Here is a 72,089-nt window from a genome sequence, read left to right as displayed (position 1 = left end):
TGGAAAATAGGTTGACCCCCTCCTCCTCTCTGTTGCAGCCCCTTTAATATTGGAAACCTGCTATACTGTCTCCCATGGTCCTTCTTTTCATTAAACTAGCCATGCCCCAGTCCCTGCAACCGTTCTTCATATGTTTTAGCCTCCAGTCCTCTAATCATCCTGGTTCTTTTTCTCTGCACTCTTTCTAAATTCCCAACATCTTTTTTTAATAGTATGGTGACCAAAACTAGAAACTCGAAACAGAATACCCTACGAGACTAGACTTTCAATCCTGGGCCTAGAAAGCCTAGAACTAAGACGCCTTAAACATGATCTAAGTATTGCCCACAAGATCATATGCTGCAACGTCCTGCCTGTCGGCGACTATTTCAGCTTCAACCACAACAACACAAGAGCACACAACAGATTTAAACTTAATATTAACCCGCTCCAAACTTGACTGTAAAAAATATGACTTCAGTAACCTAGTTGTCAAAGCGTGGAATTCATTACCGGATTCCATAGTGTCATCCCCAAACCCCCAACACTTTACCCTTAGATTATCTATGGTTGATCTATCCAGATTCCTAAGAGGTCAGTAAGGGGCGAGTTCAAGTGCACTAGAGTGCCTTCCGTCCCCTGTCCTATTGCTCTCCTATATCTCCTATACCGTTCTTCTATTCCTATATTTCTTCTTCTATTCTTTCATTGATATGTTCTATTACTATATCTTCTTTTCTATTCTTTCTTAGATATATTTTACTATGAGTATCTCCTCTATAACCTTCATCATGTATTTTACTATGTGTATATACCCACTAAAATTTTCATTGTGTATTGGACAAAATAAATAAATTTAAAAAAAAGTATTATAGGTGTGGCCTGACTAAGAGGCTTTATAGAATACCTCATTTGATCTTGACTGTATCCGTCTGGTAATGTAATTTAGAATTGCACAATAGACCAGACTGAAAAAAAGGATAAAAGATAGAAAAGGGAGGTGGTAGAAGAATGTGGTGTATCTGAGGATACCGCAAGCTATGTTTTTTAATTATTACTATTATTAAATTTTATTAGTTTTCAAATCTTTTCTTTAAAATAACTGTTACTGTCGTTTGGCGGGCCCCAGGGGAAGAGCCTTCTCTGCGGTGGCCCCAGCCCTCTGGAATCAACTCCCCCCAGAGATTAGAACAGACCCCACCCTCCTTGTCTTTCGCAAATTACTCAAGACCCACCTTTATCGCCAAGCATGGGGGAGTTAAGATATTCTTTTCCCCCTAGGCCATTACAAGTTATGCATGGTATGTTTGTGTGTATGATTGGTTTTACTATAAGGGTTTTTAGTTGTTTTTTTAATTGGATTGTTACATGCTGGGTTTTTTTATCATTGTTGTTAGCCGCCCCGAGTCTGCAGAGAGGGGCGGCATACAAATGCAATAAATAATAATAAATAATAGTAATACAATAATTCTTTGCAAGCTACATCTTAAATCTCAGTTTTAAAAACACCATTTCCCAATTTAGCTTCTCTTATTGTCATGTGTAACCTTCAATTGTTGATCCTGATAATCCTCTGGGTCTTACAAGAATGATCTGAAGGAGTTTGTAACCACAGTATGCTTATCTCTGTGGCAACCCAACTCAAGGCAGTGTACATAGCTAATGCTCCCGTCTCCTATTTTCTCTTTAACATCAACCCTGTGAGGTAGGGTGGACTAAGAGGGACAGAGCAGCCCAAAGTTATCAGCAAGGCTTCCTGCCAAAAGAACTGCTTGAAGTCTGATTTCTCTCCACTTTCTAACCAAGACCACGTCAACTCCCATGCCAAAATGACTCCCATTATTTAGTCTTTGTCCCGAATCCTCTTTCAGATACAAGATAGGGACAGTCTCATTAGTAATATATTTCATTTACTGTACTGTATATGTAACACTTTCAAAAATTCAGTGTTTTGGAATTGCACTGCTCGGTGTGGTTTTGTGTGTGTGTGTGTGTGTGTGTGTGTGTGTGTGTGTGTGAGAGAGAGAGAGAGAGAGAGAGAGAGAGAGAAAGCCCACTGCAACAATATCGCCAAAAAGGCTTCTCGAGTTGTTAACCTGATCCTACATAGCTTCTGCTCCGGCAATCTCACACTACTCACAAGAGCCTACAAAACTTTTGCCAGACCCATCCTTGAATACAGCTCATCTGTCTGGAACCCATACCACATCTCGGACATCAACACCCTTGAAAACGTCCAAAGATATTTCACCAGAAGAGCCCTTCACTCCTCCACTCGAAACAGAATACCCTATGAAAATAGACTAACAATCCTGGGTCTAGAAAGCTTAGAACTACGGCACCTAAAACATGATTTAAGTACTGTATTGTCCACAAGATCATATGCTGCAATGTCCTACCGGTCAATGACTACTTCAGCTTCAACTGCAACAACACAAGGGCATGCAACAGATTCAAACTAAATATAAACTACTCCAAACTTGACTGTAAAAAATATGACTTTAACAATCGAGTCGTCGAAGCGTGGAACTCATTACCGGACTCAATAGTGTCAACCCCTAACCCCCAACATTTCTCCCTTAGACCAGAGGTCTCCAACCGCCGGTCCGCGGACCAGGACCGGGCCGTTGGGGTTTTTCAGCCGGTCTGTGGCGCCGCTGACAGCTAGCTCCACGGCCCTGCGCCATATGGCACTGGAATTTGAAATGAGAAGTGTTGCTGCTCTACAAACATAGGGCAGCAACAGTTCCTTAAGGAAAGGCAGGAAACAAAGGGGCCAATTGCAGGCCCGCTTTCTTCCCTGCCCCTTAAATCCCAGATTTTCTTCTCCCCGCCCCCCGGCAGCCAAACGTTGTTTAGCAGCCGGCGAGTAAGGTAAGAAAAATGTCCGGGAGGGGAGGGCTGGGCCTGGCAGTGCAGCTTGCTGCCGGGCCTCTCCTCTAACCGTCCGTGGGGTGGGGCACTGGGGTTGGGGGCCACGACCGGTGGCCGTGGAAAGTTAATAGGCCTAGTGGCGCAGCCGGCGCTAGGCCTCTAAGCGTCCGTGAGGGGGGGCGACCACGGGCTTCCAAAAGGCAAGCGGCCTAGCCTCTTGCTGCCCGTGGAGGGGGGGCGCCGATGTCAAAAGGCAAACGGCGCGCCCCGCCGCTTAGGCTTTTGTTGCTTCTGGAGGGGTGGGTGCCGATGCCGAAAGCCTCAGCGAGGTTTGGCTGCTGGGGGGGCGGGGAGGATTAAATCCTCCCTCCCTCCAGGAGCAGCAAAAGCCTAAGCGGAAGGGTGCGCCCTTTGCATTTCGGCATTGGCGCTCTCCCCTCCAGGAGCAGCAAAAGCCTCAGCGACGGATCGTGTTGTTTGCCTTTCGGCTCCATCGCCGATACCAAATACTTTCCCTCCACGGTGGGGGGTGCAGGGCAGGCGCAGGCAGCCCCAGGAGACAAAGAGTGAATGAGAGAAAGGAAAGAGAGAGAAAGGGAGGGAGAGAAAGAAGGAGTGAGAGATAGAAAGGATAGAGAGAAAGAGAGAATGAGAGAAAGGAAAGAGAGAGAAAGGGAGGGAGAGAAGGAAAAAGTGAAAGATAGAAAGGATAGAAAGAGGGAATGAGAGAAAGGAAAGAGACAGAAAGGGAGGGAGAGAAGGAAAGAGTGAGAGATAGAAAGGATAGAAAGAGGGAATGAGAGAAAGGAAAGAGACAGAAAGGGAGGGAGAGAAGGAAAGAGTGAGAGATAGAAAGGATAGAAAGAGGGAATGAGAGAAAGAGGAAATGAAGGAAATGAACCCCATCCCCATATGACCAAAGCCCCCCCCCCCCCCCCCACCGGGCCATGGAAAACTGGTCTAGCTTAAAGCCGGTCCCTGGTGCAAAAAAGGTTGGGGACCTCTGCCTTAGACTATCCACGATTGACCTCTCCGGGTTCCTAAGAGGTCAGTAAGGGGCGTACATAAGTGCACTAGTGTGCCTTTCATTCCCTGTCCAATTGTCTTTCCTTTATCTCATATATCGTATATATTTTCTTCCTTTCATATATCTTCTCCTCTACTTTTACATATTATCTTTATATATATTACTTCATGTCTATTCTCTTCCATATGTATTGTGTATTGGACAAATGAATAAATAAATAAAAATTTTAAAAAAAGAGAGAGGATAATGATGATTCACACTTGAGATGACTTTCATTAGACCAAATCACAACAGAGAAGGTGATCAGGGAGTTATTTCTCAGCCTTGAGGTGCCACTTATCAAGAGGCAATTTCCAAACAGAAATAAATGAGAGAGGATAAATGAGGATAGAGAGAGACAGAAGAGATGAGGGAGAAGGGGAAAAGGAGAGAGGGGAGAGAGAGTGAGAGAGAAGGGGAAAAGGAGAGGGGGGGAGAGAGAAAGAAAGAAAGAAAGAAAGGAGAGAGAGAGAGAGAGATGATAGAGATCGATAGATAGATAAAGATATGAACATGACATATAGATTTAGTACTCTTTAAATGCTCTAAGAAAAGTTTCCCAACCTAAAAACAAACTGCTAAAAATATTTAAGGCAAATTGGCCAGCGCATGATGACATAGATACAGATCTATCTATGTATCTGTATATAGAGTTCTATAAGTGCAGAGAATAACCAAAAACAATTAAAAGAAATAAAAACCTCTTAATCATCAAAGCTTGTTCGCCCTGGCGTAGCTTGAGTAGAACTTTACAACTTCAGAGAATGGTCTTTGCTACTCTATCCCATATTTATCAAATCGGTGAAACGGGTACCATTCTTTTAACTAAGGTTGAATCAGAAGCCTTTTGCAGATAATTTATTTCCTGCACATTAAATGGAGTACAGTATACCCTGAAATAGGTATATTGGCCCTCCTTTCTTGTCCTTTATCTTTCCATCCAGTCCCAGATATAATAAAGCAGAACTTACGATCACCAGGGCTGAAAACCAGTGGTTAACGGCCCAGTTCCCCATCCTGGACTCTCACAGACCAGTTGCTTTTTGCCTGTTCTCTTCTGGGTCTAAACTGGGAGCTGATCCTCTTGATGCTGTTTCTTGGTTACTCCTTAACTGGTTCTCTGTCTTTATTGATTTAGTCTCGGGAGGAAATGTAGCATCTTAAGTCCAGCCCAACCTTGACTTGGGTTTTTCCCTGCAAGGTGAAGAAAAGGAAATAATGTCTTTTCTCTCTTGCAAACTTGTAACAAAATTAATAATTTTAAAAATCCCCCAAATTGATTAGAATAGCACAAGCATGGTGTAAAGTTATGGGTCATAAAACTTCATCTGCTTTCTGTGTTTGAAGAGCAAGGAGATATTTTTTCTGTAACAGTGTGTGCCTGGCATTTCAAAACCCCTGGTTTTTTAATCTCTTGCAAATACTGTATATCTAAACAGTTTTTGTTTCATTTTAGATTTAGTTCAATGAACACATTTAATATCTTAAGTATCAATGTAATCATAATTGCTTTCGGTTTCAACTATTCTCAGCTGGATTTCTTTCAGGTACCTGGATCAGGTTTCCAAAATAGTCAGCCGCAGCTGTATTGCCTGGCCAACAGATCAATATATCTGCAGGATATCCAATTAAGGAATATTGGGCTATTTCCTTCCCCTCTGCCCGTTGCCACTTCTTTCTATCAATGAGCGGGAGTGGCGCAGTGGTTAGAGTGCAGCGCTGCAGGCTACTTTAGCTAACTGCTAGCTGTAGTTCAGCAGTTCAAATCTCACCACCAGCTCAAGGTCAACTCAGCCTTCCATCCTTCCAAGGTGGGGCAAATGAGGACCCAGATTGTTGGGGGCAATATGCTGATTCTGTAAACTGCTTAGAGAGGGCTGTAAACGCACTATTTTTATTTATTTATTTATTTTGTCCAATACACAATGAGGGTTTTAGTGGGTATATATCTACATACACATAGTAAAATACATGATGAAGGTTATAGAGGAGATATTCATAGTAAAATATATCTAAGAAATAATAGAAAAGAATGTATAGTAATAGAACATATCAATGAAAGAATAGAAGAAGAGATATAGGAATAGAAGAAAGGAATAGGAGATATAGGAGAGCAATAGGGCAGGGGATGGAAGGCACTCTAGTGCACTTGTACTCGCCCCTTACTGACCTCTTAGGAATCTGAATAGGTCAACCGTAGATAATCTAAGGGTAAAATGTTGGGGGTTTTGGGATGACACTATGGAGTCCGGTAATGAGTTCCATGCTTTGACAACTCGGTTACTGAAGTCATATTTTTTACAGTCAAGTTTGGAGCGGTTAATATTAAGATTAAATCTGTTGTGTGCTCTTGTGTTGTTGTGGTTGAAGCTGAAGTAGTCGCCGACAGGCAGGACGTTGCAGCATATGATCTTGTGGGCAATACTTAGATCTTGTTTAAGGCGTCTTAGTTCTAGGCTTTCTAGGCCCAGGATTAAAAGTCTAGTCTCGTAGAGTATTCTATTTCGAGTGGAGGAGTGGTATATAAGACTAAATGCTATTGTTATTGCTAATTGTATTTGCCTCAGTAAGTTTTCATGAGCAATTCAACACTCTTCTTGGAGGCTTCTAAATCCTTATATGAAGGGGTGGGCAGCAGGCAGGACGGGGTGGAACACAGTTCCACCAGCGGAAATGAAGCTGCGTGTGCAGATCCAGCTGACAGGCAGCAGTCACCTCCTGGATTACCGGTCTTGGCTCAGCTCTCCAACCCAGGAAGGAGAGCGTGGGAAATGCGAAGCAAATTGTAACCTCAGTGAGTGACACTGGTGAGGTTGTAACTCGAGGACTTAACAGTTCACTTGAATGACAATGATCGTTCAAGCCACTCCCATCTGGTCACATGGCCGACAAGCCACTCCTACCCAGTCACATGACCCTCAAGCCACACCCACAAAGTAAGCCACACCCACATGCTGGCTGAGGAATTCTGGGAGTTGAAGTCCACCAGTCATAAAGTTCCCAAGGTTGGAGACCCCTGATCTAAAGGACTGAAGAAAACAACACTTCTTAATTTGTGTATGTCAAACAGCAAAGGATCGTGAAGATGAGGAGAGCTAGAAGGGACATGGGAGGTCTTCCAAACCAACCCCTTACTCAAGCAGGAGACCCTATCCCATTGATGGCAAACCTTTTTTTGTTTATATGCCAAAAGGGGTGTGTATGGGTGTGTTAGCATGCATGACCGTGCCCACACTCCTTCCCTCCCCCTCATGTATACACACAAACATACACACACTGCCCCCCACCCTTGTATACACACAGGCCTTTCTGAAGCCTGGTAGGTAAAAAAAATGCCCAAACAGGCAAACCGGAAGTTTGGGGAAACTCACTTCCGGTTTGCTGTTGGGCTGTTTTTTGCATTCCGGAAGGTTCAGGGAAGCTGTCGGAGAACGCACTGCCAGTTTGCCCATTGTGCTGTTTTTTGTACTCTGGGTATTCAGGAAGCTTCCCTGAACCCTCCGGAAAAACAGCACAACGGCAAACCGGAAGTGCATTTTTCCAAACTTCCGGTTTGTTCATTGGGGGATTTTTTATGTCTCCGGGGTTCAGGGAAACTTTCCTGAAGAATCCAGAGGACGAAACGGCCTTTCCTAATGGCGAAAATCAGCTGGTCAGCAGACACATGCACGCTGGAGCTGAAACATGGTGAAGTCTCACGTATCCTCCAATATGGCTCCGCATGCCACTTGTGGCATGTGTGCCATAGGTTTACCATCACAGCCCTGTACCATTCCGTACAATTGGCTATCCAGTCTCTTTCTTAAAGCGATGTGTGATGAAAGCATCCACAACCTCTGAAGGCAAGCTGTTCCAATGTTTAATTGTCCTCACTTTTAGGACATTTCTCTGTGGCGGTCCTGGCCCTCTGGAATCAACTCCCCCCAGGGATAAGGACCGCCCCCACCCTCCTTGCCTTTCGAAAGCTTCTGAAGACCCACCTTTATCGCCAGGCATGGGGAAACTGATATACTCCTAGCTATTATGGTTTATGTATGGTTGTGTGATTGTTTTCTTTTTATAATAAGGGTTTTAAATTGTTTTTAACATTAGATTTATACATGGTGTATTGTTGTTGTGAGCTGCTCCGAGTCCTTGGAGAGGGGTGGCATACAAATCTAATAAATTATATTTATATTATTTATATTATTTATATTATTTATATTATTTATATTATTTATATTATTTATATTTATATTTATATTTATATTTATATTTATATTTATATTTATATTTATATTTATATTTATATTTATATTTATATTTATATTTATATTTATATTTATATTTATATTTATATTTATATTTATATTTATATTTATATTTATATTTATATTTATATTTATATTTATATTTATATCCATATCCATATCCATATCCATATCTACATCTACATCTGTATCTATATCAATATTATTGTTGTTATTATTATTATTATTATTATTATTATTATTATTATTATTATTATTATTATTATTTCTCCTTCATTCCATCCAGCTCCTGGATTGGTTCCATCCATTGTTTCTCATCTGGCCTCCAGGTGGTTCGGAGAATAGGTTGCCTTCTTTGTGGCAGCCCCTCAAATACTGGCATACTGCTATCATGTCACCTCTAGGCCTTCTCTTCTTTACACTGGCCATACCCAAATCCTGCCAATAGGCATACAGGTGAATGCTGCTTAGCTCTTTCCTCTGAGATCGTAGCATTTGGCCGATTGTACGTGACTGAAATAAAACCTTAATTAAGCAAGGTTACTTTTGTTTGTTTTTATCCCTTTGAGTCAATGGTGACACCTGACAACTGTCCAGACAGGTCTCTGCAGTTGACAAGTTGCTTCAGATGTTGTTTGCCATTGCTTCCTTCCTAGGGTGAAAAGAACATGACTGGCTCCAAATCACCCAGTTGGTCTTATGCCTGAGTAGAATTTAACCTCCCCGTTTCCTGGTTTCTGGCCATGTAACCTTAAATGCCAGATCAAACTGGCTCCAATGTTAGGTGTGTTTAATAGGTGAATGAAAGACAACCAGGAAATGACCAAAGAACACTAGACTAAAGGTTACAAAAGTATTCTGAAAAGCAACAATAGCAACAATATTGTAAATATTGTAGCTTTATTCCTACATAGGATACACAACCTTGGCTCTCATTTCATTGCAATGTTGAGGCACACTTATGAGAATCCACAATGATGATGTTATCAGGAAGTCCATCAAAGTTTTTTTTATTTTGCCCAATACATAATACACATTGAAGAGAAAGATATGTAATAATGTAAGTCAAGAAAAGAATAGAAGAAAAGATATAAAAGTGTAGGTGAACATATTTGAAAGGAAGAAAAGATAAATGAGATAAGGAGAGACAATTGGACAGGGGACGGAAGGCACACTGGTGCACTTATGCACGGCCCTTACTGACCTCTAAGGAACCTGGAGAGGTCAATCGTGGAGAGTCTAAGGGAAAAATGTTGGGGGTTAGGGGTTGACACTACTGAGTCAGGTAATGAGTTCCACGCTTCGACAACTCAGTTGCTGAAGTCATATTTTTTACGGTTAATATTAAGTTTGAATCTGTTGCGTGCTCTTGTGTTGTTGCGATTGAAGCTGAAATAGTCATTTACAGGTAGAATGTTGCAGCATATGATCTTGTGGGCAATACTTAGATCGTGTTTTAGGCAACGTAGTTCTAAGCTTTCTAGACCTAGGATTGATAGTCTGCTTTCGTAGGGTATTCTGTTTCGAGTGGAGGAGTGAAGGGCTCTTCTGGTGAAGTATCTTTGGACATTTTCAAGGGGGTTGATGTCTGAGATGTGGTAAGGGTTCCAGACAGATGAACTGTATTCAAGGATGGGTCTGGCAAAAGTTTTGTAGGCTCTGGTGAGTAGCGTGAGATTGCCAGAGCAGGAGCTTCATAGGATCAGGTTAACAACTCTAGAAGCCTTTTTGGCGATATTGTTGCAGTGGGCTTTGGCACTTAGATCATATAGAAGAATGTGCTCAATCTATTTAAGTAAACTCACAAACATCAGTTTTAGTGCTGTATTTACAAGTGAGAGGAAATTGCTTTTTGGAATAGGGTCCTCTTGCAATATTTTGGGGCTGCAGCTCTCAAAAATTCTCAGCCAATCTGGTTTTTAGATGGCCTTAGGTAGGTAATTCTTAAACATCTGGAGAACATCAGCAAACCATCAGTGCTGTGGCCTGAAGTCAGAAGAAACACATCAACCAAGAAAGGCACTCATGCTCAAGCCAGTAGCTGTCCAGGGGTGTGGGCAGAGCCTTGTGCTGCTGTCACTACCAATCCTCCAAAAAACCAGCAGCTGTCGTTACCAGTATACATGAACTGGGCCAAACTAGTAGCATTTCTTCTGCCGTATAATCCCAGCGTCTGGTTAGGTCCCACAGAGTCGGCCTTCTCCAGGTTCCGTCAACTAGACATTGTCACTTGGTGGGGCCTTCTCTGTGGGGGCCCCGGCCCTTTGGAATCAGCTCCCCCCGGAGATTCGTACTGCCCCCACCCTCCTCACTTTCCGCAAGAATCTGAAAACCTATTTATGCCACCAGGCTTGGGATCACTAGACCCTAGGTCTCTGACCAATGAATACGTGGTATGTTTGTGGTCTTAATCTGGTTTTATATTTGTCATTTATATTACGAATCCCAGCAACTGGTGAGGTTCCACAGAGTTGGCCTCCTTAGGGTCCCGTCGACCAAACAATGTCGGCTGGCAGGACCTAGGGGAAGAGCCTTCTCTGTGGGAGCCCCGACCCTCTGGAATCAGCTCCCCCCCAGAGATTCGCACTGCCCCCACCCTCCTCGCCTTCCGAAAGAGTTTAAAAACTCATCTTTGCCACCAGGCTTGGGACTTTTAATCTTCCCCCTGACCAATGAATGTTTAAGCATGAGTGTTGAATGATTGGTTTGATAGGTTTTCCTTTTTTAATTAAATTAAATGGTTGTTTTAATGTAGTATTAATTAGCAATTCATTAATTGCATTCATATTATTGTTTTGTTTCTTGTTTATGCTGTGAGCCGCCCCAAGTCTTTGGAGAGGGGCGGCATACAAATCCAAATAAATGAATGAATGAATGAATGAATGAATGAATGAATGGATTTTAGATGTTTTATTGTATATTGTTGTTTGGGGTTTTGTGATATGTTGTGAGCTGCCCTGAGTCCATGGAGAGGGGTGGCATACAAGTCCAATAAATAAAAACTAAAATAATAAAATAATAAAATAAAATAATAAAATAAAAAAAATAAAAAATAAAAAAATAAAAAATAAAATAAAAATAATAATAAAATAAAATAAAATAATAATAAAATAAAATAATAATAAAATAAAATAAAATAATAAATTTCACCCCTGGGCAAAACTCACTTAAGAAATTTTTCACTTAGCAACATAAATTTGTTAAGTTGAGAATTACCTATATGTACTGTTGATGTCCAGGATAGATTTACCTTTTCAGCTAAATCAAAGCTTCAAAGTTTATCTGTATCTGACAGACTCTGATCCAACTAGTCCAAAGAGTTTCCCTCCAAAATGCATTTGTATTTATATTTGCACCAGTAAGGCTAAAACCAATTTTGTTGTATACATGTTGTACCATGACAATAAAGGCTAATATTATGCATTTCACATTTTATTACAAGTTTATTTCGGTACAGTAGTTGATATTTCATAGTCTTTGAAAAAAGGTGATGCGCAACTGTAGTCCACGGTTTACAAAAGATGGCAATGCATGCAGTACTCGGGTTTTGCAATATCTGACCCTTGTATATGATAAATGGTGCGGAATAAAATTCAGCACCCCGTAGCATCTGGGAATCAGAACGACAGCATTTGATAAACAACACGTAGCATCGCAACCTTGAACTCACATCTTCCCCAACATGCCATCAATTTGAAACACACGTTTCCATTTCGAATGGAGGCTATCTCCTTTTTTGTGTTCGGCGTCACCGTGGACCTTCCATAATTACCACATCCTATTACCAATTCTGCCACCCAGTGGTAGGTGTTTTGCCTGTCACTTAAGCTTCTTTTCAAGGATATAATCAGATACTAACCAAAGCCACCCTGAGCTGAGATACTATATTTAAAAACATGACCTAAGCAGTTTAAAATACATTGTCAACAGGTGGCCATAACCGCTTATATCTTTTTCTGTTCCATCTGCATTGCAAGACCTCATGTTCCATCAGGGTTTTTTAAAAAAAGTTTTCCTATGTCAGTGATGGCAAACCTATGGCACAGGTTCTACAAGTGGCATGCGCAGCCATATCTGATGGCTTGCAAGCCGTTCCCCTAGCTCAGCTCCAACATGCATTCGTGCCAGCCAGCTGATTTTTGGCTTGCACAGAGGCTCTGGGAGGGCGTTTTTGATTGATTTAATTTGATTTGATTTATTGGATTTGTATGCTGCCCCTCTCCGGAGACTCGGGACGGCTGACAACAATAATAGAACAGTATACACAATAACCCAATAGTAAAAACAGTTAAAAACCCATTAAAGTAAAAACCAAACATACATTCAGACATACCATGCATAAAATTGTAAAGGCCTAGGGGGAAAGAGTATCTCAGTTCTCCCATGCCTAACGGCAGAGGTGGGTTTTAAGTAGCTTACGAAAGGCAAGGAGGGTGGGGGCAATTCTAATCTCTGGGGGGAGTTGGTTCCAGAGGGCCGGGGCCACCACAGAGAAGGCTCTTCCCCTGGGTCCCACCAAGCGGCATTGTTTAGTTGACGAGACCCGGAGAAGACCCACTCTGTGGGACCTAACTGGTCGCTGGGATTCGTGCAGCAGAAGGCGGTCCCTGAGATAATCTGGTCCTGTGCCATGAGGGCTTTATAGGTCATAACCAACACTTTGAATTGTGACCGGAAACTGATCGGCAACCAATGCAGACTGCGGAGTGTTGGTGTGACATGGGCATATTTAGGGAGCGTTACAGTAGTCGAGCCTCGAGGTGATGAGGGCATGAGTGACTGTGAGCAGTGACTCCCGGTCCAAATAGGGTCGCAACTGGCTTCCAGAGAGCCTCCAGGGGGATGAAGGAGGGAGTTTTTACCTCCTCTGGCTCCAGGGAAGCCTTTGGAGCCTGGGGAGGGCGAAATACAAGCCTACTGGGCCCACTAGAAGTTGGGAAACAGTCCGTTTCTGGCCTCCAGGGGATGGGGGAAGCAGTTTTCACCCTCCCCAGGCATTGAATTATGGGTGTGGGCATTCGGGCATGTGCGATAGCACACGGACACACTTTTTCAGCACCCAAAGGAAAAAAAGGTTCGCCATCACTGTCCTATGTTCTTTTATAAATAGGAAGAATATAGTATGAGATAGTAGTACATATTTGCATTGAGTAGTGTATATGGTACAAAGCAGGGAGGAAATACTCCTGGTTTACTCATACCTGCCAGTTGTCAGAGAGCCGGTCGCGAAGGCAGCACAAGGCTCCGCCCACCAGATGGGGGCTGCACTTACCAGCTGCTACCGTTGCACTCTCCGGGATTGTCGCGTGCATGCGCACATCCGGCAGGCACACGCATATCCATCGGTGTGAGATTTGGCTTTTGCACATGTGCAGAACTCTTGCGTATGTGAGATTTCACTGATTTTCAGCATTTCTTTGCTTCCGTGCATGAGCAGAAGCAAAAAAACTGCTGAAAATCAGCAAAATCTCATGTGCAAAACCAGCAAAATCTCATGCGCAAAATCTGGTGTACAAAATCAGCAAAAACTCTTGTGCAAAATCTCTTGCGCAAAAATTTCATCAGCAAAATCACATGCGGTTCATGTGCAGAAGCTGGGGGCATGAAGATGCATGCACATCTCAATTTTCACTACCGGAACCCCGATCCCAACCGTACTGGGTGCAACCTGCTATTGCCACCCACCCTAATGCTGCTATTTGGGTTCTTTTATCCTCTGTGCATGCAGAGGATGTTTTGCACATGTGCAGAGGGTAAAAGAACCCAAATGGCGGCATCCGGGCGAGTAGGCGGAGCCTCATGCTGCCTTCGCGACTGTCTGTCTGAAAATTGACAGGCCCAAGAGAACCAGGAGCAATTTCACCTCTGGTACGAAGAACATGGAATTCTCACACACATTTAGCTAGTCGACTAATGTCATTTGGTGGGACCCAGGAGAAGAGCCTTCTCTGTGGTGGCCCCGACCCTCTGGAACCAGCTCCCCCCAGATATCAGAGTTGCCCCCACCCTCCTTGCCTTTTGCAAGCTCCTTAAAACCCACCTCTGTTGTCAGGCATGGGGGAATTGAAATTTCCCTTCACCTGGGCTTATAGAATTTATACATGGTATGCTTGTATGTATGAGTGGTTCTTTAAATTGGGTTTTTTTAGATTGTTTTTAATATTAGATTTGTTTACATTGTCTTTTTATATTGTTGTTAGCCGCCCCGAGTCTTCGGAGAGGGGCGGCATACAAATCTAATAAATACAAATACAAGTATTTTATTTCAAGTGATTGTGATTACCGTAATCTTCCTTGGCTAGTTTAATAAGAGCCTTTTAATGAAACTTTTTTTTGCAGAGGGATATAACATCTGTAAACATTAAGGTTTCCAAACGCTTCACATTCAATACCTTTTGTATAAATGCTACCTTATGCTTAAATAAGTGTCCTAACTCTACCTGAATATCAAAAACAGAAAGTTCATGCATATAAAAACAGATGCTTTAATTAGTAGAAGTACCTTTGTGGTCTCTTCCGAAGGAGGTTTTGGCTAGACCAGAACTATGTCATTTAAATCCTAAATTTGGCTGCAGGTGGTAATTCTGTGTATTTGGAAAGTGGATGGTTGAGACACACTGGACTAGGATAATTGTGTAGGGAACTCTTTCTCTAAACAGACTAGTTTTCTATATACAGGGAAGAGTTTTTTCTCCATAAATAACAGAAACCAATCCATCATATAATCTTCAAACCTCCCATTTAAAGAGAGAAAATAAAACACCATATTTTGCAATTTTAGTTGAACTCCTTGACAAACCTTCAGAATAGCTACCTTTTGAAAAGGAATAGATTTTTTTAAAAAGACATACTTTATTTGCAGAGCCCTCGCATTCCTGCAAACATTTCTTCTACCCAAAGAAAAAGCAGCAAAAAAAAAAAAAAAGAGCAGGGGGGACGGATGGACAGGGATGGTCATTTCAAAGAGGTAGTTCAGGACGATTTTTTAAAAATTGCTGCCCTTGTCTATTTCCTAGATCCCTAAATGCAGGCTGCTTCGTGTAAGGGGAAGAGAGGAGAGGAGAAAATAGAATAGAGGAAAGAAGAGAAGAGAGGGGAGGGGAGATAAGAAAAGGAAGTAGAGAGTAGAATAGAGAGTAGAGAGTAGAATAAAGAACAAAATAGAGAAGAGGAGAGAAAAGGAAATAGAGAGAAGAGAGTAGAATAAAAAACAGGATAGAGAAGAAAAGAGAAGAAGAGAGAAAAGGAAATAGAGAATAGAGAGTAGAATAAAGAACAAAACAGAGAAGAAAAGAGGAGAGGAGAGAAAAGGAAATAGAGAGTAGAGAGTAGAATAAAAAACAGGATAGAGAACAAAAGAGAAGAAGAGAGAAAAGGAAATAGAGAATAGAGAGTAGAATAAAGAACAAAACAGAGAAGAAAAGAGGAGAGGAGAGAAAAGGAAATAGAGAGTAGAGAGTAGAATAAAAAACAGGATAGAGAACAAAAGAGAAGAAGAGAGAAAAGGAAATAGAGAATAGAGAGTAGAATAAAGAACAAAACAGAGAAGAAAAGAGGAGAGGAGAGGAGAGAAAAGGAAATAGAGAATAGAGAGTAGAATAAAGAACAAAACAGAAGAGGAGAGGAGAGAAAAGGAAAGAGAGAGTAGAGAGTAGAATAAAGAACAAAACAGAGAAGAAAAGAGGAGAGGAGAGAAAAGAAAAGAGAGAATAGAGAGTAGAATAAAGAACAAAACAGAGAAGAAAAGAGGAGAGGAGAGGAGAGAAAAGGAAATAGAGAATAGAGAGTAGAATAAAGAACAAAACAGAAGAGGAGAGGAGAGAAAAGGAAAGAGAGAGTAGAGAGTAGAATAAACAACAGGATAGAGAAGAAAAGAGGAGAGGAGAGAAAAGGAAATAGAGAATAGAGAGTAGAATAAAGAACAAAACAGAGAAGAAAAGAGAGGAGAGGAGAGAGAAGAGAGGAGAGAAAGGAAAATAGAGAGTAGAATAAAGAGCAAAATAGAAGAGGAGAGGAAAGGAAAAGAAAACCACCAGTCATGAAAAATCACATAGGGGAAGTTCCTGGTCACAATGGCCACGCTGCAGGAAATTCTGCATTAAAAAAGAAAGGGGGTCTTGGAGAATCAGGGAAAATCAATGGTGCCTCTAGTCTCAAAGTTGCCTGGTCCGAAAACCTGATCCGGATGCCTGTTTTTTAATCCCAGAGAATGGCAGTCGAAAAGGCAGTGATGGAATCTCTCCTTGAGGTAGGTGATCATTCCCAGTTGGCTCAGCTGTCGGTTGGGTTTCAGCTGTCCTTAGAAAGCCAACTGGAGAGGGTGAAACCCAACGCCAGGGTTGGCTCGGCTAATATCTTGCACGTTGGCTTTAGGCTGTGTTGCTGAAAGGCAGATTCCTGTCCTCTTCAACATGAAGAGGAGGAAAACAGAGCATCTGAACGTTCCCATGAAGTGGGGTTTGTTTCAGGTTAGAGGTCCCGATCTGAGCAACATAAAAACATAGAAACATAGAAGACTGATGGTAGAAAAAGACCTCATGGTCCATCTAGTCTGCCCTTATACTATTTTATCTTACAATGGATATATGTTTATCCCAGGCATGTTTAAATTCAGTTACTGTGGATGCACCAACCACGTCTGCTGGAAGTTTGTTCCAAGGATCTACTACTCTTTCAGTAAAATAATATTTTCTCACGTTGCTTTTGATCTTTCCCCCAACTAACTTCAGACTGTGCCCCCTTGTTCTTATGTTCACTTTCCTATTAAAAACACTTCCCTCCTGGACCTTATTTAACCCTTTAACATATTTAAATGTTACGATCGTGTCCCCCCTTTCCCTTCTGTCCTCCAGACTATACAGATTGAGTTCATTAAGTCTTTCCTGATACGTTTTATGCTTAAGACCTTGCACCATTCTTGTAGCCCGTCTTTGGACCCGTTCAATTTTATCAATATCTTTTTGTAGGTGAGGTCTCCAGAACTGAACACAGGATTCCAAATGTGGTCTCACCAGCGCTCTATATAAGAACGAACGCCTTGCTTGCAGACAGTGAGGATTTAGCAGACAATACAAATGCAGGGAAAGATTTGATAAATGCACCGATTCAAACTGGCCTGTTTAAAGGCCGATCTAGAATGGAATAAATATTTCAGTGATGGTGAACCTATGGCACGGGTGCCACAGGTGGCACATGGAGCCATATCCACTGGCCCACGAGCCGTTTCCCTAGCTCAGCTCCAACAGGCATGTGTTTGCCATCCAGCTGATTTTTGGCTTGCACAGAGGCTCTGGGAGGGCGTTTTTACCCTCCCCTGGCTCCAGGGAAGCCGTTGGAGCCTGGGGAGGGTGAAACACGAGCCTACTGGGACCATCAGAAGTTATGAAACAGGCCGTTTTTGGCCTCCAGAGGGCCTCCGTGGGTCGGGGGAAGCTATTTATGCCCTCGCCAGGCATTGAATTATGGATGTGGGTACTAGCGCATGCGTGATAGTGCATGGTGCTACCCTTGAAAAGTGTTCGGAGACTTCAGATCATGTAGAATGCAGCTGCGAGAGCAATCATGGGCTTCCCCAGGTATGCCCATGTCACTCCAACACTTCGCAGTCTGCATTGGTTGCCGATCAATTTCCGGTCACAATTGAAAGTGTTGGTTATGACCTATAAAGCCCTTCATGGCATCGGACCAGAATATCTCCGGGACCTCCTTCTGCCGCACGAATCCCAGCGACCGATTAGGTCCCACAGAGTTGGCCTTCTCCGGGTCCCGTCGACTAAACAATGTCGTCTGGCGGAACCCAGGGGAAGAGCTTTCTCTGTGGTGGCCCCGACCCTCTGGAACTAACTCCTCCCAGAGATTAGAACTGCCCCCACTGTCCTTGCCTTCCATAAACTCCTTAAAACTCACCTCTGCCGTCAGGCATGGGGGAATTGAGGCATTCCTCCTCCCTCCGTCGGGCCTATACAATTTATGTATGGTGTGACTGTGTGTATGACTGGTTTAATAATGGGGCTTTTTAATGTTTTTTAAATTTATTAGATTTGTTGTGAATTGTCTTATTGTATGCTGTGAGCCGCCCCGAGTCTACAGAGAGGGGCGGCATACAAATCTAATAAATAACTAAATAAATAAAATGTCCACACTCTTTTGACACCCGAGGAAAAATAGGTTCACCATCGCTGGAATATTTTGTTTCTAAAGACAAAATATTTTTTTGCTCCTCTCTTTCTAATTTGCAGTCGAGCAAAAAAGTAAGAAGATGGACATGGTTTAAAGCTGTGATGGGGAATCTATGGCACACTGCACGTCAGTTAGCTGGTCTTTGCAAGCACTGGAGCATCGGAAAAATGGCCCCCAAACAGGCTATTTTCTGGGCCATTTTCAGGCTGGTTTGGGGGCTGGTTTCTTAGGGGACAAATGGCCAAAAACAGGTGTATGCGCACCAGCCAGGTGATCTTTGGGTTTCCTGTGTTCCAGCATGTGAATGCACACATGTTCTGGTTTGGGCACTTGTTGCTGAAAAGGTTGTCCATCCCTGACCTAAAAGATAGTAATGAGAATTTCCTTGTCAATCAAAGGTGGCCTTCTCTTAACTTTTACATATTAGAAACATAGAAACTTAGAAGACTGACGGCAGAAAAAGACCTCATGGTCCATCTAGTCTGCCCTTATACTATTTCCTGTATTTTATCTTACAATGGATATATGTTTATCCCAGGCATGTTTAAATTCAGTTCCTGTGGATTTACCAACCATGTCTGCTGGAAGCTTGCTCCAAGGATCTACTACTCTTTCAGTGAAATAATATTTTCTCACGTTGCTTTTGATCTTTCCCCCTGATATTAGCTGTATGATGGTAAAAGTCACAAAGCATAATATCTTTGGGGGCTGGAAGAGGGTGACCTGAAAATCGCTATACGTGAGAACATCTGAAAAGCTCCAGAGGCCCCCTTGATGTAGCACCAAAGGAGAGTTGAGTTGTATTGTGTTGCCCCTAGTCTTGGCCTTAACCTCATGTATCTTCCTCTGGTTATTGTGGGATTTGGGGCTTTGGAACTGTTTTTCTTTCCAACCCAACCAACATTAGGTGGTCATGGGCTGATAGCCATGCACCAATGCATGGGTGGGCATAAGGGCAGTTGCTACCATCCAATTAGAGTGCTGTTGCTATTGTCTGCTGCCTCAATCCTCACCCCACTCTTCTGGTTTTATTTTTCCTTTTTCTTTCTGAATTATTACTGCTGAAGGCCTTATTCACCCTGCTCCTTGGGACAGAAATAACCGTGAAGAGGAAGGATGGCTACAGATAAATGTTTTCACACCAGGTCACCAAAACCCCACAAAAAAGTGGTCCTTTAACTCAGTCTGGCCTGTTTGTTAGTTCTGGGGGGGTGGGGGTGTCTTTAAGACTTGTGGACTTCAACTCCCAGAATTCCTCAAATAGCCATGCTGCTGAGGAATTCTGGGAGTTGAAGTCCCCAGACTTAACATTTCCAAGTTTGAAAAGTCGCCCTGTATTAGCTCAAATAGAGAAGAGGTACATAGAAACATAGAAGATTGGCGGCAGAAAAAGACCTCATGGTCCATCTAGCCTGCCCTTATACTATTTCCTGTCTTTTATCTTAGGATGGATCTATGTTTATCCCAGGCATGTTTAAATTCAGTTACTGTGGATTTGACAACCACGTCTGCTGGATGTTTGTTCCATGCATCTACTACTCTTTCAGTAAAATAATATTTTCTCACACTGCTTCTGATCTTTCCCCCAACTAACCTCAGATTGTGCCTCCTTGTTCTTGTGTTCACTTTCCTATTAAAAACACTTCCCTCCTGAACTTTATTTAGCCCTTTAACGTATTTAAATGTTTCGATCATGTCCCCCCTTTTCCTTCTGTCCTGCCCCAGCTCCAGAGAAGCCTTTGGAGCCTGGGGAGGGCAAAGCATGAGTCTACTGGGCCCACCAGAAGTTGGGAAACAGGCCATTTCTGGCCTCCATAGGGCCTCCTGGGGGTGGGAGAAGCTGTTTTTGACCTCCCTAGGCATTGAATTATGGGTGTGGGCACTCACGCATACACGATAGTGCACAAGCATGCTCTTTTGGCACCCAAATGAAAGAAGGTTTCCCATCAATATCCTAGAACCAGGACCTGGGTGGGGAATGATCGTTTCCCCCATCACAAGCTCAACACCTTCAACTACAGCCCTTTCTCCGCTAAAGAATGCCCCTAATGTAGTCGTTGGCCACTAGAGTGATCCTTCCAAGGCAGTTGGGAAGGCAACCCATGAAGATCTGGAGGCAAGAAATCCAAAGCCCATCCTTCATCAATGGGGGCTCCTTAGGACACTCATCATTCCAAGCGAGGATCACCCGACCTATAAATGGAATTGTAGGAACCCCAAACAAGTTCTGAGACCAAGCTGCTATCCACGGCAACAATCTTTTCCAGCATTTCAAATTACAAAAAAAATCAAAGTCTTCACAGGTATTCAAATAAATAAAAGGAACGGCTGGGTTTTTGCTCTGAAGTTTTGACCCAACTGTGCAAGATCCCACAGGTGTGAGACAGTCTCCATCGGGCCACTCTTCTGCAAAGCCTCTTCTTACCATAGTTCTGAGCCAGCTGAGTGTCATGTCTGGAAACGAATACAGCCAAGGCAGTTCCAATGCCAAACTTCCGGCACCTAGAGGAGCAAGACCACCCTTCGTGGATGGCTTGCTCCATCAACTAGAGTTCCTCTTTCATACTAGATAGCAAGCAGCGGTGGGCTACAAGCCGGAACACTAAATTGCGCTTGTTGTCACGGCTCGTAAGTTCTTGCAGGACCAGCATGGTTTTGCTGCTGCATCTGTGAAGGAAGCAAAATTGTACACAGAATTGCAGGTGTAACGATGTTTGGCAAGGTTTTTTACCTTCCGCGCATGCTGAAACACGGGCGTACCTGTGGCTCCGTGCACGATTTTGCTTCCTCCAAAATTGCACTGGTCCCATAAAAACCTACGAGCCGTGGCGGCGAGCGCAATTTAGCATTCTGGCTCGGTAGCAAGTCTTCTATTTCTGTCCCTGATACGGATTGTCTTAGTCCTACACCAACGACACTAAAGGCTGCAGCCCACCATCGTAGGTCCAGCCGATGGCTCCAGAAGCTATCGCCGCCACGACCGCCTGCGTCCCTGCTTATAAATTATAGCATAGCACCGTGAAATTAAGGCTTATCCTGGCGGGATGAACAAGTACCGCTCCCGAAACTTGAAACTGAATGGGGATTCATCGCCGTCCCATTCATCAGGGTTGTCGATTGTCATACGACGCTGTGCCTCACGCCGGGTTCCTGAGGCGGTTCCAAATTAACCGGGACCACAACGTCTTCCTTCTGACAACAGACGCAATGCAAGAAGTCAGAGACGTTGTGGGTGAAGAGGCGGCGGCAGGGATGAAGATACTGCATGAAAGAAAGCATGAAGACGATGGCCAGACAGTAAGCCACCAGCAGCTGTAGGACCAGCATCGGGGTGCAGATGTACTCGTAGAACTCCGTCTTGAAGAAGTACCACACTAGGAGCAACAGGCTGTTCTCCAGTCCACGGAACACATAGAACAAAGCTAAGCAGCCCCAGTTTTGAGACCTGACGATCAAGTCTCGCCTGGACAACCGGAGCTGGACGGCCGACCAACAGAAGACGTTAATGCCGCCGTAGAGCAGAGTGATGCAGATCAGGACCGTCAATGTTCCCACCCGGCTGAAGTTTTTCTCCACGTTCTCGGGCAGCTTGGCCCCGCTTCTCCAAAACTCGACCCACGGCAAAAAGAAGAAGACCAAGAAGTTGGCCGCCCCGACGGCCAAGCCGTAATATTTGAAGACGGTGCCGAAGAGGACCAAGATGGTGATGCGGGTGGAGATCTCCAAGCCCCTCCACAAGATGATGCAGATGAAGGCCAGCGGGTGGAGGCGGATCTTGTAGTCGTCGTACTTGATCTGGATGGCCAAGGTGTTGCAGACCAAAGCGCCATACGTGACCGAGAGTAAGCACATGGTCATCAGGACAGCTAGAAGGGAAGCAAAAATGAGAGGTGAGCAAGGAAGAGTGACCGTTACCAACCTGTAAAAATCAAGAGGTGCTGGGGATCACTGCAGTTGCTCAATTACGACAGGTAGTCCTTGAGTTACGACCACAATTGAGCCCTACGTTGATGTTGCTAAGCAAAACATTTGATCAGTGGGTTTGCCCCATTTGATTGATTGATTGATTGATTTCTATGCCGCCCTTCTCCTGAGACTCAATGGCTTACAACAAAGGTCATATAAACATATTGGAAATCTAAATAAAATTACAATCTAAAAATCCCCATAGTTAAAAGTTAAACAATAGATTCATACATCATACATTCATCCATGAGCCGAGGTGGTGCAGCAGATAGAGTGCAGTACTGCAGGTTATTAAAGCTGACTGCTAGATCTGCAGGTCAGCGGTTCAAATCTCATCACTGGCTCAAGGTTGGCTCAAGCCTTCCATCCTTCCAAGGTGGGTCAAATGAGGAGCCGGATTGTGGGGGCAATAGGCTGGCTCTGTTAAAAAGTGCTATTGCTAACATGTTGTAAGCCGCCCTGAGTCTAAGGAGAAGGGCAGCATAAAAATTGAATGAATGAATGAATGAATAAGGTGGGGCAAGATGTTAAAATTTCAATGATCCCCAGTCTGCCGGCAGAGGTGGATCTTTAAAACTTTACGGAAGGCAGGAAGAGTGGAGGCAGTACGGATCTCTGGGGGGAGCTTGTTCCATAAATATAAATATAAATATAAATATAAATGTAAATGTAAATGTAAATGTAAATGTAAATGTAAATTGTAAATGTAAATGTAAATTGTAAATGTAAATATAAATATAAATATAAATATAAATATAAATAAAAAATATAAATATAAATATAAATATAAATATAAATTATAAATATAAATTATAAATTATAAATATAAATATAAATATAAATAAAAAATATAAATATAAATATAAATATAAATATAAATTATAAATATAAATTATAAATATAAATTATAAATTATAAATATAAATATAAATAGTAAAATATAAATAGTAAAATATAAATATAAATATAAATATAAATATAAATATAAATATAAATATAAATATAAATAAAAAATATAAATATAAATATAAATATAAATATAAATTATAAATATAAATTATAAATATAAATTATAAATATAAATATAAATAGTAAAATATAAATAGTAAAATATAAATATAAATATAAATATAAATATAAATATAAATATAAATTATAAATATAAATATAAATATAAATATAAATAAAAAATATAAATATAAATATAAATATAAATATAAATTATAAATATAAATTATAAATATAAATTATAAATTATAAATATAAATATAAATAGTAAAATATAAATAGTAAAATATAAATATAAATATAAATATAAATATAAATATAAATATAAATATAAATAGTAAATAGTAAATATAAATATAAATATAAATTATAAATATAAATATAAATAGTAAATATAAATAGATAATTATAAATATAAATATAAATAGTAAATATAAATAGATAAATATAAATATAAATATAAATATAAATATAAATATAAATATAAATATAAATATAAATATAAATATAAATATAAATATAAATATAAATCTAAATCTAAATCTAAATCTAAATCTAAATCTAAATCTAAATCTAAATCTAAATCTAAATCTAAATCTAAATCTAAATCTAAATCTAAATCTAAATCTAAATCTAAATCTAAATCTAAATCTAAATCTAAATCTAAATCTAAATCTAAATCTAAATATAAATCTAAATATAAATATAAATATAAATATAAATATAAATATAGCCTCGCGTGCCCTCAGATATGACTCTGGGTGCCATCTGTGTTATGCACAACCATAGATTCGCCATCACTGATCTATATATAGGGTAGAAATCTCAGGTTCTAAAAAAAATGCTGGCACTGTGGATGTCAGAGCCCTGCAAAGGAAAGGGGCCTGCTATTGGGAGTGGGGTGACAGTTGTTTGCAACTAGGGAGGTAGACGTGGGGGGTGGGAATGGGAAATGAGATTTGCTGCTGCAGGGTGTGTCTCCTCTCTTTTTTCCAGAATCCATACTGAAAGTTCACAAGGAGTTAGAGGAGAAACCATGTGCTGAGCTAAGCTAAAAGAAACCAGTGAAACTGGTTAGTCAAGCAGAGGAATGCCCTCGTAAAATCCAAAATACCCTTTCACCTTAATCTACACCAGGTTCTGCAGGAGCGGATCCCGTAGACTAATTTCTGTAGAAAGATGGAATTTTGTGGATTTGGGGGCGAATTCATTTCTTCGACCGGATATAACTAACTAACTAACTAACTAACTAACTAACTAACTAACTAACTAACTAACTAACTTACTTACTTACTTACTTACTTACTTACTTACTTACTTACTTACTAACCTACTAACTTACTAACTTATTTATTTTTATTTTTTATTTATTTATTTTGTCCAATATAAATTGAAAGTTAAAGAGAATAAAAACATGTAGTAGTAAATATCAGGGAAAGGATAGAAGAAAAGATATGAGAATAGAATACGTCAATGAAGAATAGAGGAAAGGATATATGAATCGAAGAAAAGATATATAAAATATAGGAGAGACAATTGGACAGAGGATGGAAGGCACACTAGTGCACTTATGCTCGCCCCTACTTCACTTACTAACTTACTTACTTTATGTATGTATTTATTTATTTATTTATTTGTTTGTTTGTTTAATTTGTCAAGTACATATTGGTAGTACTGTACGTACTATGAAGAGGTATGAAGAATGGTTGCAGAAACTGGGCATGGCTAGTTTGATGAGGAGAAGGACCAGGGGAGACATGATAGCAATGTTCCAATATCTCAGGGGTTACTACTAAGAAGTGGGAGTCAACCTATTCTCCAAAGCACTTGAGGGTAGAACAAGAGCAATGGGTGGAAACTAAACAAGGGGAGAAGCAACTTAGAACTAAGGAGAAATTTCTTGACAATCGGTGAAACAGCTTGCATCTAGAAGTTGTGAATGCTCCAACACTGGAAGTTTTAAAGAAGATGTTGGATAACCATCTGTCTGAAGTAGTGTAGGGTTTCATGCCTAAGCAGGGGATTGGACTAGAAGACCTCCAAGGTCCCTATAATCTCTGTTGTTGTTATTATTAGTATACAAAGATATAACACTGTTTATATTTATTTATTTTGTTTATTTGTCAAACATGTACAGGAAAGTAGTGTGAATAAGTCAAAAGTAATGATAAAAGAGGACAATAGAACAGTAGGACAGGACAGAGACGATAGGCACAATGGTGCGCTTATGTACACCCCTTATACATATAAATCTATGTATGTACATATATACTGCTCAAAAAAACAAAGGGAACACTTAAACAACACAATATAACTCCAAGTAAATCAAACTTCCGTGAAATCAAACTGTCCCCTTAGGAAGCAACATTGATTGACAACCAATTTCACATGTTGTCAGCACATTCAACTTTGTACAGAACAAAGTATTCAATGAGAATATTTCGTTCATTCTGATCTAGGATGTGTTCTTTGAGTGTCCCCTTTGTTTTTTTGAGCAGTGTACTTATGAGATGGATACTAATAAGAGGGAAACATTAGGACAGGGGATGGAAGGCACATTGGTGCACTTACGTATGTCCCTCACTGACCTCTTAGGAATCGGGTGAGGTCAACAGTGGATAGTCTAAGGGTAAAGTTTTGGGGGTTTGGTGATGAAACTATAGAGTAAAGCCAAGGCCAGCTTCGAGAGTTTGACTATGAAAGCCTGAGAGGTTTTTAACTTGTGTTTCCTTCATTCAATTCTCATTTGAGTTAAATCTGCTTAGGAGGGGATAGAGAATCTTCGCGGAGAAATATGGAGGATATACAGAATGAGGAAATGGCCCATTTTGCCACTGACTCCTTGGCAAAGGCTAAGACGGAATTGACTTTCAAAAATTCCCAAAGCCTCCCACACAAATGTACATTCGGTATCTATGAACAAAGTCTCAAACATCGGTTGCAAAACCTTGTTTTACTTTTACAGGGACTGACGATACTTCTGATATGAATGTAAGGAAAAAACCACCCAGGATAAACACTCTGTAAACACAAAGAATTCTCCTGCCTTCCAACTCCTGGAAGGGGATATGGAAGTCATATATGTCTCCCTAAGTGAGGAAATTCCATATGGAACATCTACTGTTTGAGAACTTTAGGCGGGAATGTTAGTATTGTAGAGACTTTTCCGACCAATATACCTTATTAAAAAGCACACACTTGTCTGAGCTTAAGCTACCAGATTCCTGATTTTGTTCACCGCTTGGAATTCCTATATGATTGTGCTGAATTACCATAGTTTTTGGAGTATAAGATGCACCTCCCTCCCAAAATAGGTTTGGAAATCTTGGTGCATCTTATACTCCAATAAACACGGCCTAAGCATAGCCCATAAAATCATCTGCTACAAGGTCCTTCCTCTCAACGACTACTTCAGCTTCAACCACAACAACACATGAGCACACAACAGATGCAAACTTAAAGAGGGAGATTGTGATCCCGTTGTATAGGGCGCTGGTGAGACCCCGTTTGGAATACTGTGTGCAGTTCTGGAGACCTCACCTACAAAAAGATATGGATAAAATTGAACAGGTCCAAAGACGGGCTACAAAAATGGCGGAAGGTCTTAAGCATAAAACTGATCAGGAAAGACTTCATGAACTCCATCTGTATAGTCTGGAGGACAGAAGGGAAAGGGGGGACATGATCGAAACATTTAAATAGGTTAAAGTGTTAAATAAGATTCAGGAGGGAAGTGTTTTTAATAGGAAAGTGAATACAAGAACAAGGGGGCACAATCTTAGGTTAGTTGGGGGAAAGATTAGAAGTAACGTGAGAAAATACTATTTTACTGAAAGAGTAGTAGATCCTTGGAACAAACTTCCAGCAGACGTGGTTGCTCAATCCACAGGAACTGAATTTAAACGTGCCTGGGATAAACATAGATCTATCCTAAGATAAAATACAGGAAATAGTATAAGGGCAGACGAGATGGACCATGAGGTCTTTTTCTGCCGTCAATCTTCTATGTTTCTAAGAAAGGAAGAGAAATTCCTGGAGGGGGATTAAACTTGGCATCACGCACATCTGGGAAAGATCAGCTGGGATGTTCAAAGCACTGACTCACACTGGATCAGTTGGATGGGTGTGTTACCTGCCTGCTTGTTTCCAAGGTGATATCCCTCTCGGAAAGCAGGTGGCAAAATGCCTTCGTGCCTGGCAATTAAAATACCTGCAGTCGGATTTTATAAACACCAATTATTGGAACCACACCTCTGGGAATGGCGCAGAAGCTTCTAATAAACCAGTGCTAGAGAAAGGCACACCTATTGAACTTATACCCCTAACCCATGTTCCAAAGACTTGATTGTCAAGAATTCGCAGTGAATTTTTCTGAGCCTTTTAGGCAATATTTAATTTTTTCAGCCATGGGGGCGCTGCAGCTTTCCTAATCTTTAAAAACATGAGCTCTGCTTTCCAGCCTTAAAAGGGACTGTAAAATCCCCTGCAAGAGTCCAGATTGATCCCTGGAGATGTTGGCAACCGAGCCGAGGTTCTGGCTGGAAGTCTTTTTAGCAAAGAGACTTTAAAAGCTCACTGGCAACAACGATAAAATAACTTCTCTCTTTTTTCTGCAAAAAGGAGTGGTGCCGATGCTCGGTTTCATTGGTAAATGGTTACAACTGGGATGGCAATAATTGCAGGGCCACACTTTGAATTTTTGGAAACTGTTAAAGTGGAAATACCAGGGCCGTATCAAGGAGCTGAGTTACAGCAAGAAATTGGGGGTCATTTTCACATTAAGAATAGAATTTTAGTTTTATATATGATTTACTCATAGAGAATGTGAGAAAAAAATGCAAATTATATTCTGAAGATACAAATAATAATATATTCTATATATTTACATATATATGTATATGTATATATTGATAAGTATATATGGGTATATATTGATAAGTTACTATGAACAAATTCTATGTATTGAAAACAACTTTAAACTGCTGTATCTTTTTAATGATGTTTACCACTTATATCACACTATGGAAATTGCTTTTTTCTTTACTGTTTGTTTGTTTTTAGGTTTTTTGTTTTGTCTGATTTTCTTGTTATATGTGTTCTTTTTGTGTTTTTAATGTACATAACCAATAAAAATTATATATATATAAAAAACAGAATTTTAGTGAATAACATCAATAAAGAATAGCATGATGGACATGTTTGATCTCACTGTTTAGGTCCCGAGGGATAATTGTCAACCTGTTCCCAACTCAAACTGGTTAAGAAATTATACCAGGATTTTTCAACAGACCAAAACAGATCCTAAAGAAACTTAAGGCCACATGGCTGAATAGCTACAGACTTATGGCCTTGAATTTGGATAGAATTAGAATTAGAATAGAAGAGAATAGAATAGAATAGAATTCTTTATTGGCCAAGTGTGATTGAACACACAAGGAATTTATCTTTGGTGCATATGCTCTCAGTGTATATAAAATAAATATACATTTGTCAAGAATCATGAGGTGCAACACTTAATGATTGTCATAGGAGCCAGATACACAATGAAGAATCAATCAATATTAATAAAAATCTTAAGGATACAAGCAACAAGTTACAGTCGTACAGTCATAAGTGAGAGGAGATGGGTAAATAAATAATATGAACTTATTTTCATAGGATGGGCAAAACATATCCTGAGAATAGAACCACTCCCTTGTCACTCCAATGTTATGTCAAATCCTAAAGAGGAACAAGACATGATGGATAGATATAGAATATTTCCTAATATGGGGCCTATTTTATTAAGAGTTAGAAAGAAAAAGGTAGACAGTAGAAATTGGGTAAATAGTATTGTGTATACTCATATATATAAGAATGTATTAGAATTACAATGTACAGTATACACAAATGTTAGAAGTTGGAAGATTATGACTATGTACAGTATATATAAATAGTATCATTATTATTATTGTTGTGTGTAAAGTATATTGACCTACTTATTACTTCTTACAATACTAGACAACACAGTATCAACAGTAGAGACCTTCAAATTTCTAGGTTCTATCATATCTCAAGACCTAAAATGGTCACCCAACATCAAAAACGTCATCAAAAAAGCACAAGAAAGAATGTTCTTTCTGCGCCAACTCAGGAAGCTGAAACTGCCCAAGGAGTTGCTGATACAGTTCTACAGAGGAATCATTGAGTCTGTCATCTGCACCTCTTTAATTAGTTTGGTTTCTGCAACCCAACAAGACCGACACAGACTTCGGAGGAGAATCAGAACTGTAGAAAAAGCAATTGCTGTCAACCATTGAGGACCTGTATACTGCACGAGTCAAAAAGACCCCTTGCATCCTGGACATAAATTGTTTCAACTCAACAATTCTATAGAGCAAGACAACTAGACACAAGGACAGTTTTTTTTCCAAACGCCACCACTCTGCTAAACAAATAATTCCCACTTTCAAGCTATTTACTAAGACTGCGTTACTATTGCTATTTTATCATTGTTCCTACCACCCATCTCTTCCCACTTATGACTGTATGACTAACTTGTTGATAGTTTCCTTATTGTTTCCCGATTGCTTATTTGTACCCTATGAAAATCACTGAGGGCATATGCACCGATGCCAACTTCCTTGTGTGTCCAATTGCACTTGGCCAATAAATAATTCAATTCTGTTCTGTTCTATTCTATTACGGATGTTAAAAAAAACTTTAAATAAAAGTATGTGTGCATTCTACATTCTACGACCTCACCAAAAATAAAGAACTAACAGTGGGACAGAAATTTCTATTTACGATGTTGAAACCATACACAAATGATTCACTAGATATCAACAAATTTTTCTAAAACTTCAGTTTTAGAAATCGAATTTTTTCCTATATAAATCAATGGCCACAAAAATATCAGGAATTAACAGAAATGTAACAAGTCTATGAAGGCTTTGAGACATGATAGTCAACAAAGAGGTTGACTAGTCTCTGTTGTATATATGTACAGTTTCCTTCTCTTTTTCTTTCTTCTTTTCTTTCTCTTTTTTCCCTCTTTCCTCTTCTCTTCTTTAACTCTTCTTCTTTACTTTTTATTTTATTAATGTGTTGTACTGTTCTCTCCTTTCTATTCAATTACAACATTAACTACTTATTATGATAGAGGTTCAATACAAAACTATATATTTGTACAGTGGTACCTCTACTTAAGAACTTAATTCGTTCCGTGACCAGGTTCTTAAGTAGAAAAGTTTGTAAGTAGAAGCAATTTTTTCCCATAGGAATCAATGTAAAAGCAAATAATGCATGCAAACCCATTAGGAAAGAAATAAAAGCTCAGAATTTGGGTGGGAGGAGGAGGAGGAGGAAGAAGACAGTCGCTGCCCAGAGCGAAGGCAGCGTTTCTTTTCTCTGGGCGCTGGCAGAGGTTTATTCCCTCTCCAAGTGCCCAGAGAAAGGAAAATGCTTTGTTCGCTCTGGACTGCCAAAGCCTCCTTAAGTGTCAGCAAAAGGCTCCTCTGGCAGCCCAGAAAAGCCCGAGATGGCTGGGATTAAAGGGGGAATGGCAGGAAAGTGGCCAGGCCTTTGTGCCACTCTCAAATTTCCTGGGAAATTTTTCCAGGCTCAGGTTCTTAAGTAGAAAATGATTCTTGAGAAGAGTCAAAAAAATCTTAAACACCCGATTCTTATCTAGAAAAGTTCTTAAGCAGAGGCGTTCTCAAATAGAGGTCCGCAGTCTGCATTGGTTGCCGATCACAATTCAAAGTGTTGGTTATGACTTATAAAGTCATTCATGGCACCGGACCAGGATATCTGTGAGACCGCCTTCTGCCGCACAAATCCCAATGGCCGGTTAGGTCCCACAGAGTTGATCTTCTCCAGGTCCCGTCGACTAAACAATGTCGTCTGGTGGGACCCAGGGGAAGAGCCTTCTCTGTGGTGGCTCCAACCCTCTGGAATCAACTCCCCCCAGAGATTAGGACTGCCCCCACCCTCCTTGCCTTTCGTAAACTCCTTAAAACCCACCTCTTTCTTTCTTTCTTTCTTTCTTTCTTTCTTTCTTTCTTTCTTACTTACTTACTTACTTACTTACTTACTTACTTACTTACTTACTTACTTACTTACTTACTTACTTATTTATTGGATTTGTATGCCGCCCCTCTCCGTAGACCTCTGTCATCAGGCTTCGGAGAACTGAGACATCCCCCCCTTGCCTATGTAGTTTTGTGCATGATATGACTGTGTGTATGTATTTTATATATTGGGTTTTTTTCTTTTTAGACTTTTTAATGTAAAACTGTTATTTTAGATTTTAATTATTAGATTTGTTACCATGTATTGTTTTTATCACTGTTGTGAGCCGCCCCGAGTCTGCGGAGAGGGGCGGCATACAAAGCTAATAAATAATAATAATAATAATAAATAATACTGATGTACTTGTTTTTATATTCCTCATGCTCAAATTTCTCTTTTGTGATTTGTACATGGAGACACATACACATATTGTGGTTTTGTTCTTTCTTCAATACAGAAAGTTTAAAAAATTTAAAAGTGTGTTTGTGTGTGTGTGTGTGTGTGTGTGTGTAGACAGAGGGGGGAGGGAGAGAGAGAGATTTAAAAAACCAGCTTCCCAACTTCTTTTATTATTATTATTATTTATTATTATTATTATTTATTGGATTTGTATGCCGCCCCTCTCCGCAGAGTCCTCTTTTGTCCTCATCAGGAGAGCAAATACGTTTTCTAGTCAAAATTAGAACTCCCCCTCCCCACAAACCCTTTAGTTTCCTTTCCCCTCCCCATCCTTTCGCCCTGCTCTGTCCTTACCTCTGCTAGGGGGGGCGTACTGCTCTACTACAGTGACATAGAGCTGTAGGGTGAGCTGTGGGGTGGAGCCCAAGAAGGCCTGAATGACCGCCATGCGCTTGAAAGCATTACGGTGAGTGACCAGCCGCCGGACCAGATGCCCCACTTCCTGCTCAATCTCGATCTCGCAGTCGCTGTGGAGATGTTTCTTGCGGGTGATGGTGACGTACGGCTCTTCCTCCCGGCCCTGGCGGTAGAACATCACTATGGACTCCAAACACCTGCCAAAAAAGAGAGAGAAGGAAAGGAATAAAAAACGTACAGGAACGCCTTCTGCCGCGTAAATCACAGCGGCTGACCAGGTCCCACAGAGTTGGTCTTCTCCAGGTCCTGTCGACCAGACAATGCCATCTGGCGGGGCCTAGGAGGAGAGCCTTCTCTGTGTTGGCCCCGGCCCTCTGGAACCAGCTCCCTCCGGAGATTCGGACTGCCCCCACCGTCCCCGCCTTTCGCAAGAGCCTTAAGACCTGTCTATGTTGCCAGGCGTGAGGCAACTAGCATACGCCTCCCCCCCTTCTGACTATTAAAAGTTATGTGTGGGTATGATTGTAATATTGAGTGTTGATGGTGTATTACTGTTTGTTTTTAAGACAATGGGTTTTAGCTATAGTTTTAATTATTAGATTTGTATTTATATTGTGTTATTGTTGTTGTGAGCCGCCCCGAGTCTCCGGAGAGGAGCAGCATACAAGTCTAATAAATTATTATTACTGTATTATTATTATTATTATTATTATTATTATTATTATTAATGATAATAATATTCAGTGGTGCAGTGGTTAGAGTGCGGTACTGCAGGCTAGTTCTGCTGACTGCTGGCTGCCTGCAATTTGGCAGTTCAAATCTAACCAGACTCAAGGTTAATTCAGCCGTCCGTCTTTCCAAGGGGGGTTAAATGAGGAGCCAGATGACAGCAATAGGCTGACTCTGTAAGCTGCTTAGAGAAGGCTGTAAAGCACTGTGAAGTGGTACCGTATTTTTCAGAGTATAAGACGCACTGGAGTATAAGACGTTTTTGGGGAGGAAAATAGGGAAAAGAATCTGCCTACCAGGTATTCAACTGGGTAGCGTCTTTAGTCTGGTCACCTCGTGCTTAAGGTGACCAGACTAAAGACGCTACCCAGATGAATCCCTGGTAGGTATTCATCCTCTATTTTATCCCCTGGTTAAGAGCTTAAAAAAAACCTTTATTCTGAGAGAGTAACAATGAAAGAGCTTGCAAGCCAGTAGGAGCTGGGGACGTCATTAGCACCTGGAAAGAAACAGTCGGAGCAAGTAGAGCAGTGGAAAAAACCCTGCAAAGATTTAGGGCTTGGAAAACATTCTTTGCAGAGAGTAACAATGAAAGAGCCTGCAAGTGGGTAAGAGCTGGGAACACCATTAGCACCTGGTTAGGGCTGGAAAGAAACATTTGGAGCAAGTTAAACCAATGAGGAAAAAACCTGCAAAGACTTAGGGCTTGGAAAACATTCTTTGCAGAGAGTAAGAATGAAAGAGCCTGCAAGGTAAGAACTGGCAAGATTGTTAGCAGCTAGTTAGGGCTGGGGAAGCTACATTCAAAGCATAAGATGCACCCTAATTATCAGCTTCTTTTAGGGAGGAAAAAGGTGCATCTTATACACTGAAAAATACGTATATAAAGTCTATGGCTACGGGAGAGAAATCCAAAGTTGGAAATGTAAGAGGAAAGGCTGGCAGACTAAATAGAATGAATGGACATCAGTAGCAGACTGGTGTGGAAAACATCATCACCGTCACAACAACAATAGCCTTCTGCCGCACGAATCCCAGCGACCAGTTAGGTCCCACAGAGTTGGCCTTCTCCGGGTCCCGTCAACTAAACAATGTCGTTTGGCGGGACCCAGGGGAAGAGCCTTCTCTGTGGCGGCCCCGACCCTTTGGAACCAACTCCCCCAAGATATCAGAGTTGCCCCCACCCTCCTAGCCTTTTGTAAGCTCCTTAAAACCCACCTCTGTCGTCAGGCATGGGGGAATTGAGACTTTCCCTTCCCCCTAGGCTTATAAAATTTATGCATGGTATGTCAGTATGTACGATTGGTTTCTAAATTGGGGTTCTTTTAAAAAATTAACTTAAATATTAGATTTGTTTACATTGTATTATTATGGCTGTGAGCCGCCCCGAGTCTGCGGAGAGGGGCGGCATACAAATCTGATTAATAAATAAATAAATAGAGTTGGAAGGGGCCCTGGAGGTCTTCTAGTCCAACCCCCTGCTGAGGCAGGAGACCCTGCACTACTTCAGACAGATGTTTTAGCCTCCAGTCCCCTAATGTCACTCTTCCCTGCACTTTTTCTAGAGTCTCAGCATCCTTTTTGCATCGTGGTGACCAAAACTGAATGCAGTACTGTATTCCAAGTGTGGCCAAACGTATGAAGAACGGTTGCAGGAACTGGGTATGTCTCGTTTAATGAAAAGAAGGACCAGGGAAGACAGGATAGCAGTCTCCCAATATCTCAGGAGCTGCCACAAAGAAGAGGGAGTCAAGCTATTCTCCAAAGCACCTGAGGGTAGAACAAGAAGCAATGGGTGGAAACTAAACAAGGAGAGAAGCAACTTAGAACTACAGAGAAATTTCCTGACAGTTAGAAGAATCAATCAATGGAGCAATTTGCCTACAGAAGTCTAGCCCTATCCTAGAATCCTCCCTTGTTTTTTATTCCCTCCTGCAGAAGCAGACCGAAGCAGATTCCCTGGGTCTTAGACATCCCACTTGCTACGGCAGCTGGGCTCAATATTTTCCCACAGTCCGAAAAAAGACCCACCCACATTCAGCTCCACAGGCTAAGCGTGAGACTGTAGAGCACATGTCTTCCACCAGCAGCCTGACATGGGAGGCAAGACTGTGCGTTCCCTCGACTGACTCACGCGGACCTTGAAATTCCTGGGACAGATTTTGCAAACCTCGTAAAATACTTTCCAGTGAGCTGTGAGACAGCTAAGTTTGTTAAGAAAGGCAAAGCGCAGAGAGTTGGCTAACGTCCAAATGAAACCATGATGCGATGTCTTGGGAATTGACTCAGAGGCAGGTCCATGACACAATCCAGAAGGAAAAAAATCTTGGAGCATCTTAAGGAGCTGCAAACATACAGGTATTAAGCTTTCTGCTTCGGTGAGCCACATATAACTTCATTCTGACGCAGCTAAAGAAGCAAGCCAGGGTTAGGCAGCAATAAATTGGTTTGTCTTTCAGAAGTCATAAGACTGGTTGTTGTTTTGGATAGAAAAGGCCAACGCAATTACCCACCCAGGAAAAAAATATTTCTTGAAAGATTTGTGTTAGCCATACCTCGAAAAATAGATGACGTGCAATTTTATAAACTAAGTTCATAATCCACAGCGACTAAACTGCCATTATTATTATTGTTGTTGTTGTTGTTGTTATTATTACTATTATTATTATTATTATCATCATTATTTATTTATTTTATTTATTTTATTTATTTTATTTATTTTATTTATTTTATTTATTTTATTTATTTTATTTATTTTATTTATTTTATTTATTTTATTTATTTTATTTATTTTATTTATTTTATTTTATTTTATTTATTTTATTTTATTTATTTTATTTATTTTATTTATTTTATTTATTTTATTTATTTTATTTATTTTATTTATTTTATTTATTTTATTTATTTTATTTATTTTATTTATTTTATTTATTTTATTTATTTTATTTATTTTATTTATTTTATTTATTTTATTTATTTTATTTATTTTATTTATTTTATTTATTTTATTTATTTTATTTATTTTTTTGATTTATATGCCACTCCTCTCCAAGGACTCGGGGCGGCTTACAACATATAAAAAAGATAGTGTACATCGAGATACAATTAATATTAGATTAAAAGTCACATTTAAAAAATTACATTTAAAAGCTAACAAAACCTATTTAAAATACACGCATATCCATTCAAACAAACTCATTATACATTCATTGGCCAGGGAGCAGAATATAATAATCACAAGCTTGGCGGCATAGGTGACTCTTGCGGAAGGCGAGGAGGTTGGGGGCAGTGCGAATCTCCATGGGGAGCTGATTCCAGAAGACCGGGGCCTCCACAGAGAAGACCCTTCCCCTAGGTCCCACCAAGCGACATTGTCTAGTTGAAGGGACCTGTACAAGGCCAACTCTGTGGAACCTAACCTAAAAGGCTGGCCTATTGTGATAAGTTGTAACAGGCCAGCCTTGCACACTGAGCTATGCTAGATTGATATGCTACAGCCTGAATTGTGGTCTGGCATCTATATGGTTTGGCAAACATCTACACCTCTGTAATAAAAATCCAGGAGTCCATATTTGCAGAAGAAGAAACAGGAACAAGATTATCTGGGAGTTATGTAAGGCAAATGGGACATAGGGTCTTCTCATTTTTCTTACAACCTCTATAACTGGTTCAGTTCTGCAACCCAACTAGATTGACACAGACTTCAAATGATAGCAGAACTGCAGACAAAACAATTACTGCCAACCTGCCTTCCACTGAAGAACCTGTCAGAAAGAGTCAAAAAGAGGGCTGTGAAAATATTTACTGATTCCTCACAATCTGGACATGAATTGTTTCAACTCCTGCCCTCAAACGACGCTATAGAGCACTGCACACCAAGACAACTAGACACAAGAACAGTTTTTTTCCCAAACGCCATCACTCTGCTAAACAAATAATTCCCTCAACACTGTCAAGCTATTCAGTAAGTCTGCATTACTATTACTATTATTCGTTTTCTCATCGTTCCTATCACCCATCTCCTCCCACTTATGACTGTATGGCTATAACTTGTTGCTTGTATCCTCATGATTTACGGTATATTAATATTGTTTCCTGATTGCTCATTTGTGCCCTATGACACTCATTAAGTATTGTACCACATGATTCTTGAGAAATATATCTTTTCTTTTATGTACATTGAGAGCATATGCAACAAAGACAAATTCCTTGTGTGTCCAATCACATTTGGACAATTAGGAATTCTATTCTATTTACTTATTTACTTATTTACTTATTTACTTATTTACTTATTTACTTATTTACTTATTTACTTATTTACTTATTTACTTATTTACTTATTTACTTATTTACTTATTTACTTATTTACTTATTTACTTATTTACTTATTTACTTATTTACTTATTTACTTATTTACTTATTTACTTATTTACTTATTTACTTATTTACTTATTTACTTACCGGTATTTACTTATTTACTTATTTACTTACTTACTTACTTACTTACTTACTTACTTACTTACTTACTTACTTATTTATTAAATTTGTATGCCGTCCCTCTCCGTAGACTCGGCTCACAACAGTAATAGAAAAAACAATGTAGAATACAAATCTAATAATTAAAACTAAAAACCCATAATTTAAAAAAACATGCACACAACATACCATACATAAACAATATAGGCCTGGGGAAGTTATATCAGTTCCCCCATGCCTGATGACAGAGGTGGGTTTTAAGGAGTTTACAAAAGGCAAGGAGGGTGGGGGCAGTTCTAATCTCAGGGGGCAGCTGGTTCCAGAGGGTCGGGGCCGCCACAGAGAAGGCTCTTCCCCTGGGATCCACCAAACGACATTGTTTAGTCGACGGGACCCGGAGAAGGCCAACTCTGTGGGACCTAATCGGTCGCTGGGATTCGTGCGGCAGAAGGCGGTCCCAGAGATACTTTGAATTGTGACCTATTGTATTCTATTCAATTCCATTCCACTCCATTCCTTTCCATATGAACAGGCTCACAGAGAAGGCAAGTGTTTTACGCATGGCTTAAGTCACTGAACTGTTTTTTAGGTTAGTCTATTTTTTTTGTACACAAAAGGAAGATGCGTAAGTTCCTCTTTTTGTGCTAAACTTGTCCATTTACTTCCTCTTCTTATAAATATATTTCTTTTCCCTCTAAAAGGGTATGTCTTTCTTGCAACACCTTTCCCCTCTAAATCTACTTTCCAGAAAAGGCAATATTTTTTAAATTTCCAAGCAGAAAGGCCAGGAATGCCTCAAATCTTTCCAAAACCGAATTCTGGATTTGTGCAGACTAGCTGTAAGACTCCTACTTTATGAAAGAGCTTAGCCTATTTCCAGGATGAGTATGACACCCTCCCCCCCCCCCAAAAAATAATCTTTTTAGCTTGCTTCACCTTCAATTCAACCCACACAGAGCCACTACTAGGGTAAACTACTCTGCAAAAAAACCTTCTCGTCGGTTTGGAAGGAAAGGGAGGCAAACAGCCAGCATAGAAAAGAGCTCTTTGTTGATCTCCTGATGCTGAAAATAGAGGCTTAGACAAGCTGGCTCTGTTCTCATTGATGAAGGAGAGCCGGTGGAGCTAAAACCGAAGGGTGGAACAGGGTGCAGAAGAGGGCTAAAGGAAGAACAAGGGAGGGGGAGGATGGTTGGGCCTCGTCTGGTCTCCTGGCTCCAATCAGAGGGATGCTGGCTTGTTGGCTGACACATCAGATGCTACGAGCAAACTAATATAAGGCCTTGGTAAGGCCACACGTGGAATACTGCATTCAGTTTTGCTTGCCACGATGCAAAAAGGATGTTGAGACTCTAGAAAAAGTGCAGAGAAGTGGTCAAATTAGGAAGCACCATATCCACCCCCGTCCCAGTTAAAAGCGGTGTTCCCCAAGGTAGTGTACTGGGACCAACGCTCTTCATTCTCTACATCAATGACCTTTGCGATGACATGACAAGCAACTGTGTCCTCTTCACCGACGATGTAAAACTCTTCAGCACCACCGATAACACAACTACTCTCCAAAAAGACCTTGACGCTGTTTCTGAGTGGTCAAACACATGGCAACTCCAAATCTGAACTAGCAAATGCTCTGTCCTAAACATTGGGAAGAAGAATCTGAACTCCAAATACGACCTGAATAATCAAATTATCACAGATAATCCCCACTCGGTTAAAGACCTTGGTATACTAATAACAACAGATTTAAGTGGCAAAGCCCACTGCAACAATATAGCCAAGAAGGCTTCAAGAGTTGTAAACCTAATCCTACGTAGCTTCTGCTCTGGCAATCTCACACTATTTACCAGAGCTTACAAAACTTTTGCCAGACCCATCCTCGAATACAGCTCATCTGTTTGGAACCCATATAGCATCTCAGACATTAACACCCTTGAAAATGTCCAAAGAAACTTCACCAGAAGAGCCCTTCACTCCTCCACTCGAAACAGAAGACCCTATGAGACTAGACTTTCAATCCTGGGCCTAGAAAGTTTAGAACTAAGACGCCTTAAACAAGATCTAAGTATTGCCCACAAGATCATATGCTGCAATGTCCTGCCTGTCGGCGACTACTTCAGCTTCAACCACCACAACACAAGAGCACACAACAGATTTAAACTTAATATTAACCGCTCCAAACTTGACTGTAAAAAATATGACTTCAGTAACCGAGTTGTCGAAGCGTGGAACTCATTACCGGACTCCATAGTGTCATCCCCAAACCCCCAACACTTTACCCTTAGATTATCTACGGTTGACCTATCCTGATTCCTAAGAGGTCAGTAAGGGGCGAGTACAAGTGCACTAGACGTCCCTTCCGTCCCCTGTCCTATTGCTCTCCTATATCTCCTATACCTTTCTTCTATTCCTATATCTCTTCTTCTATTCTTTCATTCATATGTTCTATTACTATATCTTCTTTTCTATTCTTTCATAGATATATTTTTTCACTATGAGTATCTCCTCTACAACCTTCATCGTATTTTACTATGTGTATGTATACAGTATATATATATATAAACCCGAACTCAGAACAATCTACACACACACATATATATATATATACACACACACACACACACACACACACACTAAAACTCTCATTGTGTATTGGACAAAATAAATAAATAAAATAAAATAACATATGAAGAACGGTTGCATGAACTGGCCATGACTAGTTTAATGAAAAGAAGGACCAGGGAAGACATGATAGCAGTGTTCCAATATTGATATCCTACCAAAGCTTTTCCATCACAATCTAAAAAAGATGTTGAGATGTCTAGAAAGAGTGGAGGAGAGCAACAAAAATGATTAGGGGACTAAAGGCTAAAACATATAAAGAATGGTTGCAGGAACTGGATATGTCTTGTCGATGAAAAGAAGGACTAGGGGTGACATAATAGCAGTGTTCCAATATCTCAGGTGTTGCCACAAAAGAGGAGGAGTCAACCTATTCTCCAAAGCACCTGAGGGTAGAACAAGAAGCAATGGGTGGAAGCTAAACAAGGGGAGAAGCAACTAAGGAGAAATTTCCTGACAGTCAGAACAATTAATCAGTGTTACAGCTTGTCTCCACAAGTTGTGAATGCTCCAACACTGGAAGGCCACACTTGGAATATTGCATTCAGTTTTGGTTGCCACGATGCAAAAAGGATATTGAGACTCTAGAAAAAGTGCAGAGAAGAGCAACAAAGATGATTAGGGGACTGGAGGCTAAAACATATGAAGAACGGTTGCAGGAACTGGGCATTTAATGAAAAGAAGGACCAGGGGAGACAGGATAGCAGTCTTCCAATATCTCCGGGGTTGCCCTAAAGAAGAAGGAGTCAACCTATTCTCCAAAGCACCTGAGGGTAGAACAAGAAGCAATGGATGGAAACTAACCCAGGAGAGAAGCAACTTAGAACTAAGGAGGAATTTCCTGACAGTCAGAACGGTTGATCAGTGGAACAGCTTTCCCTCCAGAAGTTGTGAATGCCCCAACACTGGAAGTTTTTAAGCAGATGTTAGATAACCATCTGTCTGAAGTAGTGTAGGGTTTCCTGCCTGGGTGAGGAGGTTGGACTAGAAGACCTCCAAGGTCCCTTCCAACTCTGTTGTTATTGTGTTGTTGTTGTTGCTATTAATAATAATAATAATTTATAATAATAATAATAATTTATTAGATTTGTATGCCGCCCCTCTCCAAAGACTCGGGGAGGCTCACAACAACGATAAAAACAATATTATACTGGCACAAATCTAATATTAAAAAAACCTAAAAACCCTATCATAATTAAAAACCAAACAGCACATACATACCAAACATAAATTATAATAAGCCTGGGGAAAAGGTGTCTCAAATCCCCCATGCCTGGCGGTATAGGTGGGTCTTAAGTAGTTTACGGAAGACAAGGAGGGTGGGAGCAGTTCTAATCTCTGGGGGGAGTTGATTCCAGAAGGCCGGGGCCGCCACACAGAAGGCTCTTCCCCTGGGGCCCACCAGACGACATTGTTTAGTCAACGGGACCCGGAGAAGGCCAACTCTGTGGGACCTTATCGGCCGCTGGGATTCGTGCGGTAGCAGGCGGTTCCGGAGGTACTCTGGTCCAATGCCATGTATAAAATACAATAATTTAAGATACAGATAAAATATGATAAAGTTATATTTCGGTGTCACTCCTGCAATCTACCCCTATCAGTCCCACGTATGCAGATCTCCACCGAACCATTTTGTTTAGATACTGTGCTGTGCTAAATGTTATTTTCAGATTCCGGCCGCAGCAAACTAGGATAGAAAAACAGGGAGATGTAATTGCTTTAGGCTGGGAGGTCTTTGGGTCAAGGGCTGCAGGCCACATTTCCCAAACATGCAAGGCCAGAACAGGCAAATGGGAGAAGCTAGAACAAAACCTTGGATTTAGGTCAAGTTTCAAAAAAAAATACATAATTTTAACCAGCTCCTTTCCTCGGCTCAGATATAAAGCTATTTTCTTTAATAGCAAAGTTGGAAGCTGTTGAGAGATGCATGCAAGGTTTTTCAGGAAACTCCTCCAATTTAAGGGAATTTTTTCCTCCATATAGAGTCCTGATGGACATATCCGTGCTGTTTTTCCTGGCAATAATAAGGAAACGGTTTGCTTTGCCTTTCTGGGATTTGATTTACTGTGATTTCATTTCAAATTGCTCAGTCTAGCTCGAAGCTCCTGAAATTTCATATCCCGGTTAAACCTGATGCAATTGGCTGAGGGGCTGTTGTCTACCCAGATCTCTGTAATTGGGAAAGAGTTTGCTTAGTGATAAATAGTTGAAATAGTTTAGCCTAATAATGGATTGCTAACAGTCAGTCTTGAACATTGTAAAAAACTACAGCGATCCCTCGAGTTTCGCGATCTCGATCTTCGCGAAACGCTATATCGCGATTTTTCCACCCGATGACGTCACTCTCTTCCTTCCTTTCTCATCTTTCTTTCTCTCTCTCTTTCTCTATCTTGCTTCTTCCTCTCTCACACTCTCTTCCTGCCTCTCTCATCTCTTTCTTTCCTTCTCTCTCTTTCTCTATCTCTCCCCCTCTTGCTGGCGGGCGGCGGGCGGCAGGCGGGCGAGCGGGGGCATCAGCGAGGAGCCGGGGTTTCCCCTTTGCGTGGGCGGCTGGGAAACCCCGATCTTCGTCTGCTCGCTGCTGCTGCGCCGAGCAGATCAGCTGCTGGGCAGCCGAAGGAACCTTCCCTGGGTCTTCCCAGCCGCCCACGCAAAGGGGAAACCCCGGCTCCTCGCTGATGCCCGCCGCTCGCCCCGCCCGCCAGCAAGAGGGGGAAGACCCAGGGAAGGTTCCTTCGGCCACCCAGCAGCTGATCTGCTCGGTAGCGCAGCAGCAGCGAGGAGCCGAATCGGGGTTTCCCCTTTGCGTGGGCGGCGGGGAACGCAAACTCCACCATCTACGCATGCGCGGCCATAGAAAAAAAGGGCGCGCATGCGCAGATGGTGTTTTTACTTCCGCAACCCTACATCACGAAAAATCGATTATCGCGAGGGGTCTTGGAACGGAACCCTCGCGATAATAGAGGGATCACTGTACTGTATTTTTCAGAGTATAGGACACACCTTAGTTTTGGGGGAAGAAAATAGGGAAAAGAATCTGGAAAAGAATCGGGTATTCATCTGGCTAGCGTCCTTAGTCTGGTCAGCATCAGCACATTTTTAAAATCCCCTGGTTAGGGCTTTAAAAAAAACCTTATTCTGAGAGAGTAATAATGAAATAGGTTGCAAGCCAGTAAGAGCTGGGAACATTGTTAGCACCTGGAAAGAAACATTGGGAGCAAGTAGAGCAATGCTGGCTGGGGAATTCTGGGAGTTGAAGTCCAGATATCTTCAAGTTGCCAAGGTTGGGAAACACTATTCTAGACCGCCTCCTACCGCATAGCTCCCAGTGACCGATAATGGTCCACAGGGTTGGCCTTCTCCAGGTCCCATCAGCTAAACAGTGTCAGCTGGCAGTTCCATGGGGAAGGGCCTTCGCTGTGGCTGCTCCGGCTCTCTGGAACCACTACCTCCTGAGATCCGGACTACCCCTACCCTACCGGTCTTCCGAAAAGGCGTAAAGACCTGGCTTTTCCGACAGGCCTGGGGTCATTGAGCTAATGGTACACTATCATAATCCGACTAGGTAAGATATGCATGGGCTTTTGTATTGTTTTTATTGGATTTTTTTTAATGTTTATTTATTTATGTATGTTTATTTATATTGGATTTTATGTTTATGGGAATAGGGCGGCATATAAGCATAAATGACTGAATGACTGACTGGCTGACTGAATGAATGAATAAATAAATAAAAATTTAAAAACAGGTTATTCCTGGAATCCCTAAATTACCTGACTTGGTCTGGTTTGAAGGGCTGACACGCTGAAATGAAGTAGTTCAGCCGGCTTTTCACTTGAGTTGGAGGATCTTTTCTGTTCCAATGTAATGTTTACCTTATTTTTTATCTTAATTTGCAGCGAGAGTGTTCTCAAACTGATGAAGCCTGATAACGTCAATTCTCTAAATAAATAGAGCCCTTATTTTAAACAGCTGGCCACATTGTTCTAAGTCCTACTTCAAATGATCTGGAAAGAACACAGTATCCTGGTTGGTCTTCTCTGGGTTTAAAGATTAACGTATCAGGCACTTTCAAGGAAATGCGGATAGGAACATCATGCTCCAGGTGCAGTGGTTCTCAACCTTTCTAATGCCGTGACTCCTTGATACAGTTCTTCCTGTTGTGGTGACCCCCAACCACAAGTCTAGCACCAATTCTCCCAGCAGTGCTTTAAGCTGATTGGCAGGAAGTTCAGAGGGACACCCCCACTGCAAACGCCTGATTGGTCGGATTGTAAAAATATGTTCCAAGGCCAAAATTGAAGCTTTAATTCCTGACAGCGTGGGAAATTTGTCTTTTCTTATGGTCTTAAGCAACCCCTGCGAAACGGTCGTTCGACCCCCAAAGGGGTCCCGACCAGCGATGGACTGCCAAAATTTTGACTACCACACTGTGGGTGAGGCTTATTTTGTGGGTGTGGCTTGATGATCCTGTGATCAGGTAGGAGTGGCTGCTGGCTATGTTTCCAGGTAGGAGTGGCTTCACAATCATGTGACTGGGGGTGCTTAAAGATCATGTGACTGGGCAGGAGTGGCTTACCGACCAAGATAAGTTGCCAAATAGGTGCTTGGATTCTTTTTCACTTGATTAAGTCATTTGAATAGCCACCAAAAGGACAAATGAGAGACAGCATTATTTGCTGAGGAGCACGGCAACATTTTAAGGTTTTGTATTGAACCCACAAGGTTCAGTATGATCACAGATTAGGCAAGTAGCTCAATTTTCTTGAATCGCTATACAAGTTCTGTTCTAGATAATGATTAAAATGATTAGTTTATGGGTAAAAACATACAATTTAATTATTTCTTATTTTAAAAGAAATTAAGGATCATATTAAGGTACTAGAGAAGGAAAGAGAATAAAAAAAGTGTTCAATAAATAGTGCATAAACTTACTACCCCTCCTGAGTCCCGTCCTGCCCCCCCCCCAACCTCATGGGGGCAGCAGCCCATTACTGGTCCCGACCCCCAAATTGAGAATCACTGAGTTACAGGTTTCTGGAATCATCAATAATAAGAATAGCAAAAGTGTTCGGAAACTTCAGATCGTGCAGAATGCAGCTGCGAGAGCAATCATGGGCTTCCCTAAATATGCCCATATCACACCAACACTCCGCAGTCTGCATTGGTTGCCGATCAATTTCCGGTCACAATTCAAAGTGTTGGTTATGACCTATAAAGCCCTTCATGGCATCGGACCAGAATATCTCCGGGACCGCCTTCTGCCGCACGAATCCCAGCGACTGGTTAGGTCCCACAGAGTTGGCCTTCTCTGGGTCCCATCGACTAAACAATGTTGTTTGATGGGACCCAGGAGAAGAGCCTTCTCTGTGGCGGCCCCGACCCTCTGGAACCAGCTCCCCCCAGAGATCAGGAGTGCCCCCACCCTCCTTGCCTTTCGTAAAGTTCTTAAGACCCATCTCTGCCGTCAGGCATGGGGGAACTGAGATATCTCCCCCGGGCCTATACAGTTTATACATGGTATGTTTGTGTGTATGCTTGCTTTTAATAATGGGGGTTTTAGTGTTATTTAAATTATTAGATTTGTTCTTACATTGTCTTTGTTGTTGTTGTGAGCCGCCCTGAGTCTACGGAGAGGGGCGGCATACAAATCTAATAAATAAAATAAATAAATAAATAATAGCACCTAGATTTATTTATATGTCACTCACAGGGTTTTACAGCACTCTCTGGGCAGTTACGTCAGCCTATTGCCCCCAAACAATCTGAGTCCTCATTTTAACCTTAGAAGGATGGAAGGTTGAGTCATCCTTGAGCTGCTCGGGGTCAAACTCCAGGATGGTATTGCCTGCAATATTCCAACCACTTCCACCAACCGTACGATTTAACTGTGTTCTTCAGTAGCTGAGGAGGATAAACAGGGTGTGGACCACAGGAAGGAGAAAGCAGAAGTGTAGGGAAGAATTCGTCGAGCGTGGCAAAAGCCCCAAGCCTCTCAGAAGAACATATCTAGTACCACGATGCCACCAAGGCAATGTTGCAATTTTTGTTTTCTCAACCGAGATTTCAAGTTCAGACTGTTGATATCATCAGAGGAAAAACTGAGTCAACAAGCAACCTCTCATCCTGAATTTAATTTTAAAAAAGGAAGGAAAGTTGACATCACCCAAAAGAGAGGAACTTAGAAACACCCATCTACAAGGAGGGCAATGCTGTCCAAAAGAACAAATTGAAGAGAAACAGCCCCCCCAAAATGTGGCGAAAAGATGGAGCTTAATAATTTCACACTTCCAACAAAGAGTTTTGACACTTTCGTTTTGTTTTGATTTAAGTATCAATTTCCTTGTTTACTGCTTTGTCACTAACATAATATATACCATTTTCCCGAAAATAAGACATCCCCTGAAAATAAGCCCAATCCGGATTTTGAGTGCATGGCAATAAGGCCAAGCGCTTATTGGTAGAAGATGGGTCAACAATTTGCAAATAGATTTAGTAGTTTAAATTTTTTGTAGGGGGGGCTGTTTTACATGGGGTTGGAACTTATGTCGTAGTAATGTATTAATTAATTAATTATTTATATGCCGCCCCGAGTTTGCGGATAGGGGCGGCATATAAATCCAATAAATCTAATCTAATCTAATTTGTATTAATTAGTATTTAACTAGGGAGGATAATATGTATAAATGTGCTCATCTTTATTTAATGCACTTTTTTCTTTAATATTTATTTTAATATTTAAATTTTAATATTTAAATATCCTTTAATATTAAAATAGTGTTTAAAATAAACAAAATGTTAATATTCCTTAATGCTTTCTTTAATAGTTTGATTATTTTGTGTTTTTTATTTTTTATTTTTGGAGGGTTTTTTTGGAGTTTTGTATTTAACTTTGTCTTGAATGAAATAAATGATATATGAATGATATGAATGATTCGGAAATTTCTGGCGACGTTTCGATGAGGTCCCACTCATCATCTTCAGGCTGGTGTTTCTGTCCTTGTTCTAAGGCGAACACTGCGAGACCTAAGCTGCCTTCCTTCTATAAATACTGGTGGTTGGGTGTGGTTTGATGGCTCAGCAATTGCCTGCTGTGTAGAAATTTCCTGGTGAGTCAATGGGGTAACGTCTGGGGTCGTTGATGTAGCTGAAGTATGCTGATTAGTTAATGGTTGTTGTTGAAGATGATGAGTGGGACCTCATCGAAACGTCGCCAGAAATTTCCAAATCCTACACGGGAAGAAACCCGAATATACCAAGACCGTCATACCTCTACCCGTGAAAATCTACGAAAACATTATATCTTTCTGCTCAAGATCCCCATGGACAATTGGTGGGCCACTGTGGGACACAGAATGCTGAACTCGATGAGCTTTCGCACAATTCAGCATGGTTTTTATGTTCTTATATGCAAAAAACCTCACACTTCCACTTCAGAAGAGTTCCCTATTCTTTAGTTCCTACATAAGATAGGGTCTCCTGCTTGAACAATGGGTTGGACTTGAAGACCCACAAGATCCCTTCTAACTCTGTTATACTGTTCCCTGGAGCTCTCTTCCTTCCAAACATGGCCGTCACCCTCAATGCTTATTAGCTGAGCAAAGACTTCCTACGCCAGTGATGCGAACCTATGGCACGGGGGCCACAGGTGGTATGCGCAGCCATATCTGCTGGCACGTGAGCCGTTGCCTTAACTCAGCTCCAACATGGATGTGTGTGCCGGCCAGCTGATTTTTGGCTCACACAGAGGCTCTGGGAGGGCGTTTTTGGCTTCTAGAGAGCCTCCGCGCAGATGGGCCAAGAGTGTTTTTTGTTTGTTTGTTTGTTTGTTTGTTTGTTTGTTTGTTTGTTTGTTTGTTTGTTTGTTTGTTTGTTTGTTAGTTAGTTAGTTAGTTTCTTTCTTTCTTTCTTTCTTTCTTTCTATATTCATTCATTCATTCATTCATTTATTTATAATTGGATTTGTATGCCGCCCTCTCTCCGTGGACTCGGGGTGGCTAACAACAGTGATAAAAACAGCATGTAACAATCCAATACTAAAAATGATTAAAAACCCATTAATATAAAAACCAAACATACATACAGACATACCATGCATAAAATTGTAAAGGCCTAGGGAGAAACAGCATCTCAATTCCCCCATGCCTGGCGGCAGAGGTGGGTTTTAAGTAGCTTACGAAAGGCAAGCATGGTGGGGGCAATTCTAATCTCTGGGGGGAGTTGGTTCCAGAGGGTCGGGGCCGCCACAGAGAAGGCTCTTGCCCTGGGTCCCGCCAAGCGACATTGTTTAGTTGACGGGACCCGGAGAAGATCCACTCTGTGGGACTTAACTGGTCGCTGGGATTCGTGCAGCAGAAGGCGGTCCCTGAGATAATCTGGTCCGGTGCCATGAAGGGCTTTATAGGTCATAACCAACACTTTGAATTGTGACCGGAAACTGATCGGCGACCAATGCAGACTGCGGAGTGTTGGTGTAACATGGGCATATTTAGGGAAAGCCCATGATTGCTCTCGCAGCTGCATTCTGCACGATCTGGAGTTTCCGAACACTTTTCAAGGGTAGCCCCATGTAGAGAGCATTACAGTAGTCGAACCTCGAGGTGATGAGGGCATGAGTGACTGTGAGCAGTGAGTCCCGGTCCAGATAGGGCCGCAACTGGTGCACCAGGCGAACCTGGGCAAACGCCCCCCTCGCCACAGCTGAAAGATGGTTCTCTAATGTGAGCTGTGGATCGAGGAGGACGCCCAAGTTGCGGACCCTCTCCGAGGGGGTCAATAATTCCCCCCCCCAGGGTAATGGAAGGACAGATGGAATTGTCCTTGGGAGGCAAAACCCACAGCCACTCCGTCTTATCCGGGTTGAGTTTGAGTCTGTTGACACCCATCCAGACCCCAACAGCCTCCAGACACCGGCACATCACTTCCACTGCTTCGTTGACTAACTTCGTGCATACAGTATGTTCAGCTCCCAAGGGCATTTGAGCATGCTAAACATTCTGAGAAGATCACATTTCCCTCTGATGAAAGGGCAGAAGCTCTAGCTTCAATTCTGCTCAACATTCCTCCAGGGAAAACATTGGCTTCCAAACTGGACCTGCCTCTTGGCTTCTAGCACGCTCCGAGCAAAAAAACAAATCAAGGACGAATAGCCAGAACCACACTTAGCAAAATGAGCACAACGGGCGGGAGGCGGCGAGGAAGACACACAGCTAATGGTGGAAGTAATTTTTAAAGTAGTCCGAGACTTTTTATGATTGCATTTCTCAACTTTGGCAACTTTTAAGGTCTTGAGTTCCAACAGAAGATAGTGTTTATAGCTCAGGGTTGAACTGTGTTAGTGTTTTCCGAGCTTGTTTTTCTTACAGACGTTTTATTACCAAACTAGATAACATCCTCAGGGCTAGCAGGGAGTGGGAGTTTGTTCTAATTCTATATCCTAATGGCATTTTATATTTTTATTGTGGCATTTTGTACGTTAGGGGTCTAAAATGAGAGGAAACTTCAGTCCCGATAAGAATATTAACCCATTAGGAATAAAACAATCCTAATGTAAGAAAACAATCAACACCCTTGAAAATGTCCAAAGATATTTCACCAGAAGAGCCCTTCACTCCTCCACTCGAAACAGAATATCCTACGAAAATAGACTAACAATCCTGGGCCTAGAAAGCCTAGAACTGTGGTGCCTAAAACACGATTTGAGTATTGCCCACAAGATCATATACTGCAACGTCCTACCGGTCAATGACTACTTCAGCTTCAACTGCAATAACACAAGAGCACGCAACAGATTCAAACTTAATACGAACCGCTCCAAACTTGACTGTAAAAAATATGATTTCAACAATCGAGTTATCGAAGCGTGGAACTCATTACCGGACTTAATTGTGTCAACCCCTAACCCCCAACATTTCTCCCTTAGACTCTCCACGATTGACCTCTCCAGGTTCCTAAGAGGCCAGTAAGGGGCATACATAAGTGCACTGGTGTGCCTTTCGTCCCCTGTCCAATTGTCTTTCCTTTCTTTCAACTATCCTATATATTCTCTTCCTTTCATATATCCTCTCCTCTAAGTTCACTTTCACCCTCATTTATATTACCACATGTCTATTTTTCTTCCTATGTATTTGTGTATTGGACAAATGAATAAATAAAAAATAAATAAATAAAATAAAAAATAACACCATGGATTCCAATGGTCTAGAGCAGGGGTAGGCAAAGTTGGCTCTTCTGCGACCTGTGGACTTCAACTCCCAGAATTCCTGAGCCAATCATGCTAGCTCAGGAATTCTGGGAGTTGAAGTTCATATGTCATGGAAGAGCTAACTTTGCCTACCTCTGGTCTAGAGCACTGATGGCGAACCTATGGCATGGATGCCACAGGTGGCACACGGAGCCATATCTGTTGGCACACAAGCTGTTGCCCTAGCTCAGCTCCAACATGCATGTGTGTGCCGGCCAGCTGATTTTTGGCTTGCACAGAGGCTCTGGGAGGGTGTTTTTCGCTTCCAGAAAGCCTCCGGAGGGATGGAGAGGGAATTTTTACCTTTCCCCAGCTCCAGGGAAGCCTTTGCAGCCTGGGGAGGGCAAGACAAGAGTCTATTGGGCCCACCAGAAGTTGGGAAATGGCCGTTTTCAGCCTCCAGAGGGCCTCCAGGGACTGGGGGAAGCTGTTTTTGCCCTCCCCAAGCATTAAATTGTGGGTGTGGGCACTCACGCATGCATAATAGCCGACGCCCATGCTCTTTCGGCACCCGAGGAAAAAAAAGGTTTACCATCACTGGTTCAAGTCAACCGCTTGGCTGCCTGGGGAATTCCGGGTGGTGAAACTAGGTGTCTTGTTTTGAGCAGGTGGAGATTTCGGGACTCAGACGGAAGGATGACTTCAGTCCTCACATTCATAGAAACATAGAAACATAGAAGTCTGATGGCAGAAAAAGACCTCATGGTCCATCTAGTCTGCCCTTATACTATTTTCTGTATTTTATCTTAGGATGGATATATGTTTATCCCAGGCATGTTTAAATTCAGTTACTGTGGATTTATCTACCACGTCTGCTGGAAGTTTGTTCCAAGGATCTACTACTCTTTCAGTAAAATAATATTTTCTCATGTTGCTTTTGATCTTTCCCCCAACTAACTTCAGATTGTGTCCCCTTGTTCTTGTGTTCACTTTCCTATTAAAAACACTTCCCTCCTGGACCTTATTTAACCCTTTGACATATTTAAATGTTTCGATCATGTCCCCCCTTTTCCTTCTGTCCTCCAGACTATACAGATTGAGTTCATGGAGTCTTTCCTGATACGTTTTATGCTTAAGACCTTCCACCATTCTTGTAGCCCGTCTTTGGACCCGTTCAATTTTATCAATATCTTTTTGTAGGTGAGGTCTCCAGAACTGAACACAGTATTCCAAATGTGGTCTCACCAGCATTCTATATAGCGGGATCATAATCTCCCTCTTCCTGCTTGTTATACCTCTAGCTATGCAGCCAAGCATCCTACTTGCTTTCCCTACTGCCTGACTGCACTGTTCACCCATTTTGAGACTGTCAGAAATCACTACCCCTAAATCCTTTTCTTCTGAAGTATTTGCTAACACAGAACTGCCAATACAATACTCAGATTGAGGATTCCTTTTCCCCAAGTGCATTATTTTACATTTGGAAATATTAAACTGCAGTTTCCATTGCTTTGACATTTATCTAGTAAAGCTAAATCATTTACCATATTACAGACGCCTCCATTCAAACCAACGTTTTCCAAACTGAGCTGCCATTTTCGCCCTGCCCATTGTTCATCTTAAGAAGCACCAAGCAGAACATGTAGATAATTCAATTTTGGCCTGTCCCGGTTCCTATGCAGGTGGAGTCCTTGGTTTAGCATCCTGCTAGCCACTTATGAGAGATAAAACATTCGATTTAAATATTCGGAGCCATGTCTGAGTCTGACCCATGATGGTTTATCCAACAAACCATGCTTCAATGTAACCATAGTTGAGGGTAATAAGAGCCCCACCTTGAAATCATGTCTGGCAGCTGCAATGCCTAAACATCTGGGCCAACCTAGAAAGTTCGGTTTGACAGCCACAAACCCTCTTTTACCAAAAGACAATCTAACCAACCATCATTTCTCTAATTTCTCACCAGCTGCAAGTTTTCCTATGTATTTGGAGACAACTTGTAGTCAAATGTGGATTCTGGGCATGGTAGTTCCTGCACAGCTGAGGGAAGACAAACCACCTTTTAACTTGTTTGTGGATTATGGGCATGGTGGTTCCTGCACAGCTGAGGGAAGACAAACCTCCTTTAATCTGCTTGTGGATTATGGGCATGGTAGTTCCTGCACAGCGGGGAAGACAAACCACCTTCAGCCCATTTGTGGATTATGGGCATGGTAGTTCCTGCACAGCTGAGAGAAGACAATCTACCTTTAACCCGCTTGTGGATTATGGGCATGGTAGTTCTTGCACAGGCAAGGGAAGACAAATCACCTTTAACTCGCTTGTGGATTATGGGCATGGTAGTTCCTGCACAGTTGAGGGAAAACAAACCACCTTTAACCTGCTTGTGGATTATGGGCATGGTAGATCCTGCACAGCTGAGGGAGGACAAAGCACCTTCAGCCCATTTGGGGATTATGGGCATAATAGTTCCTGCACAGTTGAGGGAAGAGAAACCACCTTTAACTTGCTTGTGGATTATGGGCATGGTAGTTCCTGCACATCTGGGGGAAAGACAGGCCTAATTGAACCAAGGAGCCAAGTTGAGGAGCCAACTTTTGGGAGGGGGCAAAGGAGGGGAGGAAGAGCCACGTCCAACTCACCTGATGAGGGGTCCCAGGAGCACCAGGTGCATGAACAGGACGAAGGGCTTGTCGCTGGTCAAGTCCCGGTTGACGAAGATGAGGGTGAGCTGGACCATGACGGAGGAGACCAGCATCAGCAGCAGAGTCATGACCATCCAGAACTGGTCGTTGGAGCGGCTGTAGGAGGCGGTCATCACGCAGGCCGAGGCCAACTCCCCACAGTACAGGAGGGTGGTGAAGACGATGCCCACCGGAGGGTTGGTACGGGTCACCGCCTGCGAGGCCACCCTGCGCAAAACCTTGCGTGGACGCTTGGGGGTCCTTCCCCGCGAAATCTGCTCGGAGGAGCATTCTTCCACGGGAGAGTCGGCCACCGCCACCCTCCCACCGCCCATCCCTCTCGCTTAAGATGCTCCAATGCTCCAACCTCGGGATGGTTCCCCTTTCTTTCCCCAAGGAGCCTCCGGCTGGACCTGGGACACCACCTCTCCAGTCTCCAAACTTCTGGACCCACCTGGTTAGCCGATGCAAGCGGAGGGCCCACGCAAGCCGCTTTCAGCCCCTTTTCCACGGGGAGTCCAGCCAGCAGCCGGTGGGCAAAGAGCCGGCCGGGCCAAAGAAACGCCCCAACCAAGCGAGGGCGCGCGTAACCTGGAGCTTTCCAAACGCGCCCATTTCACAGAAGCGCAAGACTGAGTCCCAGGCTTAATCCCCAGCCAACCCGCGCCCGGCCAGAGCTCTTCAACCCGGGTGGAAGCCAGACCAGCCTCCCCGGGACCGGTTGGTTCCGATGCGGGTACGGAATCCACGCAGGCTGTGCTGGGAAGCCCGCGTGGCAAGCGCGCCCGCCCTGCGTCTTGGTGAGGCAGAGGCGGCTCCTCTTCGTAGCCGAGCGCCGGCGGCTGGCGGGGCGCGCACACAGCTGCTCGCCGGCGGAGCCCTGGCCGGCCACGCACTCCTCCTCCGTCCGTCCGTGTCCGCCCGCTCGGCTGATCCGGAGCCGGGAAAACAGGTGTGTCTGGCTCCGGCTCTGGGAGGCGGCTCCGGGTCCTAGCGCACGCCCCGCTCAGCGCGCCAGCCTCCCAGTGGCGGGGAGTCCCTCGGGCGCAGGCCGGAACCGGCTTGATGGGTCGTCGGGGCTTGCCAAGTGGGCCGAGGCTAGCTTTCGCCGGCTTGGATTTCGGACTGCTTCGCCACGCTTATAGGCGGCTGGAGATGAGCCAACCTCTGTTTGGAAAAAAAAAAACAGAGAGGGAGCCAATGTAAACAAGGATTTCAAAATGAGACTGGAAAGAGCTTCTTTTTCCTCCCTCTGCCACACAAATTCCTCTACTGTTATTATCCCTCTGCATACGAAGAACGGTTGCAGGAACTGGGTATGTCTGGCTTAAAGAAGGACCAGGAGAGACATGACATAGAAACATAGAAACATAAAAGATTGAGGGCAGAAAAAGACCTCATGGTCTATCTAGTCTGCCCTTATACTATTTCCTGTATTTTATCTTAAGATGGATTTACGTTTATTCCAGGTATTTTTAAATTCAATTACTGTGGATTTACCAAGCACGTCTGCTGGACGTTTGTTCCAAGCATCTACTACTCTTTGAGTAAAATATTTTCTCATGTTGCTTCTTATCTTTCCCCCAACTAACCTCAGATTGTGCCCCCTTGTTCTTGTGTTCACTTTCCTATTAAAAACACTTCCCTCCTGAATCTTATTTAACCCTTTCACGTATTTAAATGTTTCGATCATGTTCCCCCCCCCCCCTTTCCCTTCTGTCCTCCAGATTATACAGACTGAGTTCATTAAGTCATTCCTGATACGTTTTATGCTTAAGACCTTCCACCATTCTTGTAGCCCGTCTTTGGACCCGTTCAATTTTATCAATATATTTTTGTAGGTGAGGTCTCCAGAACTGAACCCAGTATTCCAAATGTGGTCTCAGCAGCGTTCTATATCACGGGATCACAAATCTCCCTCTTCCTGCTTGTTATACCTCTGACGGTTGCAGGAACTGGACATGGCTACTTTAATGAAAAGAAGGACCAGGGTAGACATGTTCCAATATCTCAGGGGTTGCCACAAAGAAGAGGGAGTCAAGCTATTCCCCAAAGCACCTGAGGCAGGACAAGAAGCCATGGGTGGAAACTAATCAAGGAGAGAAGCAACTTAGAACTAAGAAGAAATTTCCTGACAGTTAGAACAATTAACCAATGGAACAGCTTGCCTCCAGAAGTTATGAATGCCCCAACACTGGATGTTTTTAAGAAGATATTGGATAACCATCTGTCTGAAGTAGTGTAGAGTTACCTTCCTAGGCAAGGGGTTGGACTAGAAGACCTCTAAGGTCCCTTCCAACTCTTGCTTCTGTTGTTGTTGTTATTAATATTGATTGTTTCCTCGTTGCTTATTTGACCCCTATGGCAATCATTAAGTATTGTACCACATTATTCTTGACAAATGTATATTTTCTTCTATGTACACTTGAGAGCATAGGCATCAAAGACAAATTCCATGTGTGTCCAATCACACTTGGCCAATAAAGAGTTCTATCCAATCCAATCCTATTCTATTCTATTCTATTCTATTCTATTCTATGCCATGCCATGCCATGCCATCATCATCATATTTATTAATTAATTAATTTATTCATTCATTCATTCATTCATTCATTCACTCATTCATTCAATATTTTTTAAATGCCGTCCTTCTCCTTAGACTCAGGGCGGCTTACAACATTTTAGCAATAGCACTTTTTTTTTTTAACAGAGCCAGCCTATTGCCCCCACAATCCGGGTCCTCATTTTACCCACTTCAGAAGGATGGAAGGCTGAGTCAACCTTGAGGCGGTGATGAGATTTGAACCGCTGACCTGCAGATCTAGCAGTCAGCTTTAGGGGCCTGCAGTACTGCACTCTACCCACTGCGCCACCTCGGCTCCTCCTCCTCCTCCTCATCGTCATCATTTAGGAATAGCAATAAGACCTATATAAATGCTGTTGAGCCCTCTCTAAATGGTTTACAGAGGCAGAATGTTGCCCCCAACAATCTGGTTCAATATCAGCATCATTTGAAAGAGGGTTAAATCCATAGATCCGGAGCGGGGGGCGAGCGATGTTCGGGGCTTGCATTAAAATCCAGGTCTTTTGAACGATTCGCTTATGTTTTCCTTGCATGCATTGATAACAACAGCAGCCCTAAGCCTGCGAGCATGAAAATGCACAGACAATGAAACTAGAGCATATGTACATAACAGAAGAGATCGGCAACTGTTTTGTCAACAAACCTCACATTTATCTCAGGGGGGCAATTAACCTTTAGGTATCCTCTGGAGTCCATATTCCCAGAAGTATTTGGGAGTTCCACACAAGCTATTGGTATCTTCCCGACATTCATATCTTTACATTATATTATTATTATTACTTTAGAAACATAGAAACATAGAAGACTGACGGCAGAAAAAGACCTCATGGTCCATCTAGTCTGCCCTTATACTATTTCCTGTATTTTATCTTGCAATGGATATATGTTTATCCCAGGCATGTTTAAATTCAGTTACTGTGGATTTCCCAACCACGTCTGCTGGAAGTTTGTTCCAAGGATCTACTACTCTTTCAGTAAAATAATATTTTCTCAAGTTGCCTTTGATCTTTCCCCCAACTAACTTCAGATTGTGTCCCCTTGTTCTTGTGTTCACTTTCCTGTTAAAAACACTTCCCTCCTGAACCCTATTTAACCCTTTAACATATTTAAATGTTTCGATCATGTCCCCCCTTTTCCTTCTGTCCTCCAGACTATACAGATTGAGTTCATTAAGTCTTTCCTGATACGTTTTATGCTTAAGACCTTCCACCATTCTTGTAGCATGTCTTTGGACCCGTTCAATTTTGTCAATATCTTTTTGTAGGTGAGGTCTCCAGAACTGAACACAGTATTCCAAATGTGGTCTCACCAGCATTCTATATAGCGGGATCATAATCTCCCTCTTCCTGCTTGTTATACCTCTAGCTATGCAGCCAAGCATCCTACTTGCTTTCCCTACCGCCTGACTGCACTGTTCACCCATTTTGAGACTGTCAGAAATCACTACCCCTAAATCCTTCTCTTCTGAAGTATTTGCTAACACAGAACTGCCAATACAATACTCAGATTGAGGATTCCTTTTCCCCAAGTGCATTATTTTACATTTGGAAACATTAAACTGCAGTTTCCATTGCTTTGACCATTTATCTAGTAAAGCTAAATCATTTACCATATTACAGACCCCTCCAGGAATATCAACCCTATTGCACACTTTAGAGTCATCAGCAAATAAGCAAACTTTCCCTACCAAACCTTCCCCTATGTCACTCACAAACATATTAAAAAGAATAGGACCCAGAACAGACCCTTGTGGCACACCGCTTGTAACCTGACTCTGCTCAGAATACTCGCCATTAACAATAACTCTCTGATGTCTATGCTTCAGGTACCTTTAGGTATCCTCTGGAGTCCATATTCCCAGAAGTATTTGGGAGTTCCACACAAGCTATTGGTATCTTCCCGACATTCATATCTTTACATTATATTATTATTATTACTTTATTCACAAAAAACAGTAGCACACTGCAAACAAGATTTATATGCTACATTTCATATCACAATATCACCAGTCGAATACTTCCAAAGCATTTAGGACATTGTGAAGTATTTTTGTACAAGGTGCGCAGATCCTAGTGCGATGGCCTTTTGCAACTGACCGATTGTGATTTTGTCAATGTTTATTGTTTTCAAATGCTGGTTGAGGTCTTGTGCCAATTACTACTGGGACCATCTGTACTGGTTTATGCCAGAGACGTCGTACTTCGATTTTCAGATCCTGCTATCGGCTAATTTTTTCTTTTTGTTTTTCATTAATTCGACTGTCACCTGATATGGCAACATCAACGATCTACACTTTTTCCTTTTCCACAATTGTGAGGTCTGGTGTATTGTGTTCCAAAACCTTGTCAGTTTGCGTTCGAAAGTCCCAAAATATTTTGGCATGTTTGTTTTCAACTACTTTCTCAGGTTTATGATCCCACCAATTTTTTTACCACTGGTAGATGGTAGCTGTGGCACAGGTTCTAATGAAGCATCTGGCCCATGTAGTTGTGCCTCTGTTATTGTTGTTGTTGTTGTTTGTTGTTGTTGTTGTTATTATTATTAATTGTCATTGTACGTATATACACAGTATACCTATACAATGAAATTCACATAATGCCCAAAGACCAGGCCCAACACACATAACAATCTCAAAACCTGCCCCCACCCACCACAAATTCCCAACCCCGACCCTCCCAATATCCACACAACAGACCAAGTACAGTGATCCCTCGAGTTTCGCGATCTCGTTCTTCGCGAAACGCTATATCGCGATTTTTCCCACCCGATGACATCACTCTCTTCCTTCCTTTCTCATCTTTCTTTCTCTCTCTCTTTCTCTATCTTGCTTCTTCCTCTCTCACACTCTCTTCCTCCCTCTCTCATCTCTTTCTTTCCTTCTCTCTCTTTCTCTATCTCTCCCCCTCTTGCTGGCGGGCGGCGGGCGGGCGGCGGGCGGGCGGGCAAGCGGGGGCATCAGCGAGGAAGACCCAGGGAAGGTTCCTTCGGCCGCCCAGCAGCTGATCTGCTCGGCAGCGCAGTGAGGAGCCGAATCGGGGTTTCCCCTTTGCGTGGGCGGCGGGAAAACCCCGATCTTCGTCTGCTCGCTGCTGCTGCACTGCCGAGCAGATCAGCTGCTGGGCGGCCGCAGCAGCAGCGAGCAGACGAAGATCGGGGTTTCCCCACCGCCCACGCAAAGGGCGGCCGAAGGAACCTTCCCTGGGTCTTCCCCGCCGCCCACGCAAACTCCACCATCTGCGCATGCGCGGCCATGAAAAAAGGGCGCGCATGCGCAGATGGTGTTTTTACTTCCGCAACCCTACATCGCGAAAAATCGATTATCGCGAGGGGTCTTGGAACGGAACCCTCGCGATAATCGAGGGATCACTGTAATGCTGTCCAACAGCTCACTGATGGTGACCCTTTAGTTCATTGTCAAGTGCAATTATAGCTCTGGGATCAAAACTATTCAGAAAACGTGTGGTCCGAGTTTTAATTGTTCTGCATCTTCTGCCAGAAGGCAACAGACCAAAAAGAGCAGGGTGGGAAGAATCACTGAGAATGTTGGATACACTTCTCACTAATTTATTTTTATTTTATTTTATTTGTTTGTTTGTTCATTTGTTTTGTCAAGAACGTATTGGTAGTATACACAGATATAACAATGTTTATATACAATGCTACCTCTACTTACGAACTTAATTCGTTCCGTGACCAGGTTCTTAAGTTAAAAAGTTTGCAAGAAGAAGCAATTTTTCTCATAGGAATCAATGTAAAAGCAAATAATGTGTGCGATTGGGGAAACCACAGGGAGGGTGGAGGCCCTGTTTCTTCCCAGGAGATTCCTAGAAAGACCACACGGAGGCTTCTCTCCACCTTTTCCAGCCCTGTTTCCTCCCAGGAGATTCCTAGAGAGGCCCCACGGAGGCTTCTCCCTGCCTTTTCTGGATACAGTTTCAGAGACTCGGGTTTGTGAGTGGAAAATGGTTCTTGAGAAGAGACAAAAAAAATCTTGAACACCCGGTTCTTATCTAGAAAAGTTCGTAAGTAGAGGCGTTTGTAGGTAGAGGTACCACTGTATTGGTAGCATGCAGTGACAGGCTACCAACATTTTTACTACCACATTGTGGGCGTGGCTTATGCATTTTGTTTCAACATCTTTCAGTGCAAATGGGTGCTCTGGGGTGGAGGTCCAAATTTTGCTACCGGAACTGCGTTCCTGACCGTTCCCGTAGGAGCCCATTGCTGGTAGTATGCAAAGATATAACCATGTTTATATACATGATACTAGGAAGAGAAAAACATTAGGACAGGAGACGAAAGGCAAGCAACACATCCAAGAGAGTTAGCAGAAGCACCAGACAGGGGGAGCGAATTCAAAACCGGAGGGTTAGAAATGTCCTAATATTTTCCGCCATCCGTAAGGATGTGAAACTGAAGCTCTGCCAACATGGTTATTCTCTGCCAGCCAAAGATAGTTCAACATAAGTGGCCTGCGTCTCATCATCGGGCAGAAAACTTATTTATTTTATTTATTTTGTCCAATACACAATGAGGGTTTTAGTGGGTATATATCTATATACTCATAGTAAAATACATGATGAAGGTTATAGAGGAGATACTCATAGTAAAATATATCTAAGAAATAATAGAAAAGAAGGTATAGTAATAGAACATATCAATGAAAGAATAGAAGAGATATAGAAGAAGCCAGGGTGGCGCAGCAGGTAGAGTGCTGTACTGCAGGCCACTGAAGCTGACTTGTAGATCTGAAGGTTCACCGGTTCAAATCTCATCACCAGCTCAAGGTTGACTCAGTCTTCCATCCTTCCGAGGTGGGTAAAATGTGGACCCGGATTGTGGGGGCAATAGCCTAGCTCTGTTAAAAAAGTGCTATTGCTAACATGTTGTAAGCCACCCTGAGTCTAAGGAGAAGGGCGGCATAAAAATCAAATAAGTAAGTAAGTAAGTAAGTAAGTAAGTAAGTAAGTAAGTAAGTAAGTAAGTAAGTAAGTAAGTAAATAAATAAATAAATAAATAGAAGAAAGGTATAGGAGATATAAGAGAGCAATAGGACAGGGGACGGAAGGCACTCTAGTGCACTTGTACTCACCCCTTACTGACCTCTTAGGAATCTGGATAGGTCAACCGTGGATAATCTAAGGGTAAAGTGTTGGGGGTTTGGGGATGACACTATGGAATCCGGTAATGAATTCCACGCTTCGACAACTCGGTTACTGAAGTCATATTTTTTACAGTCAAGTTTGGAGCGGTTAATATTAAGTTTAAATCTGTTGTGTGCTCTTGTGTTGTTGTGGTTGAAGCTGAAGTATTCGCCGACAGGCAGGACGTTGCAGCATATGATCTTGTGGGCAATACTTAGATCTTGTTTAAGGTGTCTTAGTTCTAGGCTTTCTAGGCCCAGGATTGAAAGTCTAGTCTTGTAGGGTATTCTGTTTCGAGTGGAGGAGTGAAGGGCTCTTCTGGTGAAGTATCTTTGGACATTTTCAAGGGTGTTAATGTCTGAGATGCGATATGGGTTCCAAACAGATGAGCACCCCCTTAGGACAGGCTGTGGTGATTAAGCGGCCTAATCAAAATCTTTCTGTCCCTTTGCAGCTGCTTTTCCAGAGTGAATCAACCTGTTCCAGAAAATCCAATAAAGAAGCTTGGAGCCACACTTGTCGTATTTTGACTGAAGTCCAGATTGTGACAAGGGTGGAGGGCTTTTCTAATGCAGCCTACGGCCGAGTACAAATGAAGCTGTATTAAATAACTCATCCCCAAAAGTTGCATGTACCTTCAATTAGGGCTCCTATGGGTATGGTCAGATATGCAGAACCGGTAGAAAAAAATTGGGGTTTTTTTTATTTTCTTCTCCTTCTGGACTCAGGGTATGTTTTTTCCTATCACAGTAAATGTGGCTGAAAGTGTATAATTTTAGAAGAGCTGTGTGTGTGTATGTGTGTGTGCATACACTTTATATAGTAGATAATGTATACTGCTCAAAAAAAAGAGGGAACACTCAAAGAACACATCCTAGATGTGAATGAATGAAATATTCTCATTGAATACTTTGTTCTGTACAAAGTTGAATGTGCACAACAGCAGGTGAAATTGATTGTCAATCAGTGTTGCTTCCTAAGTGGACAGTTTGATTTCACAGAAGTTTGATTTACTTGGAGTTATATTGTGTCGTTTTAAGTGTTCCCTTTATTTGTTTGAGCAGTGTATATTTTTGTGTGTCTGTGTGTAATATGCTGTTGTTATCAATGCATGCAAGGATCTCAGCGGACATTTGAAAACCATCAGAATTGACAAAATCTCCATCTGTCAATTGCAAAAGGCCGCTTTACTGGGATCGGCAAACATAATTCACTGCTACATCACGCAGTCCTAGGTGCTTGGGAAGCGCCCGAGTGGTGATGAAATACGAAATCCAGCATAAGTGATCTCGTTTGCTGTGTTGTACTGACATAATAATAATAATAATAATAATAATAATAATAATAATAATAATCATCATCATCATCATCATCATCATCATCATCATCATCATCATTATCATCATCATCACCATTCACTCCACAAAACATGCTAAGACACTCGTTGGTCAGGGGGCTAGGATCTAATGCCCCAAGGATATAATGTTTTAACTGTATTTATTGTTACTCTCTGCATTTTTACCCTTGTAAGCCTCTCTGAGTCTACGAGGTGAAGGACAGCCTATAAATCTAATAAAATAAATAATAAATAAAATAAGTTTGTCTGCTTATATCGTAAACCCCATTGATTTGGCCAAGTGTTGTTGGACACACAAGGAATTTGTCTCAGAAGCATTCAGGGTCCTTACAAAACAAACAGAAAATAATAACAATATTAAAATTACAACCACCACTATAGGACTTCAGAATTCAGGCAGACAGGCACTTGCCACATAACACCCTGGACTTAACAGTTGTCTTTCTTTTCAACAGTTGTTGATAAGAAAACCCCCAAAAGTCTATAGATAGCAGATGTGGCAATGTCTGGAGACAGTAGATAGAAGAGAAAGAACTGTGCATGTTCAGGAAGCAAAATCATGTGAGGGGATGCGCGATTATTTTTTATTTTTTGCTTCCACGCAAGAAGGCTGTGCGCATTCACACGTCCACATGCACGGGCTCCGTTTTCGCTGGCGGAGGGCTAGCAAAACAAACTCAAAACAAAAGTAAAAACGTTTCCTCTTTTGCATTCGAGCATGCAAGAAGGGAAAGGAAAGGAGAAAGGGAAGGAGGAAAGACAAAGGGAAAAGAAGGGAAGAGGGGAAGAGAGCAAGGAAGGAAAAAGAAGGAAAGGGGAAGGAAAAGAGAAGAGGAGAAGGGAAGGAGGGAGGAGAAGGAAAGAAAGAAGGGGAAGGAAGGAACGAAGGAACGAAGGAAATGTGGAAGGGGAGGGAGGGAGGAGAAGGAAGGAAGGAGAAGGAAGGAAGGAAATGAGGAAGGGGAGGAAGGGAGGGAGGAGAAGGAAGGAAGGAGAAGGGAGGAAGGAGAAGGGAGGAAGGAAATGAGGAAGGGAGGGAGGGAGGAGAAGGAAGGAAGGAGAAGGGAGGAAGGAGAAGGGAGGAAGGAAATGAGGGAGGAAGGAAGGAAATGAGGAGGGGGAGGGAGGAAGGAAGGGCGGGAGGGAGGGAGGAGAAGGAAGGAAGGAGAAGGAAGGAAGGAAGGAAATGAGGAAGGGGAGGAAGGGAGGGGGGAGGAGAAGGAAGGAAGGAGAAGGAAGGAAGGAAGGAAATGAGGAAGGGGAGGGAGGGAGGGAGGAGAAGGAAGGAAGGAAGGAAGGAGAAGGAAGGAAGGAAATGAGGAAGGGGAGGAAGGGAGGGAGGAGAAGGAAGGAGAAGGAAGGGAGGAAGGAGAAGGGAGGAAGGAAATGAGGAAGGGAGGAAGGAAATGAGGAAGGGAGGAAGGAAGGAAATGAGGAAGGGGAGGAAGGGAGGGAGGGAGGAGAAGGAAGGAAGGAAGGAGAAGGGAGGGAGGAAATGAGGAAGGGGAGGAAGGGAGGGAGGAGAAGGGAAGAAGGAAATGAGGAAGGGAGGAAGGAAGGGAGGAAGGAAGGAGAGAAATTATAATGAGAGTGAGGGAGGGTCGGAGGGAAGTCCTGCTTTAACACTAGGCCACAACCACAGGTGCCCCCCCCCCAACACGAGTGACATCGAGCTAGGGCCATGAGGAAAGCTGTGCTCTGGAGGAAACTGTTGCCTGTGAAACATGCGGAGAGAAGCGTCACAATTCTCCATTCCAAATATAGCTGTGAACTGAGTGTAGAGACAGCTGGGTGCCCTGGAGCCAGCTGAGCACTGGGGGAGTTTTGCAATCAGGTTCAAGCATGCCTGCAACAGTTGGAATAAGTAAATAATGGAATGGAATGGAACGGAATGGTTTGATTGGGCTGTGTGATTATTTTATTATAAGGGTTTTTAAATTTTACTTTAAACATTGGGTTTGTACATTGTTTATGATTGTTGTAAGCCGCCCCGAGTTTTCGGAGAGGGACGGCATACAAATCTAATAAATTATTATTATTATTATTATTATTATTATTATTATTATTATTATTATTATTATTATTTTGTTGTTGTTGTTGTTGTTATTGTTATTGTTATTGTTATTGTTATTGTTATTGTTATTGTTATTGTTATTAATAGGCCAAGTGTGATTGGACAGACAAGGAATTTCACTTGTCTGGTGCATATGCTCTCAATGTACATAGAAGAAAAGAGAAGTTCATCAAAAATTGTAAGGTACTGTATAATGCTTAATGACAAATAAATAAATAAGTAGAGCCACTTCGGCTGAGTGGTTGAGGCATTAGGCTAGAAACTAGGAGACTGAATTCTTGTTTTGCCCTAATTTTAAAAACCAGCTGGGTAACTTTGGGCGAATCACCAGGAGACTGTGAGTTCTAGTCCCACCTTAGGCATGAAAGTTGGCGGGGTGACTTTGGGCCAATCACCAGGAGACTGTGAGCTCTAGTCCCGCCTTAGGCATGAAAGTTGGCTGGGTGACTTTGGGCCAATCACCAGGAGACTGTGAGCTCTAGTCCCGCCTTAGGCATGAAAGTTGGCTGGGCGACTTTGGGCCAATCACCAGGAGACTGTGAGCTCTAGTCCCGCCTTAGGCATGAAAGTTGGCTGGGCGACTTTGGGCCAATCACCAGGAGACTGTGAGCTCTAGTCCCGCCTTAGGCATGAAAGTTGGCTGGGTGACTTTGGGCCAATCACCAGGAGACTGTGAGTTCTAGTCCCGCCTTAGGCATGAAAGTTGGCTAGGTGACTTTGGGCCAATCACCAGGAGACTGTGAGCTCTAGTCCCGCCTTAGGCATGAAAGCAGGCTGGGTAACAAATGGAGGTGCTCCTTATTAAAACAATTCAGAAGAAATTATAATCGTGGAGTGGAAAAAACAGGGCAAAAGACCAAAAGCGAGGGAGGGGGAGAGTAAACCATAATTAAAGATTGCATCTCTCAAGCTTCTTTTGATTGACGTTTGATCTGTTGAGTGCCACAACAGCTGGCTGGGGAATTCTAAATGTTGATCTCCAGATGTCTTAAAGTTCTCATGGCTGAGAATAGTGGCGGCTTGCCACCGGTAGGGCCACACCATAGCTCCAGTAGCAAAAAAGGAGTTGTGACTGGTGGGTCCATGCACGTCCAAGTGAGATTTTGCTTCTGTGCATGCACAGGAAGCAAAATCTTGCAAGGGGACATGCGCAAGACAGATTTTGGGGTTGTTTTGCTTCCGCGCATGCGCAGAAGCAAAAAAAATCACCGAAATCTCTCTCGTGCATACACCCCCTCACGAGATTTTGCTTCCTGTGCATGTGCAGAACCAAAATCTCACTCGGATGTGTGCATGCGTGTGTGCCGGTCATCCAGAGCTGCGCATGGAGCACACTGTTGGCAGCAATAAATAGGAACCCCCCGTCTGGTTGAGAAGTAATGGTTTTAAAAACTTTGAGGTGGGGTGAGAGTTCCTTGACTTCTGGCCCAAATTTGTAATTTTAAGGGATAAATCTATTTATCTATCTATCTATCTATCTATCTATCTATCTATCTATCTATCTATCTATCTATTTATCTATTTATCTATTTATCTATTTATCTATCTATCTATTTATCTATCTATTTATCTATTTATTTATTTATCTATCTATCTATCTATTTATCTATCTATCTGTTTATCTATTTATCTATTTAACTTTTTATCTATCTATCTATCATCTATCTATCTATTTATTTATCTATTTATCTATCTATCTATCTATCTATTTATCTATTTATCTATTTATCTATTTATTTTGTCAAGTAGGTATTGATGGTATACAAAGATATAATAATACAGTATTTATACTGTATACATGATACTAGTAAGAGAGAAACATTAGGACAGGGGACGGAAGGCACTCTAGTGCACTTATGCACCCCCCCTTACTGACCTCTTAGGAATCGGGTGAGGTCAACAGTGTATAGTCTAAGGGTAAAGTTTTGGGGGTTAGATGATGATACTACAGAGTCAGGTAGTGGATTCCATGCATAGTTCCCTCTAAGCTGAGCAGTGAGCAATCGCTCACTTAAAAATCATCATCAACTCAGAGTTTTCCAAACCTGCCCAGAGGCAGAGAGGGAAAGAGTGAGAGGGAAGGAGAGAGAGAGGAAGAGAGGAAGAGAGAGAAACAGATAGAAAAAAGACAGGAAGGAAAAGAGAAAGAAAAAGAATGGGAGTAAGGAAGAGAGAAAGAAAATCAAAATCTAGTTTGAAACTAGCTCAACTATTTAAGTGGCATTTTGATATTGATAGAGTTGCCCTATTATGAGCTCACTGTTATAGACACAGTACAGTATTTTATTTTGAAATTCTCTGAGGCAAAACAGGGTGGGTTTTTTATTTGTTTGTTTGTTTGTTTGTTTATTTATTTACTTATTATTTCTGTGCCGCCCAGTCCCGAAGGGACTGCCGCTCAGACACTATACTTTTCCGGCCAACCCCCCCAAAAAATTAGAGGGAACACTGGTTCCATGTATCAACTACTCGGTTACTAAAGTCTTATTTCCTCAGTCGAGTTTAGAGTTGTTTACTTTAAGTTTGTATCTGTTGTGTGCTCGTGTGTTGTTTTGGTTGGAGCTGAAGTAGTCGTTGACAGGAAGGTTGTAGCAGATGATTTTTATGGGCTAGGCTTAGGTCACCTCTAACGCTGCACGTTTCAGTTAATAGCTTCCCCAAAGCTTAAACCTCAGGTGAATTGTGCCCTTTCCAAGTTTTCTGATGTAGCTCACTCTTCATATTTCCCTGTGTTTGATCTCTTTCCTTTTTCCCTCTATGGTTATGATCTCTCTTGAACTGCTGTTCTAAGCAGCAACCCCTTTTCATCTGCAAAACGGCATTTTGGGTGTCGGGACAAGAAAATTCAACTGGTTACTGCTGATCAAACAGTAGCCAGGCTGCTGTGTTTTCAAAACAGCTACCCATGCTTGGGCAGATAGGATGGGGAGGTCGAAAACGAAACCACTTGGGAGAGAAAAGGTTATTTCAAAGTACTGCAATAGCTTTGCAGAACAGATCCCAGCCAAGCAAGTGACTGGGGAATTGCATCACCTCTCCCTCCATTGCACTCAGACTGTGCTGACAAAAACCAAGATAGGCTGGTTATCGAAAAGGCCAAGCTAACTATTAACCCATCCGGAAGATCGTGCCAGCAGATTTCGCCTCTCAATACTGGTTTTCCCAACCACCTGCTTTTCCTAGGTGGGAAGGGAATATTCCTAGATGCTTCCTATATACAGTGTTCCCTCGATTTTCGCGGGTTCAAACTTCGTGGATAGCCTATACCATTGCGGGGGTTTTTTCTATACCACAGTTTTTCCCGCCCGATGACGTCATACGTCATCGCCAAACTAATAATTTTTGCAAATAAATAACAAAAAATTAATTATTGTTAATAAATAATTATGTTTATAAATATCAGGATCACTAAGTGTCTTATTCAATGGTGAGTACCAGTAATAATGGTGAGTAAATGGTTGTTAAGGGAATGGGAAATTGCAATTTATGGGTTTAAAGTGTTACGGGAAGGCTTCTGATACTGTCCATAGCCAAAAATGGTGTATTTACTTCCGCATCGCTACTTCGCGGAAATTCGACTTTCGCGGGCGGTCTCGGAACGCATCCCCCGCGAAAATCGAGGGAACACTGTACAGGATATACAAGCTAAGAGGAGGAGAACCTGTGGTCTGGAGGTTAAAACTCCTGCCTTACAGGCAAGAATATAGTTTGTTGGCTATAAAAATTTAACTGCCTTGGATATGGCCCCTGGAGGGACCGAGAGGCAAAAGGGAAGCAGGACGCTCCTTTCCCATATTTGTGAATACCAGGGTAATTTTGACACAAAAACAACCATATAGCTTTTCCCTGGTAAAAGATTTTTTTCAGAGCCAAGCTTGCGGCTTAGAGGTTAATATCCTGCATTGCATGCAGAAGGCTACAAGTCCAAATCCTGTAAGGGTATGTCTATCTGATGAGGCCATAATAGGGCTGAAATAGATCTAGATTAGGCTCCCTTCCTTTTTACTTATCAGCAAAAATATGTAAATATATGTGTGTGTGTGTATAATATATAATGATATAATGATATATTATAATATATAATGATATATGATAATGATAATATATGTATGTATACACACACACACACACACACACACACACTCTATATTATAATATATAATGATAATATATGTATGTATATATATATATATTTTTTTTTTTCTTATGTATATATATATATGTATCAAATGTTTTTAGCTGAAATTTTAAAATTAAGGGAGACTAGGATTGTACCATTTCGGCCTTGTTCTGGCCTCATCAGCTAGCCACACCCTTCCTTACTGGGATTCGATCTGGCAGCCTCTGCCTTGTAAGGCAGAGAATTAGCAGTTGAGCCACCAGACCTTGATCCCTCCAGCTCTGTACCAGGGAGGGGCTATATGGTTTTTTATGTCGGATCACCCTGGTATATTGAAGGAACGTCACAGCTCCTTTTTGCCTCTAGGCCCAACCCAGGACCATTTCAAGGCAGTTAATTTATTCATAGCCAACAACTATATTCTGTATGTGTCAAATGTTTTTTTTAGCTGGAATTTTAAAATTAAGGGAGACTAGGATGGTCCCATTTCGGCCTTGTTCTGGCCTCATCAGCTAGCCACACCCTTCCTTACTGGGATTCGATCTGGTGGACTCTGCCTTGTAAGGCAGAGAATTAGCAGTTGAGCTATCAGACCTGATCCCTTCCAGCTCTGTACCAGGGAGGGGCTATATGTTTTTTTTATGTCAGATCACCCTGGTATATTGAAGGAACGTCACAGCTCCTTTTTGCCTCTAGGCCCAACGCAGGACCATTTCAAGGCAGTTAATTTATTTATAGCCGACAACTATAGTCTCCCTTAATTTTAAAATTCCAGCTAAAAAAAACATTTGACACATACAGAATATAGTTGTCGGCTATAAATAAATTAACTGCCTTGAAGTAGATTTTCACGGGTACAGGTATGACGGTCTTGGTATATTCGGGTTTCTTCCCCTGTAGGATTTAGAAATTTCTGGTGACATTTCGACGAGGTGCCACTCGTCATCTTCAGGCTGGTGCTTCAGTGTTCCCCCTAGAACAAGGACAGAAGCACCAGCCTGAAGATGACGAGTGGGACCTCGTCGAAACATTGCCAGAAATTTCTAAATCCTACACGGGAAGAAACCCGAATATACCAAGACCGTCATACCTGTACCCGTGAAAATCTACGAAAACATATATATATATATATATATATATGTGTGTGTGTGTGTGTGTGTGTGTGTGTGTGTGTGTGTGTGTGTCACATGGTTTTTGTTTTTTTGTTTTTTGCTGAATTTGAAAATTAAGGGAGACTAGGATAGATCTATTTCGGCCTTGTTTTGGCCTCACCTGAGAAAAAGGACAGAAACACCAGCCTGAAGATGATGAGTGAGACCTCATCGAAACGTCGCCAGAAATTTCCAAATCCTACACGGGAAGAAACCCGAATATACCAAGACCGTCATACCTGTACCCGTGAAAATCTACGAAAACATATATATATATATATATATATATATATATATATATATATGTGTGTGTGTGTGTGTGTGTGTGTGTGTGTGTGTGTGTGTGTGTCACATGGTTTTTGTTTTTTTGTTTTTTGCTGAATTTGAAAATTAAGGGAGACTAGGATAGATCTATTTCGGCCTTGTTTTGGCCTCATCAGCTAGCCATACCCACTGGGACTTGAACCTGAAACTTTTGCCTTGTAAGGCAGAGAATTATCCTCTAGGCTACAGTATCCAATCCCTTCAGCTCTGCACCAGGGAAGGGTTACATATTTTTGTGTCGAATCACCCTGGTGTATTGAAGGAACATCACAGCTCCTTATTTGCCTCTCGGCCCAACCCAGGGCCATTTCCAAGGCAGTTAATTTTATTGATAGACAACAATTCTATCTGTATGTGTCACATGGTTTTTTGTTTTTTGTTTTTTGCTGAATTTGAAAATTAAGGGAGACTAGGATAGATCTATTTCGGCCTTGTTTTGGCCTCATCAGCTAGCCATACCCACTGGGACTTGAACCTGCAACTTCTGCCTTGTAAGGCAGAGAATTATCCTCTAGGATATATATACATATATATATACAGTATATATACAGTATATATATATATACACACACACACATACAGTCTACTGAGCTCTTCGTTTGCAGTGTCTTTGGAGCTTAAAAGCAATTTATTTTCTCAACTGAAGCGGACCGTTATCTCAAATGGCCAGATCTGGGCTGTTTGAAGACCAAGAGGAACAACACTTTCAGAGAGATAAAAACTTTGGTCATAAACAAATGCAGAACTAGCCACACATTCAGCGTGGTGGAAAAATTTTCACCTGTGGAGCATTTATTTCTTATGCTGCCATTTTCAATGGGTTTTTAAAAAAATGTGAAGTTCTGTCTTGCAGCCAGAAGTGGATTCCTCCCAGTTTGGGCAAAACGGTTCGCCCGAACTGGTAGCAACCCGCTGGTGATGTCATGATGATGTCACAGAACTGGTTCGGTCATGGGTGCAGCCATCTTTTTTATTGAATTTTTTTTTTATTTGGGGGGGGGGGTTCCTGTTTTTTTCCTTCTACACATGCACAGAAGCAGAGTTTCTGGCAATGCCCATGCATTGCCATCTTGTTTTGGCTTTTAAAAAGAAATTGATTTTTTTTGTCACTGCGGTATGCCATGCGCGCTGGCGGAAGCGAACTGACAGCCAGTTAGTTAGAACTCACCCCTGCCTGTGGTGCTCTTTGAGGTTGGTTGTTTACCTGCTGTTTACCTGCAGATTAGTGAAGGGCTCAAAAGAAATGTACTTCCACCCTATGGGCGTGCCTTATTTTATGGGTGTGGCTTGTGGCCATGTGACCACGTGGGAGTGGCTTGATGGCCATGTGACTGGGAGTGGCTTAAAGATCATGTGACTGGCTTAAAGATGGCCAACCTGACGTCACTCACTTCAAGGGTTAGGGTTCCTGGCCTCTCCTCTCGTCAAAGATATACAATTTCCCTATCTATTTACTATTACTGGACATCCAAAATATACTATTTAATTCTATGTTTATATGCCATATGTGTACACACATATTACACACAGGCACACAAAGATATACATTATCTACTATATAAACTGCATGTGTATGTACACATCCGCGCACGCACAGCTCTTCTAAAATTATACACATTCAACATCATTTACTGCGATAGGAAAAACATACCCAGAGCCCAAAAGGGGAAATTTTTTCTACTGGTTCTGTGTATCTGACCGTACCCGTAGGAGCCCATCACTGCTGCAGATGTTTCATTAACAAACTAGGTAATACCCTGAATCACCATTAATAGTGTTAGGTAATGAAATAATAATTATTATCATTATCATTATCATTATCATTATCATTATCATTATCATTATCATTATCATTATCATTATCATTATCATTATCATTATCATTATCATTATCATTATCATTATCATTATCATTATCATTATTATTATTATCATCATCATTATTATTATCATTATCATTATTTAGATTTGTATTCTGCCCTTCTCTGAAGAAATGTCAGATAAATGAAATGATAATCTAAGGGTAAAGTGTTGGGGGTTTGGGGATGACACTATGGAGTCCGGTAATGAGTTCCACGCTTCGACAACTCGGTTACTGAAGTCATATTTTTTACAGTCCAGTTTGGAGAGGTTAATATTAAGTTTAAATCTGTTGTGTGCTCTTGTGTTGTTATGGTTGAAGCTGAAGTAGTCGCCGACAGGCAGGACGTCTTCATCTGTACTAGTAGAAACCTGATACTGCTCCCCGAGCTTCTGAACTTACCTACATCCAAAATGGGCCACATGGGGACTTCTGGAAGAGGAGGGGAGGGGTGTGTGGAGCCAGCTAGGAATGTGATTTGGGGGTTCCCCAAACTGCACAGAACCTTAGTTAGAGGTTCTCTCAAACCCCTGCGAACCCCGAGCATCCCACAGCTAGATTGCCACCACCAGATTTTACAAAACCCAATCGGT

At 42.0% G+C, this 72,089-nt stretch overlaps 2 protein-coding genes across 2 annotated transcripts in view; both read right to left on the bottom strand.

Moving 5' to 3' along the window:
* Positions 1-7,455, bottom strand: part of NOX1 (NADPH oxidase 1) — a 39,837-nt gene extending 32,382 nt beyond the window's left edge. The window contains exon 1 of the mRNA XM_070760145.1: positions 7,291-7,455. Within this exon, the coding sequence (XP_070616246.1) occupies positions 7,291-7,455 (165 nt within the window). The remainder of the gene's footprint in view (positions 1-7,290) is intronic.
* Positions 7,456-20,587: 13,132 nt separating this feature from the next.
* On the bottom strand, positions 20,588-53,817 carry XKRX (XK related X-linked). The gene is made up of 3 exons (XM_070758328.1): positions 52,840-53,817; positions 32,128-32,387; positions 20,588-22,214 (listed from the first exon to the last, which is right to left on the bottom strand). Exons 1-3 carry the CDS (start codon positions 53,214-53,216, stop codon positions 21,469-21,471), a joined length of 1,383 nt encoding a protein of 460 aa, XP_070614429.1. The 5' UTR covers positions 53,217-53,817; the 3' UTR covers positions 20,588-21,468.
* Between the last annotated feature and the right edge of the window lie 18,272 nt (positions 53,818-72,089).

The sequence above is a fragment of the Erythrolamprus reginae genome, chromosome 8 (genome assembly GCF_031021105.1).
Source record: "Erythrolamprus reginae isolate rEryReg1 chromosome 8, rEryReg1.hap1, whole genome shotgun sequence".
Taxonomy (NCBI): Eukaryota; Metazoa; Chordata; class Lepidosauria; order Squamata; family Dipsadidae; genus Erythrolamprus; species Erythrolamprus reginae.
The sequence above is the reverse complement of the archived record's forward strand: the minus strand, read 5'-3'. Positions and strand labels throughout refer to the sequence as shown.

Coding starts and splice junctions, on each gene's coding strand:
- XKRX (XM_070758328.1), bottom strand. CDS start 53,216: ATGGGCGGTGGGAGGGTGGCGGTGGCCGACTCTCCCGTGGAAGAATGC. Junction 32,388..52,839: donor CTCCTGGGACCCCTCATCAG/GTGAGTTGGACG, acceptor CTTTTTTGGCAG/GTGTTTGGAGTCCATAGTGA. Junction 22,215..32,127: donor GTACGCCCCCCCTAGCAGAG/GTAAGGACAGAG, acceptor CTTCCCTTCTAG/CTGTCCTGATGACCATGTGC.